Here is a 64,191-nt window from a genome sequence, read left to right as displayed (position 1 = left end):
TGTTCAGCTAGCAAGCAGCACAGGAGACATACAAGAACTGCCAACCACCCACATCTGGGTCTAGATTCTCTTCAAAGTGACTTAGCGGGTATTTATTTTAAATAAGTATTAGTTCTCTTCTGGATCAAGGAGCCGAGGCTCGCAGGCACCAGGAATCCCCCTCACCATCACAACCTGCTCCCTGGCACCCAACATCTATAGCCAAGGTGAGAATAGTCAACATGGGAAAAGTGAAGATTGAGGCTCTGACGCTCTGTTCCCTGAATGCAAATGAATCCCGACCTGAAGCACACTGCAGAGCAGGCTAGCCCCTTTGGGGAGCCAAGCAAAGAGCTCTCAGGCCCCAGCAGGATGCATATTCAAATATCTTGCGCTAGTTGGCCTTCCCCTTTCCGTCTGCACAGTCTTATTTCATGGGCTTGCTCCAACACTCTTCACTTACAATAGTCAAAATGAATTTCCAAATATGACCCTGACCCATCGGTGCTTTGCAGAGAGGTGTGCCAATCTGGGCATGAGTCAGTTTCATTCACAGCTTATAACACACACGAGACACACAAGAATTGCCAGCTACGCACATCTGGGCCTAGAGTGTCTTTAAAATGACTTAGGAATGTTTATTTAAAAATGAGATATTAGTGTATGTTGAAATTTAGAAAATGAGAGGATCTCATGAAGAACATTTTGTCCTCTGAGCCACGCTTGACATGTTTTCAGGCTCGGAGAGGAACCTGAGTGTGACCCAGGACTTGTTAAGGAGGACAGGAGCCTGAGTCAGTTTTGAAGCCAAGGGACCTTCTATCATTTGTTACAAGCATCACAAGCAGTAAAGCCTGATGTTCAGGCTTAGAGGGACAAAAAAGTAAGACCTTGCCTTTGTATATTCTTGAGTTCTCCATGCGGTGGAGAAACTTGTTGGGAAGAAAATGGGGTGGGGCTGGAGGAAGCTTCGCCTAATTGTCCATTGTCTTTAACAGGAAGAAACAGAAGAGGGGAGCAACAGCTTTTGGGTCTTTGTAACCTGGGTTAGAAGTGCTGGGTCTTCCCCCAGGAAGTGTGCACCCACTGTAACAAAGAGTAGCCTCCAATAGGTTTCCTAAACACACAGAGTGATAAGGTTTTAGGCAGGCACCATTCCAACTCCATGGGGGATACACAAAACAAAGCGAACAAACAACAACAACAAAGAAATAGCACTGGTCAGAGGAAGGTTTTGTGCATGAATAACTCAGAGCAGAAACCAACATGGATCTGAAGACAGGGCCATCTCACAACTGGTTGTTAGCAGCATACCGTGGCCCAAAAATGAAACTGCGGGTATTAGATACGTTTACAGAGATGGAATCAAATAATTTCATTTCTGTTGAATCTGAAAATATTTAAAAGAAAGGGCTCCATTTTCTATATTTTTCAAAATTTTATTTCTCCTAATTCATTTTCATTGTGTTTCTGTGACAAATCAGAAATAAAAAGTTAAAAATACAGGTCCTCCTCGGGTGATAATTCAGGAAGCACCCTCCCTTCAAGAACAGCAGGATCTCTGAGTGCAATGGGTCAATTTGCAGGATGAGTGGGACTCAGTGGGGTCCAGGTTTGCAAGGACAGCTTCCTGAGGGAGGGACTCAGGTTGATCTTTGGAGGATGGGTCAAGTGCAGAGGACCCTCAGGTCACTCCTACAGCTATGAGAGAGTACTCACTCTTGGTATAAACTTGTTTGAGACATTCTGCCCCCATCTCTGCACTAGGCACAATAGGCAGATGCTGGCACTGAGGACTGAGCACTGAGTACTGTTACAGGAGTCAGAGCCCGGCATTCTGGCTCTGATGAACTCTCCCTTTATGGCACCCATAAGAATATTTTCTCTCCCCTTAGACTGAAAGGGCAATGAGGACAGGGACAGTCTCTGGTGAATGATACCCAACTCAAGCCTGGCAGAAGGTAACTCCCAACAAAAGTTTTGGTGAATAAATGAAGGAATAGGTTTTTCAGTTTTAACGTCTAAAAAACATGAGGGCACAGGATAGATAGGTGGCTTCCAAATTATACAATGAGAAACTTTGTGAAGTTGCCCTGTGGTCCAACTTATGAACTCAAGCCTCTACCATGAGTCTCTGCAGGATTTCATTTGATGAAAGAATTCCAAGGCTATTTTGAGAAATACTAAACTAGATGGTTTCTAAGGCCTCTTCTAACTCTGACTTCTATTTATTCTAAGTAGGTAAAAATGCACATAATAGAGGCTATAAAGTTGTTGACTTAACCAATCACTGCTGAACAATAAATTGATGCTACAGTATTGGCGTCCGCAGGGCCAAGCTGGCTTACAGAATTCTTAATACAAAGCTCACGAGAAGACTTTAGAAGAGGGACCCCTTGTCCCCTCAAGTTGTATGTAATTTTACATGTCATTGTGTCTCAGTTAAGAGAGCTAATGGCTGTGCTTAGCAGACATGCATGTGGTGACAGACAGAAAGAACACTACAGAAAAGTCTAGCCATTTCAGTGATTCAAGTAAGTAAATGGTCTGTCCTGTAACAAGAAGTCTAGAGGAAGAGGACCCAAGGCTGGTGCATTTGTTCAAAAAAAAGCCATCAAGATCCAATCTGCTTCTAGCATGTGGCTTTTTTCTTAAAGGTCCCAAGACAGTTGCTCCATCCTGGACATTGCATCTGCTTTTCAGCACGGGGAAATGGTGTGAGTGGTGAGGGATTAGGAGTTGGGGGCAGGGGTGCTGGTGGAAGGGAAAATCAGGGTGGTGCCAGTTGAGTCTGGCTTTTTTTTTTTTTTTTTTGCTGGAAAAAATCAGTTTTTCGAAGGCCTTAGCACTTTGTTTCATTGGCTAGAATTGTATTGTGTGCTCAATGTGTCCTGGACAAAGACCAAGAAATCAAATTTCATAACTGTATGATTGGAACTCTAATTCTGTTAATAAGGAAAAGCATAGAATAGGTAACTGTTAATATTTACCATAATGCCCGTGTGTGTTTTCTATTACTTTGCAAAAACAAACAAACAAAAAAAAAAACCCTTCACAAAAGGAGTTCACTTAAAAAAATGTAGGAGGCTTTGCACAGAAAAATGAGGAAGATACTGGAGTCGGAGGGACCACGTGTGCCAACCACCCTGTGGTGGGACTGACCAGGCAACCACCATTGCTGCCCATTGCCAGGGCCCATGGCACCTGGGCCCCAGAGCTGAGCTTCACTTCTTGTTTCTCTTCTCCCTGCTTTCTAGCTCCAAGCTGCCCCTGCGACATTGGCCCAGGCGGTGGCCCAGGCTGGTGAGACCCTGCCCTTCACAGAGGCTGCTGCTCTATGATCCCAGGTCCCCCACCAGGACCTAAGCACCTGAGTCAATGCTCAAGGACACCCACTCCCGGGGGCAAGAATGCAACCAGCTGCTCCAGCCTTTCCCAGGGCTCTTTTCTCCTGTTGCATTCTTTCCATCCTCCCCAGGAGGGAGTAAACTGAGTGTCCACACTTTGTTTCCGCAGAGACCGTTCTTGAAGACACGGGGGCCTTTGCCATGTCTGTGTGGCCATCTATCCGAGGCAGACGGAAGCAGGGGTGGAAGGACTCCACGCGGGGCTCTTCGCAGCAATCCCAAGAGGACTACGAGGCCCTGCGGGACCGCTGCCTGAAGGACCACTGTCTGTTTGAAGACAGCAGCTTCCCGGCCACCCAGAGCTCCATCGGCAGCGGGCCTCTGCTCCAGAAGCTGCCACCGCACCTGCAGTGGAGGAGGCCCCCAGTAAGGACGGCAGAGCCCATGAACAGCCACAAGATGTGGCAGTGCCCAGGGCTCGGGGCTAGTGGAGAACAGGTCTAAGAAACACAGGATAAAAGGGCTTTTCCTACTCTCTGCTCTCCACTCAACACAGCAAATGCTTCTGACACCAAATTATAGGGAAGACCCCCTCCCACCAGGTAGTTCTTCAGTGGACACCAGCTGAGTGTCCTCTGATTCAGTCCAGTTCTGACATTATCTACTCTGCCCTTGCATGGATCTCACAGGATGAGGGCTCAGTCCCCCCCACCCCCTCCAGACTTCCCTTGGAGACACTTTTGTCCAGGATTTCAAATTTTAGAAACATATAGCTTTGGGGGGTTTCAGGGAAGTAAGCAATTCTAGTCCAGCTGTTTCCTTATCTGCTTTAGCCCAAACATAGACTGCCCTGTTAGTGGAACACACAAGCTGAGCTCCTCTGTTCCTTGCTCCCCAACCCCACCCAGAGAATGCCGAAGGAACTTTGCAAGTTGCAGAGGAAAACTCACCCTCAGTACTTGGTTTTGGTATACAGAGATGTGGGTCTATCTAATGCAGGGACTGCCTGACACACCTTCTAGTCCATGGAGTCTGGGGACTCGTCTGTAAGGCAGACCCCACTTATGGACCCCACTTGTCAGTGATCTTGATGTGTGCAAGATTCCAGGTCTCTGAGGGGGTGCCTCACACACTCTTGAAGCATGGCAGACATGGCAGAATCTGTGACTTTTCTGGGAACGGGAGGGCTCAGTCTTGTAAGGTTGGCACCCACCTTGGATAACCTGTGCTTTTGACCGTGGACTACAGCTCAGTATTACCATGATCCACTCCTTGGGTTCTCTTCATTTGCTAGAGAGATTCATGGATCTCAGGGAAACACAGTGTTTATTATTAAGGATATTATAAAGGATACTGATGAACAGCCAGATGGAAGAGATTAGGAGAGGATGTAGGAAGAGGTCATGGAGCTTCTGTGCCCACTGTGGGAACCTTCCTGGCTCAGCTGTCCAGAGGCTCCACAAACTCTGACTTTCAGGGTATGGGGTAGGGTTGGGGGGTTATAGAGTCTTCATTACAAAGGCACAATTGAGTAGATCATTACATTTGGTGATCAACTCAACCTTCAGCCCCTCTTCACTCCCTAGAAGTCCAGGAGAGTAAGGCTGAAGTGCCCTTAGTCTTTCCCAGAGATCAGCCCCCATCCTGAATCTACTCCAGTCTTCTCATTAGCATACAAAAGACAGTCATCATCCTGTTGGTGATTTCAGTGGTTTTAGGAACTAAATGTTGTGAAAGAGGAGGGAGACCAAGTGTATACTTCACACTCTCACACCAGGTCTTACTTACTGTCATTAATCCCCAAGAGATGGGTATTGGGTAAGTTCTCACATTCCCCTTTTCCAGTTGACGGGGACCAGGTGAACCTGAGAGTGGTCTAAGAGGTAGCTTATCTCTCAGGCCCTGACTACACAGAGTTCTCCAGGACGCTGAATTTTATGAGCTGTAAGAAGGACTTAGAAATAAAATGGACAGAGTCTATATCCCAGATTTTTCTGGGACAGCACTGATTTCACATAGATTCTTCATCTTTGTCCTGTGAAGTTCAGTTGTAGGAAATGAGAAAACATGGTCATTGTAGCTCCTGAGTGTCCTTGTTCTCAAACACGATGACAATTCTGTCTATCCCTTCAGGAGCTGCACAGCAACCCCCAGTTCTATTCTACCAAGGCTAAAAGGATGGATTTGTGCCAGGGAGTTGTAGGTAAGTCTGCACCCAGCCCTGGCCACCTGCGAACCTGGCCCCACCAAGCCAGGGGTGGTAAGCAGGGGACTCCAGAGATCCCAACTGCACAGGGGCAGGCAGGTTGCAAATGTCACTCAGCAGCGACTCTACCTAACTGTACCTGGATGAGCTCTGTCCTTTGCTGGAAGTTTATAGAAACCCGTCCTCTCAGGATGTGTGGAAAACTCAGACTTTGCCCAGGCCCCCAGATCATCATCAGTGTCAGTTTATAGGTCTAAATTTTGTTTGAGAAAAATGGGCCCTTTATTTCACTCCCCATAGTGAGTCCTTGGGATGCCAGTTATTAAGACTCTCTAGATTAGGTCCTAGCAGGGCTATCATCAACTTGGCTTTTTAAAATAGTAAATGGAAACAACTGTTGGCCCTCAGGGAAGGCACAAATCCATTGTTACCCATTTTGCAGATGGGAAATTGGGTCCTGGAGAAGTGAGACTTTCTCAGAAGAACATAGATCAATCACCAGTAGGATTTAGAAAAAGTTGGTTGTGTTTGGGTCCAAATTCCTGAGGATGGCACATTTAGGAAGCTGAAAGCTGATCCAATAATGTGGCTGAATTATTGGTGTCAAGTTTAGATTACAGGCAATGTTCCTTACCCGCTGCACTGGTCCTTTGCTGTACCCCTTCCTAGTGTATAATTCCCGTCTCCTAAACTAGGCTAAGCCCAGAGAGGATAGCAATTGGAACTAGGTGTTTTTGTTGCACGCAAGACATCCTCAGTAGGCGCACAGAGATGCTGGCAGAATGTGCATGCGTGCACAGATTCCCGCAGCCACAGCGTGCTCTCTGGTGCAGGAGACTGCTGGTTCTTGGCTGCTGTGCATGCGCTGACTTTGCACCAGGACATCTTGAGCCGGGTTGTTCCCCTGAATCAGAGTTTCACTGAGAACTATGCTGGCATCTTCCAGTTCTGGGTGAGTGTCTTCCTGGTTCCTCAGCCTGAAGAGGGCCATTGGAAAACAGGGCTCATAGAAGGGCCATGTCTTTGCCTCTGGGCTATCTTCCTCGGCAGTCCTCATTCACCAGTGGGCGCTCTCTCCCTCCAGTTCTGGCACTTTGGGAAATGGGTTCCTGTGGTGATAGATGACCGATTGCCCGTGAATGAGGCTGGCCAGCTGGTGTTTGTCTCCTCTACTTACAAGAACTTGTTCTGGGGAGCTCTTCTGGAAAAGGCCTACGCCAAGTAAGAAAACCACTAGAAATATTCCTCCTCCCTTCTCTTTTTTTTTTTTCTCTCTCTCAGTGTTGAGGGCGGAGAGTGGAATCAGGTAAAGCTAATGAAGTGTGATGCTCAGCCAATGGAGAAGTGAGAACATCTTCAGGTGTTTTCTGTAGGAGTCAGCTGAAGAAGCAGTCAGGCATTTTACCTTTCTCTAATGGATGGAGGGGTTGACGAGGGACAGGAACTCTTAGTATGCATTCTTTCTTTTGATCCTGGGCTGGAAGGAAGGCTTGGCAGATACATGCCAAAGAGCAACCCAGGAATGAGTTTCCTGCTCATTTGGGCCCTCCCATCTATTTATAAATACCCTTTGCCTTTCCTTCTCATGTTAATTCCTTCTCTGGGCAGGCTTTCTGGTTCCTATGAAGACCTGCAATGTGGACAGGTGTCTGAAGCCTTTGTGGACTTCACTGGAGGGGTGACAATGACCATCAACCTGGTAGAAAACCCTACCAACCTCTGGGGCATCCTAACCAAAACCACCTACAGCAGAACCCTCATTGGCTGCCAGACTCGTATAGGGGTGAGAGTGGGATGTGAGGTGGCACAGGGAAGCCTCTCCTGCTCCCACCAGCTCCCTTCATCTGCCTGCTGCTACTCTCTCCTGCGTGGGACCCAGGGCTTCTATCCAATACCACCTAGAGTCCTGATCTTCAAGCCAGGACAGTGGAGCTAAGTCTTCAGGGCATGGTAGAATAAAAATGGTGTGTAGAGAAGAGAGGTATTAAATATCAACTACATGCAACATCCATGTCCAATTCAACTACAACAAAGAACTGAGAACCAGAGTAGAGAGCCCTCAGTTCAGACCTGCCTCAATGATCCGTGTAACCTCACACAACGACTTAGCAATTGATCTGAGTTTGTCCTCTGTAAAACGTAGGTTATAATAACTTCCAAGTGGCTCATTTGTTGTTTAGAAGGTCAAATGAGACTATGGATGGTGAAGAGTTTTGAAAGCTGTGATGTACCACATCATTTTGATTCTCTTCTACTTCTCTCTCCAAAAACCGCTGCTCCCTCCAAGTTCATTCCAGGCCTCCCACGATTCCTGGAATGAGCTGCACGCAACTAATGACTGACTGGGGTCTCTCTTTTGTCTTTGCAGGAGGAGAGAGTGCAGGAGAATGGGCTGGTGGATGGTCATGCCTATACTCTCACAGCAATCAGGAAGGTGGGGTTAACTAGGTTTCTCATATCCCTTTCAGCCTCCTCCTTTCCCAAGGCTTCTTACCAAAGCCTTGGCTCATCTTGGTGAATGCTATTTGTGCCCAGTCTTGTATTAAAGTAATCATAAAGTCTCTGGTGGATCCTCCAGGGCCTGCCAAAACTGGTGGTGGACTTCCAGTAACTCTGTACCTATTTTGGGGGGTAAAGTGTTGGGCCTAAGCTTTGCCACTCCCAATGCATCATTTCAGCCTCTCCTAATGGGTCACCCCTTAGCTAATCAGCCCTGCTGTGCTTCACTTCACCAGATGGCTGATGGCAGCCTTTGGCCCGGTTCTTCCCTCCCAGGTTACCGCTTCTCTCTCTCATGCTACTCTCCAATAGTCTCTCAGGTTCCTCCGATTGATATTCATCTTTTAAGCTTCACAGTGCACTGAGAAGAAGGATCAGACAGGCACTCTGCCCACAAATTGCTTAGTGTCAAATATGGACACCTGAGAAGGTTAAAGAAGCAAAGTAAAAATGGAGAGAGGAGAGCATACAGGGAAGACTTTGAGGGCTCAGAAGTAGAAGAGAAGAGATTCACCAGTTGGCTTGGGGAGAAGTCAGAAAAGGCTCCACAGAAGAGATAGCATGGATGGGCTCCCACAAGATGGGTAGATCCCTAAGAAAGAGGAGGGCATTCTAGTGGGGCAGGGATGCTGCATGGGCAAAGCATGGAGGTAAGAAATCTTTAAGATCCTCTGACTTCCCTTGAGAGCCAGACTCCCCCAAAACTTTCCTTTAACTGTTTCAAATTTCTTGCATTCAACTCATTTGTAACTTCATACTTCTTGATCTCCAACAGCCATGAACTTTCATTTATTTTCATATTTATTTAACAAATTCATATAGCACTTGCTGTGTGCTAAGTACTATTTTAGGTGTTGGGCTACATTGATTTCTGCCTCTGTTTTTACGTGACCTTCTCCTTCGGTGTCTTCTCCCTTTCTCTTATCTTGCAAGAATGATAATCTTTGGATTTAGGACCCACTTCCTAATCCAGGATGCTCTCATCTCAAGATCCTTCCAAACAGGATCACATTCACATATTCTAGGTGGTCAGATGCTTTGGGGATCCACCATGTAAGCCACTACCATAGCTGTGACTGTTAGCTTCATTTTATAGATCCAGAAACTGAGAGACAGGAGGTTAAATCATCTGTTCTGGGTCCCGCAGCTAGCAAGTACAAGTAGCAGGGCCACTTTCTACCGTACCAACTCTTTAGATCTTTGATTTTCCTTTGCAAGTTCTCAGCTGCAGGTCTGAGTCGCACCCAGATATCTGGAAAACTTGGCACTTATCCAAGCCACTAAACTGCTTCTCATTTTATGTAGGTGACCTGCAAATATGGACCCGAATATCTAGTGAAACTTCGGAACCCCTGGGGGAAGGTGGAATGGCAAGGAGACTGGAGTGACAGGTTTGGACTGCTGGGGAATGGGAAGAATCAGGTGAAAAAGGAGGCTGCCATTTGCACACAAATTCAGATGTGTGCTTCCTTTGGCCTTAGGCTGGATTTAGAAAGCTTTCAGAGTGTGAAGCTCCAACTCTCACAATTTAAAAGATGCTTTATGGTATATAGGTCACTTTCTCTTTTTTTAAAAATATTTTTCAGTTGTTGATGTACCTTTATTTTTTTATTTGTTTATATGTGGTGCTGAGGATTGAACCCAGTGCCTTACACATGCCAGGCAAGTGCTCTGCCACTGAGCCACAGCCCCAGCCCGCACCCCCCACCCCATCACCTTCTGCTTTGTTAGAATAATTAATGTTTATTGAGGACTTGCTAGAGATGTGCTAAATCCTTTGATCTTTTACTACCTACTCAGTTTCCCCAGACAGTGCTATATAAGGTCTGTAGCTGCATTTCCACTTTACTAATGGAAAAAAACCAGATGCTTAGATGAAGATTTGCTTCCGGTCACATAGCATGACTCAATGAAGGTCTATGGTACCTCAGTCTAGTGTTCTGTCTCTGGAGTGTCCAATGCATTCTTGCGCTTGTTGAGTCAAAGTTAGAGAAATTTGAATTGATAGCTACTGTCTAGTTACCTTAGTGACCTCTGGGCATTCTGACTGAAAGCCTACATTTAGGTTGTTTTTGCCTTAAGGAAGCTTGAAAGAGATGTGGGTTTTACAGGGAACAGACTGGGTATAGGGCATAGATAGGAAGAGAGGCCAAGTGTGAGAGTCCCTCTGCTCATTATGAAGAGTTGCCATTTTTAACCCTGTGTAACACTACAGAGTACACAAACATGTCCACATCTACATTATACTTGACCATTTTTGTAGATGAATAAATTAAGACTTGGGAAAGCAGGTTGAATTTTGCCCCAATAGTATGTGCTGCTTTGAATAAATTGACAGAGGTGATAGAAGAACTGAGTCTATGTGGAAAAATGTCACCTTCCCAAAATGCTTAAATTCTAAAGTGCTACAGAAATATATCATCATAGTGTTGGTGGTGATTGTTCACTTCCTAGGACAAGTACTAACATTAGAGATAGGCGATGAGTCAAATTATCGTTTTGTTACTTTCTATCTATATCCTCTAAGGCAAGTTTCATAATTTTTCTGAACTAGAGGTGTGGTGAAGATTAAATAAAAATAGGGATGGGCTGGGGATGTGGCTCAAGCGGTAGCGCTCTTGCCTGGCATGCGTGCGGCCCCGGGTTCGATCCTCAGCACCACATACATACAAAGATGTTGTGACCGCCAAATACTAAAAAAATAAATATTAAAAATTCTCTCTCTCTCTCTCTCTCTCTCCCTCCCTCTCTCTCTCTCTCTCACTCTCTCTTAAAAAAATAAAAATAAATAAAAATAGGGACTTTTATTCCATAATGTTTTATCTGCTGCTAATCCCATCCAGTGTATTTTCCATTTCAAATACTATATTTTTCAGTTCTAGAAATTCTTTTTCCAAATCTCCCATTTCATCTCCCATTATGTCTGTATTTCCTTTTACATCCTTGAGAATACGGAGTATGGTTATAAAAGCTATCTTCACATGCTTACCTGTTATTTCCATCTTAATTATCTGTTAACTTTATCTATATTGGTTTCTACTGACTGTTTTTATTCCTGGTCATGGATCACTTTTCTGCTTCTTCATGTGACCAGTAATTTTTTTAAAATTGGGTGCTAGACATTGTAAATTTTATTTTCTGAATGTGGAATTCTATTGTATTCTTTTAAAAAGTTGGGCTTTTCCTGCCAGGTAGTCACATTGTTTAGGGATGGTTTGGATACTTTGAAGTTTTCAAGCACTTGTAGGGCAGGTTAAGAGAAACTTTTATTTCAGTGATAATTTGACTCCACTACTAACCTGAAGACCCTCTGGGATCTCTAGTGAAGACTTTATGTATTCTAAAGGGTCTTTGAACTCTAGCTGTTGGAAGTTCACATGATTCCCAGCTCTGGCTCACCTCTGAGAATTGTTCTGTCTGTAGACCAGCCTTGTGCAGTTTCATTTTAAGAAAGCCCAGATAAAATTTCAGGCACAGGCTCAAGGGAACCCCTGTGAAGTTTTCTGGAGCTTCTTTATGGAGCGCCCCCATCCCACTCCCTCCAGGCACTTTGCCCAGTACATTTTAGCTGCCTTGGTTTCCTGGAACTCCAGACTCTATCTTCTCCATTCAGCAGGACTGAAAGGTTCTTTTTGTATTCCACTTCCTGTATCACTGTCCCGGAAACCCCCTCAGGAAGAAGCCCAGGTGATGTGAGAGCTCAGCCCATGGCTTCCTTCCTCCCAGATCACAGTCCTGTGCTGACCACTGCCCAATGTCTGAGAATCATTTCTTATATTTTGTCCCACTTTTGGTTGCTTGTGGTAGGAGGCTAATATAGGACAGTTTTACTCCTTCATAGCCAGAAGTAGAAGTTTAATATGACGGGCTTTGAAAATAAGCAATTCCAGACTCAAATGCCAGCTGTGACATTGAAGAGTTTTGTGACTTCAAGCAAGTGACTTGATCTCTCTTAATCTCAGTTGCCTGATCTCCAAAATGGAGATCAATGTCTCTCTGTCAAAGTTGTTGTTAGCCTTAAGTGATGCTAGCCTTAAATGAAATAAAGTACATCAAGAGCCTAGCCTGGTGCTGGGCTTAGAGTAAGTGATTGATTAATGTTACATGTTGATCTCATAATGCAGACTGTAAGATTTAGTTGTCTGCAAAACAGTCTGAAAATAATACTAAATAATGACACCACCGAGCATTTACTAAAGAATTTCTGGCATGTTCTTCACAATCTTGTCATTCCTCATGAAAATGTATCTTTTCTATTTTCAGTTCGAGAAAATGGGAGCTGCTGAGCCCCAAGGAGAAGCTTCTGCTTCTGAGGAAAGACAATGATGGAGAATTCTGGTATTTGACTTGGGGATTTTGGGACACATGCCCTGGCTTACATTCAGCAAATATTTTCTGGGTGCCTCATATATGCCAGGCATCTCATATAAAGAGGTCAATAAGACACACTCCCTTAACGGGCTGCCAGTCCAGCAGGGCCAAAAGGGAAATACACTGTCACAGTCCCTGGGATCAGAACCAATACTCAACAACTGCTCACTGCCCAACACACCTAGAAGCCAACTCTGTGGTTCCCAGTTTTTATAACAAGACCTTTCACTGGAGGCCACCAAACAAGGGGGCAGGTAGCAAGTTCATCTCCCTGATCCACAAGTAGGGGAGGAATTTAAGCATCCCAAGGTTAAGGGAAAAGGGTTGACAGGTTGCAGCCAGAGTCTTGTATGCAGGTCCAGGTGGAAGGTGATGATAATTTTGCTCTGTCCTGTGTCTGTTGACAGCACCCCTCTCTTCTGCTCTAGGCCTAGCAGGCACTACTCTCCTTCCTCAGATTCCATTATGTTCCCTTGGAGACTTTGGTTCTAAGGTCATTTTAGGGCACCTGCATTTTGGAAAAAAAAAAAAAAAAAAAAGCTTGAACTTTTTTAGGAACAGGTGAAGATGCCATTTTGAGGGAAGGATCTTTGACAGGGAGCCCAACGTGTGCTCCAAGCAGGGCTGGGAGGCAGAGGCCTCTCGGGCCTCCATTTTGCTCTCTGCTCAGTGCACTCAACACAAGGTTTATCTTTCCTGTCCTGAAAAAGGAGATGAAGACGGAATGGACTACAGAGTCTCATCAAATGACAGGCCCCCTGATCTAGGCCCTGCTGAGCAGAGTCACACTATGCCTTATCACCCCAAAGCTACCTCCCAAGACAGCCCAAGTGGGCCCTGCTGCTGCTGGAGTCCCACCGAGCCCCCTCTGCTCCCTCCACCTTTGTTTCCCACCCTTTCTACTTACCTCACCCATGTCCCGTGGACTGCTATTCTCCCCTTACCCGTCCACACTGCTGTGGGGCCCTCACTGCCGAAAGTCTTTTGCTGAACTCTAGAGCCCTGCAAATCCTGTCTTTCTACCCTGCAGATGAGCAAACTGAGCCCCAGAGAGCCTATGTAGCAGGACTCAGCTCACAGTTAGCATGTGGGGGTGAAGATCTTGATTAATAACCGGGCACTCACCCACATAGTGCCTATTGAACATCATCAGTCAATTGACTAGTTGGGAACACCTCAGTTTGGCTTTTGTCACTTTCACACAGAAGCTGGACCATCATCTTCAATATTAACAAAGCTAAAAGCCAGAGGGCATGGGCTTCTTGGGGCTCCACTTCCCCTGATTGACCATCACATGGATCAGGCTCACCCCATTCCTGCCTCCAAGGCCAGCTGGGCTCTGCACAGAGCCTGGAGGACAGGGCCTTGGTCTGAGAGAGGGTGGGGTGCCCCATTCCTGATGTGTGTCCTTAGGACAGGGCATCATCTCACTTGTCTGTGCTGTTTCCTCTTCTTCTCCAGGATGTCTCTGCAGGACTTTAAAGCACATTTTGTGCTTCTGGTCATCTGTAAACTGACCCCAGGCCTGTTGAGCTTCGAGGTGGGCCAAAAGTGGATGTGCACCATGCAGGAAGGGAGATGGGAGAAAGGGAGCACAGCTGGAGGCCGGATGAAGTCCTCGTGGCAAGGTGGGCACACATTGGGCTCTTGGATTGGGGATGCCATGTGGGGGAGCCCATGCAGATGGTCCCATAGACTGAGCCCTGTACACATGGCTGAGGAGGAGGGGGCTGTGCTTGTCAGCTGCCCACTCTAGTCCTGGGCTATGTCCGCAGGGAAGAGGGGCCACCTTTGATCCCAGTTTGCACAGATGTACAGTCCTCTCTGTCAAGTTCTCAGCTCTGGGTCTGCATCTTTCCCAAGCAGTGCCCCCTCTAATCCACACCAAGGGGACACAGGCACACAGGCGTGGTCACTGAGTGGGTGAAATCTTTCTTCGATTTTGGGATAAGAACACTGATGCATCAAAGTAACCGCTCCAGGAAGGGCAGGACTGGAACAGTAACCACAGCCAGGTATCTCCCCCTGGAGTCTGGTAGGCAACACACAACCAGGACTCCTGGACTCTCCAGTTAGAGGAGAAAAATGTGCCTAAATTCTTGAGATGGGAGGTTGGTGACCATGTCCCTTTTTCTATGATGGAAGTGGCGAGCCTCCTTTTTGAAGAAAAGACCTCTGAGTCTGATCTCAGAGGGGCAGAGTGGCCTTAGCTCTGATGTTCCCTTCCCGCCACCATATTCCCAATGACTAAATCTGCCCTTATGCTCAGGCTTCACCCTTGCTAAAGCATGAAGGCTCTGAGCAAGTTAACACAGTCACTTATTTAAGCAGCAGTTATTCTTGGGCAGGATATCTGGGCCAGGCTTTGCTGGGCAAAGGGGCGACAGCATAGGAACAACTCTGGGCAGGTATGTGTAGGAGAACCTGAGGTAGAAGAGCAGGAGGTAAATGGGACGTAGAGCTGAGGACAAAGGGTCTCCACTCTGTCCAGATGGACCTCAGGTGTGAAGCCTGGTGAAGGTGTCCTCAGACCGTGCACCTCTCAGTGGTTTGGGAAGCCAGATGCCAGCAGAACCAGAGTCCTGTTCTCACCTTGCTGTGTTTTGCCCAGATATATTTTGGAAAAATCCACAGTTCCTGCTGTCTATCTGGAGGCCTGAGGAGGGGAGGCAATCCCCGAGAACCTGCAGCCTGCTAGTGTCCCTGCTGCAGAAGCCCAGGCACAGGTGCCGCAACCGGAAGTCTCGTCTGGCCATTGGCTTCTACGTGTTCAGAGTAGGTGGCCTCTAGGGCCTAGAGTGTGAGGTCCAGCGTGGGGTCTCCAACAGCTACCACTTTTTCCTGGTCCTTGTCCTTTTAGCTATTTGTCCCTGTCCTTGGGACTGGGTTTAAGTCTTGGCACTTTACTTAGTAATATGCAATCTAGAACAAGTCACCTCCTTGCACTTGAACATCAGTTTCTCCACCTGCCAAATAGGGGCCACGAAGTTAATGCGAAGGTTGCATAAAAGAAGACCGTGTGGTCGTACTTTTCACAGTGCCTGGCTCATAGATGGTGCAGACAATGTTGGCTCCTTTCCTCTCCCAAGCAGCCTGGGGTTCCTTCCCCAAGGCTTCCCCTCAATTTCCCACCAGGGATTGAAGTGCCCAAGGAAGGGAAGGGACCCCTGAGGGGTGTCTTCTGTGTCAGATTTCATCAGGGTTTGGGGTCCTACACTGCCTAACCAAATCTTTCTTTGTTTTCCAGGTGAGCAAGGTGAGGTCCACACTTGACCTTGACCAGAAGCCCTAGTTTGGACTGATGCCATTTTTTGTGACTAAGCCACTATGAGATTGGTTTTGACTATAGCATCCTATGCAAGAAGCTGTGAGAATGTCTGTATAATGCCAACTGGTGTGTGTGTGTGTGTGTGTGTGTGTGTGTGTGTGTGCGCGCTCAGTAAAGAGCATCTGCTATTCTTTTTTTGTCTGAGGATCCTGAAAAATCCTTATACTTCTTTAAGGAGATCTCAGCCCAGCACAGAACCAATAAATTTCAGAATTCATTAAATCTCTGCATAAATATCTAGTACTAATATTGAAGGCTGTCACAGCATAGGAAGGATGATAAATGACAACCTTGCCTGAGTTATAAAGCCCATAATAAAATAGACCTAAAACATACAGAACATCAGGAGAACCACACAGCCCACCTACTCAGGGACAAGGGATAAAAGCTTGGGGAGCTGGGTGTGGTAGTGCATGCCCCTAATCCCAGAAGCTTGGGAGGCTGAGACAGGAGGATGGTGAGTTCAAAGCCAGCCTCAGAAACTTAGTGAGGTGCTAAGCAACTCAGTGAGACCCTGTCTCTAAATAAAATTAAAAAAGGGCTGGGGATGTGGCTTAGTGGTTGAGTGCCCCTGGGTTCAATCCCTGGTACCTAATAATAATAATAATAACAACAACAACAATAGCAGCAGCTTTGGGAAATGGGCAGGGGGACAAGAACCATCTGGAGCCAGTGTGGAGGCACCAGAGAAGTAGCCTGAGGGATTCCAGCAGGGGGGGGGGGACAGCTATTATTTTGTTTTCCAAGAAAACAAGAGTGAAGCCCTCATTTTCTCCTATTGGACTGAATCAAGCAAAAGGACTTTTATAAAGAATCCATTGTGCATTGGGTCGTTTTTGGTTTTCTGTTTGTTGTGCCCTCCTGCCGGAACACTGAGTACTCCCAAAGTTGCCTATTAAACTTAAAAAGTTGCCTATTTATATTAAACTTACAGTCTAAATGGAATTTGGGTCAATTTACAATAAAAAGTGTAAGCAAATGAAAACTGCAAACCAGTTATAAAAATAAAAAGGCAAGAAAAAAGTCATAAGGGAACGAAGGAAGGCAGTCTGTCATACAAGAAAAACTAAACGCAGAACAGTGATGAGGGCGGATCATAAAATTAAGCTCTGAGATTCCTAGCAGATAAAGCAAAGAGGGCAACTGGATGGTTCTCTAGTTCTCATTATCTGAAAAAGAAAACATGTATCATAAAGTGATGTATTTTGTTTCCCCAGCCCCAGGTGAAATCTGCTGAACGGGTCTGTGTTGATGGGTGATGTCTTTGTTAGCAGTTATATGTAAACCCAAGGCATGATCCTGGACCTCTTCTTTCTCCATAGCCTTGAGTGAGGACAAAGGGGAGAGGAAGTAAAAAATAAAAATAAAGAGAGGTAAGGGAAGAAGAAAGAAAAGCAGATAACAAAGCACATGCCCAGGCAATGTGAGATCCAGAGAGCTGCTTCAGGTCTGAGTTCCCATGCGGTTCTCTTCTTCTGAGGCTGTTTCGGCTGGGGTGACCCTGCCATGTCCCGCTATCTGTACATAGCTGCTGTGCTGCAGGTGGAGGGATGGTGATGGTCCAGATGCACCTGTGACCCGTAGTCATATCTTGGTCACCCTGAGATTGTGTCACATATGTGGAGGCAACATAGAGTGTACAAAGAACGTTGGAACTCAGCTGTCCTGAATTCCAGTTCTGAATGGGACTCTCCAGGACAGATGACTTACCTTGGCTGAGCCTGAGCTCTTGGATGGTGAAATGGAGCCTGCAGGCACGGGGACAAATCAACTCAAGTCAGCCCCTGCTGGAGTTCCAGCAAAGGTGCCCCCAGCACGTTCTAGTTCTCATCCCCTTCACCCCTCAGCCTCATCCTCCACGGGGGTAATGGGATTTGCCTGATCAAAGGCCACCTCGATCCTGGCTCCTGAAAGAGGGCCCCAGGCCTGGTCACCAGCCCTGGGTGATCACCTCCATTGGTGTCATTCTGTTCCCCACCCACAGCACTATAATGACAAGAGGAAACTGCCCGCTGAGTTCTTCTGGGCAAATGCTCCCCTGAGCTGGCCTGAGGTGTTCCTTAAAGAAAAGGAAGTGAATCGGGAGCTGTGGCTGGAACCAGGCACATACCTCATCGTGCCCTGTGCATCCGAGGCCCACCAGGAGTCGGAGTTTCTCCTCAGACTCTTCTCCAGGAAGCACATCTTGTAGTAAGGACTCAGGTTGGGGCCTTCGAGGGCCTGGTAGGGCCATTGCAGGCAAAGAGGACAAGGCTGGAGAGGGTGAATGGGGAGTCTCTGCTGCTAGGATGAGAGAGAGATAAGGAAAGCTGGGGACCACGGTGGCTCTCTATTTAGAGGCCATCCCTTTCCACTCTCCTCCCACCAACCCTGGAAGAGAACGGGATGAGAACCATGCTTAAATGTCAGAGATAAAAGGATAGAGCAGACATAGCCCATGCCCTTGTAAAGTTGAAGATCTGGTAAGGACACAGACATATAGGCCATCGTGGATATTGCAATATATTGAGTATAAACATTTCTATGCCCAGAGGCTAGAGGAGTATCAGAGAAAGGTATGTGAGCTGAACTCCACAGTCCTGGGGGGGCAGGGATGGCTTCAGGGAGGGGTGACTCCTGAGACAGGCACAGGGCTTGTTCAGATGAAGGGTGGTTGTCATTCGTTAGCTGACTCAGCTGCCACTAGTATGCAGTTGAATCTACATAGGTTCATCCCAACCCAACTTAATATTTTGCCTGTGATTGATTCAATGTGATAGTCTTTCAATACCAGGTGCTTTGTTTTGGTTTGTTTTCTATGTCGTGGGCATCATAGTTTGAGTTGATCTCAGGCCTCACTGCCAGACCAGACCACTGAGTTTTGAACTCTAAGTAGGGGTAGTTAGAGGAGGTTAGGGGAGTTAGGAGAGGTGAACTATGCCCTGTGGCAGGACTGGACACTTCCAGGGGACGTGGGAGGTGAGAGATGTGAGCCCGGTAGGACTGCATGGCACTTCAGCTATAGAACTTGGAAGATGAGCTCCCCCAGGAGGGCCAGTATTGGTTCAGAGGTTCCCAAGATGATCCCCCAGAGGAAACTCTCTGTCTTTTTCTTTCCTCAGTGAACTTGGCAACGATTCCAGGGTGGTCTACTCCAAGGTGAGAGGTCTGGTTGGAAGTCCACACGACGGGGCCTATTTCAGTGTCAGGGTGGTGGGCACCTCTCGTCCTGGTAAAGGGTCAGCAAATATCTGTGTACCCTGCTTCCCTGCTCTATGGCAAAGGTACATGTCATCTGTTGTGCTCTCAAAGTGCCCATGTCAGCTGTTTTTGTACCAGGAAAGTATAGATAATTGTCCTTCTGGTTGGGTTCTCATCATCCAGGGCCCAGCGCTCCAGGGGCATGGGAGATACCTATACTTGCTCTGCTTCTGCTTCTCTCTCCCTGGTGTTTCCTTGGCTCATTTTGCTATTTGTTACTTCCCCAGCATCAGGGAGAACCAGAGAAACAGAGATGTTTGTGAATGCTGTGTTGCAAAATTTAAGACAATGCAAGGTCAATTTCAGAGGCCTGGGAGCCCTGAGGCAATAACGTTTGCAGGAGAGTCTATTTAGACAGCTCTTTTTGTTTTTCTGTTCCTACAGGAAATAGTAGAACAAAATGAAGAACAGAATGAATTCTTCACCAAATTCTTTGCCAAGGTTAGTTGACTGGTGCTGTTGGGCAGGGGTGGAAGGAGGGGGCGGGGGATAAAGTAGAGCATAAAATTTTATGAAATGTGGGCTTGTATTTGTTTGATGCTATATGTAAAATGTGATTTAAGGCTTCCTCTTTCCCTGTTGTAGTCAGCTTTTGTCTCACCTTGACCAAAATACCTGACAAGAACAACTTAAGGGAGGAAAAGTTTATTTGGAGCTCATGGTTTCAGAAGTTTCTGTCCATAGATGGCTTACTCTATTGTTCTGAGCCTGGGGGTGAGGCAGAACAATATGGCAGATGAGTGGGGTAGAGGAAAGCAGCTCAGGACATGGCAAAAGGAGAGAGAGAGAGAGAGAGAGAGAGAGAGAGAGAGAGAGAGAGAGAGAGAGAGAGAGCGAGCTGCTGCACTCACCAGGAGCAAATATAAACCCCAAAGGCAGTGACCCACCCCCTCCAATCACTCTCCACCTGCCTACAGTTATTGCCCAGTTAATTCAGATCAATGGAATAATGCAATGATTAGATCAAGGCTGTCATAACCCAATCATTTCACCTCTGAATCTTCTTGTATGTTGCACACATGAGCTTTTGGGGAACACCTCATCTCTAAACCATAACATCCCTAGGCTGCTACTTTCTATTAAAGTCTTCACATTTTAGATGAGTGTGAAGAGGCATTGTCTCTAGAAGTAGTTAAGATGATTATCTATTCTTGGAAGCTATATCAATTAGTCACGGGCAAAGCAAAGAAGATTAATTGGAATCTTATATGTAGTGTTTATAAAGGTTTTCCTCCATACCCAGGGTTTCTAAACATTTGGCGCTGCAGTGCTTTAATCAAATGAAATCTAATAGTGAATCCAAACATATAACACACACACACACACACACACACACACAGAGAGAGAGAGAGAGAGAGAGTAAACATTGTACATTATGACTATGTATAAATTTTATGAATTCAAGTGTATGATACATTTCATTGATATTTTATAAAGTCAAATTTTAATAAAAACTCTAAAATTTAAATCTCAAATTTTGGCTGATGAGCTTTTGTGAAGAACAAAATTCAAAGCAAATTGCTGACATTCTAAGATACTTCCACAGAGAATCACTTCTCCCTATAAACCTGCTTCTTAAGGGTTCTGCCCTGCTGGTGTGCTCTGGACTTGGCAACCAGTCAAAGAGCATTGTAAAGTTTTTATAAAACCTAAGATTTAATTACATGTCTGGCCACAATCCTTGTGTAGGATATAATGGTGTCACTTATTTCTGCTCAGAAATGGCACATATACCATGTTGAACCTATGCAGGACAGGATGTTCCCAGCCCCAATAGCTTGTGACCCCTCTGCTAATGAGTGTTCAGGAACAATGGTTTTCTCTCTCCATTCTGCTTTCCATTCAGTATCCAGAAATAAATGCTATTCAACTGCAGAAGATCCTGAACCGAATGACCTGGTCAAGTAAGTATCTTAGAGTTATTCAGTAGGACTCACAAGGGGACACACATTTTCGATATTCCATCTCTGTTTCTCTTGGCTTGGTGGGATGTGTGAATCAGTGAAAGCTGGTCTCACCTGGCAACCATGTTTGACACCAGGATGGGTTTTGTGGTCTGGCAAAGCAGTAGAGCTTGGAAGTACTTATTTTTTGCTTGGTTTGAGTGTGTAGAGGTATATGGCTATGAAAATGAAGACCTTTCCCCATTTTGCTAGTTTGAAAAGAAGAACTCCTTTCTTGGCATATCAATTCCATTTCTTCAACCTGGGTTATAAATATTAATTATTGACTAGACTACCAGGGAACTCTCTGATAAACTTATATTTAAATTAAGCAAGCTACAAAAATCTGGAATAATACAGCATATCATCTAGGAGGATTGCAGATGGGAGCTTTCATATGATGTCTAGGATAAATTATTAGGAAAGCTTAAAGTCCATATAAAAACATTGCACACACATATTTGGAACAAGAAGACCATGGAGGAAATACACTGATTTCTGCAGGGAGGCAATTGAACTTCAGAGTAAGAAAGATAAAACAAATGATTAATGAGTATTTTCTATCTAAGATATTTGATTGCCTCTTTATATGAAGCCAAGATTCTGAACCTATACAAATTACAGTCCAGGGTATGTCTTAAGGTTTGAAATAGTTTCCAGATGTTTTCTCAAAGTCTAATTTACTTATCAGTGAAAGGTCCAAAAAGGAAGACTCTAGGTGTTCTAGAACATCAAAGACCCCTGAAAAAAATTCTATGCTGATTCTAGAAAAATTATCTCAAAGAAATGGCTTGTGCCATTTTTAAGTGTCTCGATTGCAAGTATACAAGACACTTTTCCTAAAAATGTGTGGACAAATTGCTTTTGTTTAGGCTTATGTGAGGATTTCTGGAACTTCTGTCAGAGAACTACTATAAATTTTGACAAAATATTTGGTAAAATCTCCCACAATGTGAGTTGGAAAAGAGTAATATTAGACATATTCAGAAGTCTTAACACCATTCCCACAGCTATGCAAATATACAACAAGAGAAATAATTCTTGATTATTAGTGAAAATTTATGTATATTTTAGGTGTCTAGAGGAGAATCCTAGACTTAGTCCTTAATTCCTTTTATTTCCCTAACTTTAATCAATGGCTTAGAAAAAGACATAGGATGTAGGGTCAGTGCATCTGCAGATGGCACCAAGCTGGGAAGAATCACCTAAATAATAGACAGAAGAATAAAAATCCAAAATGTTTTCAATAATCTGGGCCCAAAGCAAAAAAGATGAAATGTAATTAGGATGATCATAAAACACTGCCATTGTTATTTTTTAAACAAATTAGTTGCACAGGTTTCTAACTTTTTAAAGACCTCTCTTTTTTTTCTTTTGTGTGACAGTTTATGTGAGAGATATTTGGTTAATTTAGTTGACCTCCAACTTTTGAACTAATAATCTCAACTTGCTGCTAAATAAGCTAATGCAAATTCAGCTCCATTTAATGGAAGCATTTAGATCTGTGTTTATGAAATTGTTCTCCAAGTAACATTAGACTAAGTGATTTTAGTAAATATTCTAGGAAGTGAAAGGAGTTCATTTCTGTGGTCAGTGACACTTGGGAAATTCTGTATCACACTATCATGTCCACAGCTCAGGTGTGTCAGACCAGTGGGGTAGGCTGCTTCAAGGCCCAATAAAGTACCTGCATTTGACATGAGAGATTTATGATTTATTGGGGAATGTTTACAAGAGATCAGTGACTGCTCCAAGAGGAGTTCAATCAGGCTGAACAGGTAGCATCTCTGTCCCTCTAGGTGCCTTGCCAAGCACAGTGCCTCCATCCCTCATGACATAGGTCCAGAAAAGAGTGCCTCTGTCCCTCATGATGCTTTTTCCAGTGGCAGCACCTGTGTGAGTGACAGGTATCCGCTCCATAGTTCTCGCAGTTCGCCACTGAGAGAGGGGGTTTGTATGTTAGGCTGCAGAAGCACCAATACCATCAGCATTAGTTTTCTTAGTTTGCTTACATGATCAGCATCCCAAGGAGCAATTGTCCTGGCATACAAGCAAGAAAGTAGCTTTCTAGAGATAACACTAACTCGCCCTAGTTCCCAGTGTGTACAAGAGAAACCAATGTCCTGCAAGATAACATGGATCTGGACGTTCCAGCCCAGGGTCTCCCTCACTGTTGCCTTAACTTGGCTAGGTTTTTTGGGAACAGAAAGGGGGCATTCAGGGACATGATGTTTTACTATCTCCTTTTTCTTTAAGGACAATAAACACATAATTTCAATATTGGCCAAGGTGTTTGGTGAAGGGAGGAAAGGGGCTAAAGACACAAATTATATATAGGATCACAAAACTCTCTGCAGAACATCTCCCTTGGAAAATAATTTGGGAAATGCTGACTGAGAACTTTGGAAGTCACAGACCCACTGTAATCAAATTGCATCAGAGGATGTTCAAGTCTTGGTGTCATATTTTAGACGAACACTGGCAAAGCCTAGGCTCTAGAAAGGGACGACAAGGGTTTAGAAACCATTCCATTTGAACAATGGTTGGGGATTGGAGAAGTCACAGAGGAGACAAACATCATTTTTATGCTTTTCTGGAGACAGAACTGGGCCAGTGAGTGAATATTACAAGAGGATCCTTTGGAATAAAAAAAATTCAAAAAGTTTCTCTGGAAGCTCTGTCTATGTGGAAGGGTGAGCCCTCATCATTGACGGAGCAGCCATCGTGAAGCCTGAGGAGAAAATCCCCCAGTTTGGGTGGGAACTTGAACCAGCAGGCCTCGCGGTTCTCCTTCAGGTCTGGGAGTCTGTGGCTATGATCCGGGCCCTCCCTAGATGCAAAGGGTGTGTTCATTTCTCCCACTGTGTGAACAAAGCCCAGCCAGGAGTGGGTGTCCTCTCTAGGGTGTAGGAACCACCATCAGGTCCCCAGTCTCTCCACTGCTCCCTCCTTACTCTTTCCACCCTACATACACGGTGTCAACAGAATCTCTGGCTGCCCTGGGCAGAAAAGGGGCTGCAGTCCTAGGCCAGCCCCGCCATACAAACTCCTTTGCTTCCTGCAGGTCTGGGGAGCAAACAGCCCTTCTTCAGCTTTGATGCCTGCCAGGGGATCCTGGCCCTCCTGGACGTATCTTTTCAGGTTTGTGGGTGGGTGTGTGCTGCTGGTCGAGATCTTGGCTCATCCTGTCCAGGTTGGGATCCCCACCCAGGCCCTTGCTAGTTGTTTGATCTTGGACAATCACTGAACCTCATCATGCCTGCACATCAGGTACACATCTGATACAGTTAAGAGAGTATTAAAACCTCCTCTGTAGGGTTGGTGCAAAAATGCAAATAGATAACTCAGGTAATGTGCTGAGGTCAGAACTGCCATCTATTAACTATCAATAACAATAGTCTGCTAGGTGCAGTGGCTTATGCCCGTGATCCTAACCCTCAGGAGGCTGAGGCAGGAGGATCACAAGTTCAAGACCAGCCTGGGCAACTTAGCAAATGAAATTTTTTAAAAAGTAAAATAAAATAGGCTGGGGATGTAGCTCAAAGGTAGACTACTTGCCTAGCAAATGCAAGGTCTTGGGTTCAATTCCTAGTACCAACAACCCGCTCCCAAACATATCTTATTTTCCTGAGAGTAAGGTTGAGGCATCTGCAGAGTGCTGCCTAGAAGTCATTCTCCAGCATTCATAAGAGAAGGCAAGAGCCACAGGGCTCTGAGTCTTTCCTCTGATGATGGGCAATGGTTGCCCTATTTACATATCAGGAAACCAGAGCTCAGGGAAGTCACCTCGGCTTTCCTCGTTCCGAGCCCTGTGATTTTCCTAGCAAACATTCTGACTTTCCAAGTGGTCAGTTAAATCAAAGTTTGATTATCTGTACTGCAGAGAGGCAGAGAACGGATCATCTGAGGAATTTTGTGAAAACAACCATCTTTGCAGACACTCAGAGGTGGTACAGGATGGTACAGGCAACGGGACAGGTTCCATCCTTGTCCCCAGCTCAGGGGAAAAGGAGGAGCTCATTTCTAGACCATGGGGGAGCTAATGCTACAAGGTGTAAAGCGCATAACACAGGGAAAGCATGCAACTCAGTGCCAGCCACGGGAGGGCCCAGAGAAGGTGTATGGTGGTGTTTTGACCCAGTCTCTCTGATGCCTGGGTATTTTGACATTGTCTACAAGGTCACCCATTTTGCTTTTAACTTTTCAAAAAACGAATAAGTAAAAGAAGCAGCCTTAGCCACCTTGTGCCTAAGTTCTTCCATACATTGATTTTAACTCTAACGAGAAAAAGTTACTGGATTTTATTTAAATCACATCCAATTGGCCATGATAAAATATCCTGCTCACTAAATGATGGCTGTTGTCATCACTTTCGACATCATCACTTCTTCCAAAGCCACTGTGCTATGGCTCATTCTGTCCTTTCCTAGCAAGGGCAAGGGAGAGCTAGGCTGGACTGGCCAGTGAAGGGAGGCCAGGTAGGGACATCGGACTTTCGACATCATCACTTTCGACATCATCACTTCTTCCAAAGCCACTGTGCTATGGCTCATTCTGTCCTTTCCTAGCAAGGGCAAGGGAGAGCTAGGCTGGACTGGCCAGTGAAGGGAGGCCAGGTAGGGACATCGGACCTTGAACGGGGCCATCCACATATTGTACACTGCTTGTAGAGGGCCCATTAGTGCTTCCAGAACCAAGGATACAGTGCTGTCCTGCCAGAGTTCACCTTGACCTGTTATCAGCTTAATGCATCAGGGACTGTGAGCATCCAGGAGTTCAGGAGCCTGTGGAAGCAGCTGATGCTGTACCAGGTAAGGACAAGCCCTAGCCATACTCCTCTTGAGGAATGGTACAGAAATGGCAATTCTTCAACACTACATAAGATATCTCTCTCCCCTTTATACCTGACCACTTGCCACATCTTCTCTGCTCTTCCTGAACTGAATGCTTGTTCTTCCTCTCTCCCAAACTCAGACAGCCTGCTGCAGTGGTCTCCTGAGTTTCTAAGACACACATCTGATCAGCTTGCTTCTTTGCAAAGACCTTTTAAAGACCCCCATATGCTTTCAGAGGCAGTCCAACATCCTCAGCAAGGTGTGCATTTAAAGTTCTTCGGAAATTGGCTTCTCCCTACTCTTTCAGTCATTACTTAAAACTCTCCCACTTTTTTCTTGAGTCATGAAGTTAGAACCACTTCAAAGTATGGAAAATACACTTAAATCAAGCACATTGACCCACACCCAGACTGTCCATACCCCATGAGAAGACCTTGGTCTTTTTCAGAACCTGTAAATAATGTGAGATGATAGGAGCCTAGCCTGGACCCTCTGCTGAATTCTTAATCCACCAGTGGTCCCCCCGCGGCTGTGACACTGGCACACGTAGGGGCTCAGATGGTGCTTGGGCGTGCCTGCCTTCCTTAGCCTTTGGTTTTGGTTCTTTGCAGGAAGTTTTCCACAAGCAAGACAGTAGCAGGTCAGGACTCCTGGACTGGGTGCAGCTGCAGGCTGCCGTGATGGAGGCAGGTAAGCAGAGGAATGGAGGAGCTGGTGCCGGGACAGGTGCCCACTCCCCGGGCAGAGAGGAGGGGTCCCATGACTTTCTGAAGTGGCTCCCCAAATGCAGAGGCTCACAGGTATGGATCTGCAAGTATCAAAAACATTGAGTATTCTGATTGTTATGATCGTAGCTAAGATTTATCAAGGATTGGCACATCTGGTCTCTCATTTAATCGTCAACAACACCCTGTTCAATCCACCCTACAGAGGAAGAAATTAAAGATCAGAGAAGTTAAAGAACTTGCTTGGGGTTTTAATGCAGGAATACTGGGCCCCGGGATTGCCAAGTCAAGCACTGAGCACTAAGTCTGAGTACTAAGCAGTCTGCCTCCTGCCTTGGAGGCCAATGACCACTTGATAAAAAGATTTCCATGCTGGTGGCCTAAAGGGGCAGGCATGGGGAATGGAGATGAAATTAATTGATTAAATAATTAGAAGATTTGAAATGAATGACATTAAAAAAGATCTCCACGCTATCAGGATTCAAGTCCCTTAAGTGAAGGGATGGGTGGGGACACGGGTCCCAGAGCGCCAGCACTCAGCGCGGGAGCCTGTGCTTAATGCAGGAATCGTGCTCGGGGACGACGTCTGCCAGCTGATGCTCCTCCGCTACGGTGGCCCCAGACTTCAGATTGATTTTGTCAGCTTTGTCCACTTGATGCTGCGTGCAGTGAACATGGAGAGTAAGTGAGTGGGGGACTAGGGGCTTTCTCTCCATGTCCCATGATTGCCCACCTGTCCCTAGTTCAAGCTCAAGAGAGCTTAGTGCCAGTCCAGAAACAAGAGGCTGGGGAGCCCTGGGGACTGTGGGTCATGTGCCAGTCTAAACCAATTCACACCCTGCCTTGCTCCAGAGGCAAAGGTTTGAGGTATTTCATTTATAAGAAGTGTGGCCATGGGTGGGTACATGGAGGTGGAAATTGGTTTCCCTTGCATTTTCAGCATGGAGGTGGTTAAGGTATGGGGAGGTATGGAAGGAACTAGTTTATAATGTTTCACACACACATACACACACATACACACACACACATACGCACATACAAAGTAGCTGTGATCCTTTCTGCTGTATTTTTCACAGATGTCTTCCAAAACTTAACCCAAGATGGCAAAGGGATATACCTCCAGAAGCCCGAGGTAAGACTTCCCCCAAGAAGCCAGCAGCCTTGGTGAAGTAAAGGTGGCCCTTGCAGGCCCAGGCTCTTATGAAGTAGAAGGGTTCTGGGGGCCCTTCATTCTATTGTGTTGGAGATTGGGCACTACATTTATGGACTTATTCATTCACTTATGAAATATTTACAAAGTACCCACTGAGTGTCCGGTATGTCTGAAGGGACCGGGGAGTGACTAGCTCTGATCACAACAATGCCATGTGATAACCCCATAAATTTTCAACAATGTAGGACAATCATTTATTTAGCTCCCAAGCCACATGACTGGGAGCCAGTGGGTCTCAGCTGGCTTGTTCATACTTCTGCAGGCTGGCTGGGAGCTTTGCTGGGACACCTTAATTGAGGAAACTTGACCAGGCTTGGCCTTCTGAGGACAAAGACAGAAGTACAAGAAAGAGAGCTTAACACGCAAGGCTCCAAGACCAAGGCTCTGATCTGACACACCACTCCTTGCAGCTCCTTCTGTCAATCAAAGCAAGTCACATGGCCAAGTCCATTTCAACAGACCGGCAAATAGCCTCCTCCTCTTTCATGCCACATAGCAGATAGCAGGCCATGAACCCAGAGATGGGTGAGGAACTGGGTCTAGCAGTGAACTCTAGTACAGACAGTAATGAGAGATCTAGTCTCCAAGGAGCACTCCACGAGGCCTCTCTGGAGGAGGTGGCATTGAAGCTGAACATGATTAAAGCATATTCTATGTGTTTACAAGAAGGAGCCAGCCAGGGAGTATTCTGGCAAGGAAAGGCGTTGGCTGAATGGATCAGTGTGTGGAATTCTGGGTAGAGAAGAGAGTGAGAGGAACTGGCTCAAGGTGAGTCTCAAGGTCAGGGTGAGATCAGGCAAAACTTGAAGGCCAGAAATAAATCTCACTGAAGAGCTGGAACTGCTCTATCCCAAGTTCAGGCACTGCATTCACTGTCCTTGTGACCTTTTTCTGGATCTCATTTAGTGCTTCACACACAGTAGGTGCTTGACAAATGTTTGTTGAATGAAGAAAGTGATATGTTTAGGAGAAGACAAACAAATACATGACACCAATTATCTCGTCTGATCCTTCAAAATGCTCTGCTTTATCAAGGATCTGCTATGAGCTGGTCCTAGCTAGTGTTCACTGCAAGGATGTTGGGGTCTGGAGTTGAGTCACCTGTTCTTTTTATTCTCTAACACTTTTTCCATATGAGCTGCTTAGAAAGGCCCCAGTAAAAGCTGAGATTTCTTCCTTGATCTCAAATGTCTTCTTTATATCCTATATTCTAAGATATAGAGAGGTCTTAAGCATACATGTCCTTACAGTCACTCCAGTAATTGATGTGAGTGTGGGGTGCAGCTTCATTGACCCGTGAAACTTTCTCTGACACCGCTGGTCCTTTCATTAATATCACCTTCATCAGCAGCAGCGTCATTTTGATGCACTGCTTTGGTTTCTCCAGAGATCCCCTCAATGAGAGATCAGAGGGACCATAATTGTAAACACATAGAAAATGCTTTAATGATGTCTGCTACCCCATCAGCTTGTACACCTGCAGTGTGTGAGCATGCCACAGTTCTTAAGGGGGAAAAATGCATTGAGAATTGAATACAAAATCAGCCTGGATCTTGACAGTCATCATTCACAGGCACCGTGAGAAGTCAAGGTTGATTATATTTCAGGTTGATTTATACTTACTACCAGGTGGTGTGGTCCCTGGGGCTAAACCATCCATTAATGTCCCATCTCCATGACTCTCCAGGAGTCAGGGAAAGGGGCCTCAAGTCAGGTGGGGTGAACTGATCATGATTTGCTTTCCCTTCGTGTCCAGTGGCTGATGATGACCCTGTATTCCTGAGAAGTCTGGAACCTTGTCTGCCCTCACTACAGACTCTGCATATGGGCCACCGGTACCTTTGGCTGAGACTAACCCTCACTCACCCCAGTTACTGTTCTTCAGGACTGTGCACCAGCCGTCACCTTCTCAGCTGGGAAGATTTCTCTCCTGCAGCTCTCCCCTTTGGATGGTCAACATGCTGAAAGGAAAGGAAGGTGGCAAAGATTGCATTGGATTTGTTAAGTCCAGCTGTCCTTCCCTGTGACCATAACCTTGCCACCATCAGAGACGTTACCTGACGTGACCTGAACAATACAACTGTGGGCCTGGTGTGCTTAGTCTCTATGGGACACTTCATGGTTTGTCCCACTTAAATGACCTTACATGCACCAGGTATCATCACACTTGAGATAACACTCTAGGTTTCAAGGTTTGAAGAAGGAATGCCATATCCTTCGATATCTGTAAATTGGTAGAGGTATAGGCTAAGTTTCTACTCTTTGGGGTGGAATTAGGGACATAGCAGGCTTTCATGAACATAGAAAATAAGAGAATTGACTGGATCCAGGTGGGATGTGCTGGCTCTGGCCCCTGGGGACACTCTTGACTTCTGCTGACAATCTCTTCAGATGACCGGATTTGGGGCCACTGTGGATTTAACGTACTGAGTTCTCAAAGGCCTTCTTGCTTGTGACAGGCATCAGTCTATTTTCTTGACCTAGGGACTATTGGGTCCATTTGAAATCAATGTACCTCCTTCAAAGAAGAATGACAAATCCCTGCTAAATTATAGAGTTTGTCAGTGGATGGTTGGCATATCTATTTTTTTTTCAGCTACTATGATATGTCATTACGTGTGGCATCCCTACCAACCCCAAACCCAAATGCAAAACAAGAACAAAGGCTGTTTTCCAAAGCCCACACGTTTCACTCACAGATTAGCATCCCAGCACCATTCATTACTATTCTATTTGTTCTTAATATACAAATGAGTCTAACAAACATGTCTACCGGGTCTCCAAGTCCACAGTGGACTAAAGGAAGCAGCTGAACAAGGAGCTAAGAGTGTGTCACTTGCAGAACTAAGGAGATTTGACAGCCTGATAGATGAGCAGTGTACTAGAAGCATGGAACACTTTAAAAGCAAATTTCAAGGAGGTAGAAAAGTATTTTACTTAGTTAAAAAAAATCTTCATTTATTCCAAATGATAATATGTATGTCTTGCCATAAAGTACAAGATACATGAGGTGTCACTGATTTTATAAATGATGATCATGTATTTATAGTTTAAAATTTTTTTTGTCCTTTCATTTATTGGTGTATTTGTCCTTAGATTCAGCCATTGTAAATATTGTCTTAATCAAGTAGTCATTGACTTGATCCATGAATGACATCTTGGAGATTTTAGGTGGTGGGAAGAAGATAGCATTTTTCCATTTGTGACATTCAGATGACAATGTGCTGGTTGTGTTCTGTGTGGATGGATCTACTTCCAAGTAAAGTCAGAGAGCTTTTTGGTGGTCTGCACTGCCCTCCTATACCTCTCATGTGTCACCCTCACTCCCCTGAGTCCATGCATCACCAAGGCAACTCAAAGATGACCTATGCTCTGCTACTTATCCCCAGTGTTCCTCAAAGCTGATCAGGAGCAGAGCCAGGCCCTCTCCCCATCTTCTGTCACTCCGGGGCAAGCAGAGATCTGGGGCAAGATAGGTGACCAGGATCAGGTGGAAGCTATGGGAGGTGGACATCAGCAGTCTGTAAAGCTGAAAGCCAAGTTTACTGTGACCAAGGACAAGTGACAAGTGTGCAGCCAGCCCATGAGGGACAAATGTCAGTCCTCCCATGCTAAGGCTGGGTGGGGTGGGGTGGGGGTCAGGGAATCCAGAGGTCAGGTTGTCTGCAAGTCCGTCCAAACAGACAGGGCACATACCCATTACTGGCTGTCAGAAACCTCAGGGGGAAATACATGACTCTGGTAAAAAAAGAGGAGTAGAAAGGAAAAGGAATAGAAGAGGCCGTTAAAATAGCTATCGTTTCTTTATTCTTTGTTTTCTTCTGTCTTTATTTCGTATTTTATATAAAAGCTCAGTCACCAAAGAGAACCTTCTAAATGCCAGGTGGGGCCTGGGCAGGGTCGTCAGCAGCTGACTAAATAGAACTACTTTCCTGCTGTCACCATGCTGGGTTAGAGAAATGGTTTCAGCCTCCAGGACTTCCAATCTGATGTTTCCCAAATGAAATATATGTGTTTATAATGGGAAAAAAGGGAGAGAGAATGTTGTGACTGTGAGTAGATAAAAGTAGGCCAGCCCTGCCTGGCTTCATGGAGGAACAGGCCATGTGTCCAGGTCATAGGGAGCTCTGGAAAGAGGACCCACTAGGATCTCTGGCCTCAGATCCTAAGTTACCATCTCTTCTCCAGTGTCCTTAGGACAGAGGGGTACAAAATCTAACAGGAATGAAAATGAAGAGAGTCTGTGAAGGAACAGTCTGGCTGTGGGACATGGAACCTTAGTTCATTCGTTGGTAAAATGAAGCCCAGAACGCCTACATCACTGGGTCATTTTGAAGATTATATAACACCAGCATGATGCAGCCCTCAGGAAATGAAGCTACTATTTTTTTTTCCTGTTGGGCAGTAAAAGTATTTTTACAACTACTGTTTTTAAAGGACATGGCCACTCACAGTGATCATTCTCTGAAACACCCAAGCTTTCATGCAACATCTTTCCCCTTCTTCCTCCTCCACATTCCCTCTCTGAATGTATGAAACCACTTTCTTGAGTGCGGCATCAGGCCATTGAAGAAGTTCAGCTGCAGAGACCTCTGGGAAAGTGGCCATCTCTTATTATAGTGCTTCGCAAGTCAGAGGAGGCCCATGCCCTCCGCTTACCTCTAACCTGAGATGCAGCAGGTTTCCATATACTTCTGAGCCCCATGTTGCCAACTAGGGGTTTTCTGGACCATACAGACCAACCAACTTGAGGAGACTGAGTACTGACCGGGTGTTTTTCCAGAAATTCTGTTGGGCAATGTGGTTTCCTAGAACTGAAGTGACATTAGTGGCAGGAAGGAAGTTAGGCAACCTGGAACTCAGTTGCTCTTGGTAGGCTTCTGTGGGCAGGAAGGTCCTCTCTCCTGATGGACACCTCATGAGCTCAGCTGGTCAGTATGTGGTGCTGGCCAGGTCCTGGAAGGGCTAAGCAGTTGGGCAGTGAGTTTCACCTCAACACTCTGTCCATCCATCCTGCTGTCCGTGCATGCATCCATTCATTTGGAAATGTTTGTCAAGCTCCTACAGTGGGTCAGACATGGTGCTAGGTACTGGGGACCGCAGAATGAGCTGGGCCACTCAGGCAGGCAGCGGCTCACTCCTGCATGCCTTGTCATAGCATCTGGACTCTATTCTAAGGGGCTGAGCGTCGTCGCCCTAGAGCTTGAAGCCTGAATGTGAGAGCACCAGCCTCTCCTCTCAGCGGGGCACAGGGTGAGCTGAGTCAAATCCCTGCCTTTGGTTCACGGGCTTTTGATCAAGTGATTTAACCTTTCTTGATCTCTCAGCCTCATCCATAAAATGGTGATAACAGAGTCCATCTCGCGGGGTTCACGTGATGTCTAGACAATTTAACCTCCGTGAGCATTTTTGGCCTTTGGCGCTGAACAACTTGATTGAGCTCCACCCATTTCTCGGGGGCGGGGGTGGGGGGCGGAGCGCCTTCCTCTCTACACTAGTGGCTCCTGCCGGGGCTGATGCCACCGCTAGATGGCGCACGATCCCCACACAAGGGCTCCTTCACGACGGTGGGACAAGAGATGACAGCTTCAGCCAGGGCCAGCCTGGGAAACCCTAGCTAATTCAGTTCCCTGGCAGCCTGACTGGGCCCCACGGGGACTCCCTCTCTTTTTCTTGCCCTTTTCTTCTGCCTAGTTTTCAGTTGATGTACTGTATTTTATGCCCTGCCTTTTTGTTTCTGAAAAAAAGTAAACCATTTATTTAATCATTCTTTTTAAGTACATTTTCTTTGGGGGCTTACAGCGTCACCCAGGTTGTACTCTTGAGTCCCAGGGATGGTTGAGTGCTTAGCTCATGTTTAGTGCTTATGAATTTATTAAATGAAAGATTTTTAAGGTAATTTAAGTAAATCCTGTCATTTTAAAAATCAGTCTTGCGAGGCGTGGTAGTGTACGCCTGTAATCCCGATGTATAGGAAGATGAGCAGGAATATTGCAAGTTCAGGGGCAGCCTCAGCAACTAAGTGAGGCCCTAAGCAACTTAATAAGACCTCATCTCAAAATAAAAAAATAAAAAGGGCTGGAGATGCAGCTCAGTGGTTAAGCACACCTGGGTTCCATTTCTAGTACCAAAAATAATAAATAAATAAATAGATTTTTAAAACCATATAAATAAAAAAATAAAAAATAAATAAAATCAGTCTCTATTAAGTTGCTAACTGAAAATATCAGCTTATGTGATTGCTGAAGGACACATGTAACATTTCTCTGAAAAGCCCCCTCCAGTGTTATGTAGGGTTGGGTGTCTAGACACTAGGCCCTGGCTGAGGGGGTACCCCAGACCCTCACAGTCTCCATCTGATGACATTCTTCATAACTTGAGCATCATTCGCTCTTATACTCCTAGAATTCATCCTCCCAGGAGGCTTGACTAGTTGGGGCAAGTTCTGGAGCCTGTTACTTTTAGGTTGGGGGTTGCAGAGTGGATGCCCTGGCTGTAGTGGAAGTCCTGGGCCAGACCCAGATTGAGGTGAGGCTGAGTTGTTAGTCTTTGTCTCTTCATCTAGCTATGGGGACCCATTTATTCATCAGCAGCCACACCCCTGCCAGGTGGCCCAGCCAGCTGCAACACACTCAAGCAGACCCAGTGGGGCAGGCTAGGGGGCCCGGCCAGCTCTCCTCTCACTCATTTGGCATTGCACACAAGGAGGCCTGGGCCTGGTCAGGCGTCATGGCAAGGCTGGTCTGTGCACTTACACACACTCCCATTTATGTTGGTGGGTTCTCTGGGTGCAGCTTGGTGGGACGCATGCAGAGTATTTCCCCCCTGCTCCTTGGCTTTCTTGACAAGGGAGGAATCAGAAATTGTGAGAGTGTCCAGGCCAGGGGAAGGTGCTGAGAGGACTGTAGTAGCCTCAGAGTGCAGCTGCTCCTTTTCCCAAACTGCTACAGGCCTCTACAGGAACACCCACTGCCCCTCTGCAGGAGCACCTTAACTTCAGGGGTGCTGAGCCCCAGGGGACTTCCTGTGAACTCCTATCATGGAAGAATGACCAGGCAGTTGGCTTGCAGGCCTGGCCTGGGAATGGTCCTTGATATTGCTGCTCAGACCTGCTCACAGAAGCAAATCCATCTCCCTCTCCATGAAGAGAAAGAGAGCAAGAACAAGAGAGAGAGGAGAGAGGGGGAGAGAGAGAGAGAGAGAGAGAGAGAGAGAGAGAGAGAGAGAGAGAGATTGATAGCCAAGGTTCCAGAATGATGGTTTCCTCAGATCACCCAGTTTTGGAGTTAGAAGAAGAAATCTGAATTTTTTGAACTCTGCAATGAGATTTGGGAGTCCAGGGGTGGGCTGGTGAAACAGAAAGCACATTGACCAGAAGCCAGAGGACTCCAGTTTATGTCCTCTGTGCCCCCACTGAGTGTGTGGCTATGGCCTTATCATTTAACCTCTGAGTCTCAGGCTTCTCATCTTCTGAGTTGGGGTGTTAACTCCCGCTTCAGGATGGGGGCAAAGGTGAAATAAGATTGAGTCTGACAAAGACCTTCTCATGTAGTAAGTGGGGTTCCAAGTTGTTCTAGTGGACGGATCTGGTGCAACGTGCCTTCCCTGGACTGTTTGAGGATGTTGAATTCTCTCTCATAATTAAAAGAAACAAACAAGTAAAAAGGCTACTTAAAGGGCTGGGGATATGGCTCAGTTGGTAGAGTGCTTGCCTCACATGCACAAGGCCCTGGGTTCAATCCCCAGCACCACAAAGGAAAGAAAGAAAAGAAAAGAAAAAAAAAGGATAGTTAAAACCAAAGGTAGAAGCCAATGGCTTGGGAGGTATGTCAGACCTAGATAAAGAATGTGAAGCACATGTGTGTGAACGTAGATAGGAAGGGATGAAGGAGCTGAGTAGGCACTGAATATTCATGAGCCATACTAAATATACATGAGACACATGAAGCAACACATATTCAGAATACTTCAACCACCCACAGACCCATGGGGCACCCAATAGTCAATCAACCACCCACTGGCAATGCCCCTGGAAATGCAGACAAACACAGCTTTCAGCAGATGAATCAATAAACTAAATTGTGTCCAGTCACTGTATTTGTCCCTTGTCTCTCGGATGGAGCATATGTGTGATTGGGCCTCAAGCACTTTCTGTCATTTGTAGCTTTTTCCTCAAACCTCAGCTACTGCTCATAACCACACCAGCTGCAGGAGGAGCTGACATGGCAGAGGGACGGGATGCAGGAACATCGCGCAACCCAGGATTCCATAGGTGGTCCTTCCACTCCTCTGTCACAGTACTGTAAGAGTGTCCCCACCCGTTTCTCTCCCCTTGCTTCTTGCTATTCTAAGTGGACTTAGTTAGCCATGTCATTTGAGTCACTTACTTTGGTCTTCAGTCCTTTCATTTGGTGTCTGGGACAATGTGCCTGTGGTGGACTTGGGATCTGCCACTGCAGCAAGGTAACTTCCCTGGGACACGGAGGCAGATCAGCAGAGGCAGAGCTGGAGCAGGAGAACCCTTGGTTTCAAACAGCCCAGCTTGGCTCCTGAGATGTGGGCGCTACATCTTCAGGGGACTGAGGGGCTCTGCTGCTTCTCTGGTGAGACACCTCAGCCTTCTTCCTCTCTAGCCCTCATCAGTGCGAACCACGACCACAGAAACAGAACAGAGCTTCTGACCACACACTGTGGAGAGCTTCCCAGTGACCCCTGCTGCCTTCCCAATCCTGAAGATGCAGAGAAAAGTGGGCTCAGCAGGCAACTGGAAGATGGTCATGCCCTTCTTTCTAGGTTCCAAGAGTACTCTGGCCATTATTTTCCTGTGACCTCTCCAAAGGCCATTCATGAGAGAGGTTGATGTCAGAGCACAGTCTCTGTCACTTACTAGCTGTGTGACTTAATCAAGTCACCTGGACCTCTTATGCTTTGGTTTCTTCATCAGTCAAAATGGCATCAATCTAGATTCAGTAACAGCAGATGTTTATTGAGTAGAGATAAGCACAGTCATGACAGATAGGCCTTACTTTATTTTTATTATTTGTATACTTTTTCAGTGAAGAAAAAAAAACAGGCTCTGGGTTAGATCTAGGATGCAGAGATGAAAATCCAGTTCCTGTCCTTAGGGAGCTAGCAGTGTGGTTGGGAAAAATATTTTTAAAAATCAGCACAGAAAAGGAAGTGAGGAATAAAACCAGGGTCAGGGTCCTCACATCAGCCAGAGAAGTCTGGAGAAACTTCTGGAAGCACTTGATACTCAAGACTAAAGGCAGATTCAGGACAAGAAGGGTGCTCTGGGAAGAAGGCAGAGTGTGGGAAAGTCTCAGGGCTTTAGACAGAGGGATTCATCCAGAGAGGGACAGGTGGTTGTATTGACAAGCAGTTGTAACAGGATATAGAGCGCTTTGGAGAAGTCACTCTGGTAGCTTAGCTGAGGAAATACTGGCAAATGTAGAAATGGGAAGAAGTTCAGGGAATATAAGGGACCCACTGTAGGGAGTGGCAGGTCCTCATGAGTCACTCCCAGGCTCCCTCCTCAGGCTTGTTAGAACCCAGAGGCCCCGATAGGTGTCCTTCTGGTCAGGTCTGCTGTTAGTTCCCATCTTGGGGATTGTACAACCCCCTGTTGCACCACCAGAGACCAGACAAAGCTTAGGTAGAGAGAGTGATGGGGAAGAGGCAGCTGGAGGACAGTGGGGTACAGAGTCGGTGTCCTGAGCTCGGCTTACGTCAGGAGGGACCCGAGGGCAAGAAGGAAGGAAGAGGAAGGAAGAGGAGCCCTGTTAGATAGAACTCAGTAGAGAGTTCTATCCATCTTGTGGGGAAAAACAGATACTTCGGATTCAGCCCCAGAAACAAATGGAGCATTCAATGAACTGGACTAGACATTTCTACCTGGACTAACTCAATATAAGACCAGTTCCTCTGTGCAGGGACTTAGAACACCCTTTCCACTACCATGGAATTTTCTTTTCTTTTCTTTTCTTTTCTTTTCTTTTCTTTTCTTTCTTTCTTTCTTTTTTTTTTTTTAATACCAGGGATTGAACCCAGGGGTGCTTAACCACTGAACCACATCCCCAGCCCCTTTTTTATATTTTTATTTAGAGATGGGGTCTTGCTGGGTTGCTTTTAGGACCTCACTAAGTTGCTGAAGCTGGCTTTGAATTTGCAATCCTCCTGCCTCAGCTTCCTGAGCCACTGGGATTACAGGCGTGTGCTATTGTGCCTGGTTTACCATGGAATATTAATGGGCTTTTGGACAAAGGACCAGGGATGGTCTAGAGGCTCCTGGGGGAGGAAGCCATCTTGTCAGTACAATCAATCTGGACCCAACCAGGAGAGACATACTACACAGGAAGTTGAACAGGGAAATCTAATATAAAGGCTTTAAACTAAAACAGGGTATCAGGGTAGTGAGGATTTAGGTAGTAAGATGAAAGGAGGGAGCTAAACAATAGACGTAATAGCAGGTATGAGGGCCATTCATTATGCATAGGTAACCCTGGGATAGGCCACCATGGATGAGGACCCTCCCGCCACCCAGAGGGATACAGACCTTTTCCGAAAGGGCACAGCTGCAGCTCACTGAATGGCAGAGAAGTCACTGTGGGGCCATGCTGCAGAACTTGCTGGAAATCTGCCCTCAGGCACCCGGGGAAGCTGTTCATGGGAAGGCATTTCACCAGAGGTACTCTGTTACTAAACAGCTTGCTTTATAAAGTGTAATTTCCTCATAGAAAATATTGAAAAGACACGTATTCAAGGGTTGGGATTTAATAAAATTAATCATTTTTACTGCTTCATCGAAGACATTCTTAAGTGAAATTGGCTTTTTTCCCCCTTCTTTTTTACTTCGAGTGTGTGGCTGTGAGGATCATGGTGACTAGTCATTGGGTTTGTGCTGCTGCCTTGACTTGAGATAAGACATCTGCAGTGTAACCCACTGTGACCTGCACCATCAGCATAAATGTCAACACTATGAGAAAGCAAAATAGCATCTCAGAACTATTAGTGAAATAGTTGTGATCCTTCAGTTCCCCCTGAAAGGATCCTGAAGCCCTAGGGGTTCAAGCACCACCCTTAAATGACTGAGTTAAATGACTTGTCCAGACTCCAACATCAGGAAGCAACCGAACAACAATTCAGTCATTGGACTCCTAGCTTCAAACCCTGGGATCTTGCCATCAAACCTGTTGGAGTCCCCAATACATAGCTATCTCTTGCTTATCCAAATGCTTAGTAAGCTGACATTAACAAGTTAACATCATTCTTATATCTTGAAGAGACCTAGCTGGAGGATGTAGCATTAGTCTGCTAATCAAGTGGGCATGTGGGCTGATTATTTCGAAGCTCCATCTGTCAGCAGCACTGGCCTGGGATGAGGAGAGGGGCTGGGGAGGAGCAAGGCCCCAGAGAGGCCAAGCAGAACTGGGCCTCTCTGCAGCTGCTCATGCCCAGGAGGTAGGGGGCAGAGCTGAGCACGGTCTGTTGTTCCTGAATTGGATAAGTCTCTCCTCCTTCACAAAACACAGGAGGAAACTCAGCCTTTGAATAGATGCTTCACTTTCCAAATGTCCTCACTTGCCATATTTAAGTGTTTCCTTAACTTCACCTCTGTATCCCCATCCTGCCTGGCCAAAAAAAAAAAAAAAAAAAAAAATGTCCGAGTCATTTCTTAGAGATGTTCAGCATCCTTTCTCTTCTTTTGCAGCTTTTGACTTCATCAATTTAAAATGATCACATGCTTGTTTGGACAGATAAAAGACATCGGAGGGCCACAGACAATCCCACCCTCAGTGAGAGACAGTGGCGAGATGGGAAAGAGAAGCAGGCCAGTGCCCAGATGGGCCGTCAAGGGGCCAACCTGTGATGGGGGACTTCACAGCTCCAGGCTTAGCTGGTCAGATATGCCTAGGTTAGGGCACCAGAAATGGCCAGTCTTTGGAAAACCAGGTCCCCACCTGTCCTGTTCCCATCCTTGTAATGCATCCTGGGCATGACCAAATGTTTACATCTCCTGCTAAGAAGAGCCACCTCTGGGCACCTGGAAAAGTAAACAAATCATTAGATGGCTAAGCAGACTTAAAGCCTTGGGAGCGATCGGGGCAGAACTGGCCTTTCTAGTGATTAGTGTGGCCTTTCTAGTGTGCTGCCAGATGCGCGCTGCCCTTGTCCCTCTGGACAGCCCTCCGCAGCAGCAGCAGTGAGCTCTGCTTTCCAAGACTGCACGGCGATGGGCGGTCAGTAGCTTCCCTCCATCTGCCTGTGCTCTCTGTGACGTTGTCTCCTTCACTGGAACACAGGGGGCTTCCACGGCAGGCCGCCCTTCCAGGTTAACAGATCATTTCATGTTGACTGCATCTTCCGGTGGCTGCTTCCTAGTGGCTCTCTCCTAGTCGGCAGTCCCCTCTCCCCCCAGCATGATTGACTCCCAGGAGAGCTTCCTTTTAGACAGTTGATCCCTATCAGGAGCATGGGTTCCCATTAGGCCTGATCAAAGAGCTTCCCACACCCTGCTCTTCCTTCATGTGCCACAACTGTTGACTTATTTAACTAATAGCTGCTGCCTTGAATGGTGCTAGGAGCCCAGGGGAATATAAATGTCTTTTAAGTCAAAAACAACAGATAGAATTCAGGGGGCTTAAAGAGAACCAATCCTTTGAGTTTAAGAGTTTGAGGTTTTAAAACAGTTTCCTATCCTTTTCATAGACTTTTTGAAAAGGCAAGCAAACAATTAAATGTTGAGAATAGGTATTTAAGAGCTAATCTTTTTAATATTTATTTTTCAATTGTAGTTGGACACAATACTTTTATTTTATTTATATATTTTTATGTGATGATGAGGATCGAACCCAGGGCCTCACATGTGCTAGGTGAGCACTATACCGCTGAGCCACAACCCCAGCTCCTTAAGAGCTAATCTTTAGAAGAAACAAAACTTTTGTGATAAACCCCAGGACTTTGTTTTCAGTGTGAATTATTCTCCCATATTTAAAAAAGATTCTTTTGAGGATGGTCTGTCTGCTCCCTGTAGCTTAGTGTTTGAATTGTTTGTAAGAGTTTTCACTATAGAATCCCATTCATAAGGCAAGTGATTTAGAAATGGGGGCTCCTGACTTAATGGATTACGTGGTTTTAAAGAGTTGCCCTAAAGGGATGAAAATGAAGAACATCATGCTAGGAGAAGTAAGCCAGGCTTGAAAAGTCAAGGATCGAATGTTCTTTCAGGTGTGGAAGCTCGAGCAAAGTAAGGGAAAGATGTCTGTGTGTGTTGGGGGCGATCAGATACCATCAAGATATAAGGGAGATCCAGTGGAGTAGAGGAAGGAGACTGAGAGGGAGGGAGGAAGGAGAGGAAAGCGGAGGAAATGTAGAGTGAATTTAACAAAATCATGCTCTATACAAATATGAATATATGACAGAAGATCACCTTTATGTATATGTAGGAAGTGCCAATCAAAAATCATAGATAAATAAAAGAGTGAAAGGAAGATGGATAGAGTAGAGAAAGAAAAATATGGGGGGGAGGAGAATGGGTAATGAATCAAATTTCTTGTATGTGTATGATTTTATCAAAATGAACCCAATTACTATGTATAACTACAATGCTCTAATTAAAAAAAAAAAAAAAGAGTTGGCTCAGTGGGTCTGGGTGAGCACCATTTTGTCGGAAACCCAAATGCCTTATTGGGTTTCCCCAGTGGTAGCAAAAATCAAAATCCCTGGGAAGGTTTTAAATAGCTTCCGGGGTTCCATAGATCACCTTTTCATCTGAACACACTGCACTTCCATGGCATGTCGCATTCCTCAGGTTTTCAGATGATTTTATGGTGGCTGAATTTTAAAGGGGCTTGTTCCCTGGGTGTGCAGGGAGGCACCCTAATTCGCAAAAAGCTCCTGAGTGATTCTGACGCACGCAGAACCCGGACAATGCTTCAGAAACCACCAGACAACTTTTCTTTGTCAGTTCTCCTTTCTTCTATCCCTCTCCAAGATGGGCTGCAGCCATAGGTTTCCAGGATGTGACTTCTGTAAGGTACCTAGCAGGTGAGCACTGGCAATCCTGACCTCTTGGAGTAATGCAAAACACCAAGTAAGTTGTGCACGTCTGCATTCTTCTTCCTGCTCTGCTCTCTTGGACTTGCACTTTCTCCAGGACTCCCCAGCCCACCTCTGAAAACGGATCCCAAGATGCTGAATCTGACCTGAGGGCAAGGCGTGTGCATTATGGAGAAGAGAGGGAAGGAGGAGGAGTGGCGTTGGGTTTACGGGTGCTTGCATACACATATTAATTTTAGGGTCTTCATCTGCTTTGGTAGACAAATCACAAACATTTCCATGAATAACCACGTCTGTTATGCAAATTGGTTTCCGTCTGCTGGTCTGTTGAGAATAATCTTCCATAATTACAACAGTTATTTACTTCTGGGCAAATCAGCTTTCTTACCACCTTCTCCGTTCGAGAGAGGCCTCCAACTGTCGCAGGAGCCCAAGTGTCTGGACAGTCTCTGGGCTCTGACTTGCTAAGCCTGTGGTCTGGGCTGGGGGTCCTGGGACAGGAGGGCCCTCTCTGCCTCCAGCCAGAGAGTGGGAATTAGGTTCTCTCTCATGCGTCTCTGCAACTAAGGTGTCTGGGTCCTCAAGGGTTTCACAGCTAGTTGACGAAACAAGTGAAATGGAACAAATAGGAGGTAATTAAAGCCTAAAAGGTGTAGTTCTGTTTAGAATTAGCACAGTGAGTACTCAGCAAAGAAGACAGAAAGAAGACAGAAGCATGGCCTAAGAGTTCCGAGGCGTCTTCCTGGAAAGCAACATGTCCTGCCTGCTCTGCTGAAGATGGGCAGGATCCCGGGAGGGGCCTCCCAGGGGAAGGGTGTGCTGGCCCCCAGCAGAGGCTGGAGGAAGGAATTAACATAGCAAGGCCTGCCTGGGCCCAGAGGAGGGGGTCTCTCAGTCTGGAAGGAACTGAGGGTACTGCACAACAGCCCTCTGACCCATGACCTGTCAGGTTTGCTTAGTTCTCTGCTAACAGTGAGGTAGGCGGGGAGAAGTTGGAGTAGAAGTTAACTTGGATAGCCTAAGGTACCCAGACCAGGAAGGCTGAGAGACAACGTTGAAAACGTCCGCAGAATCAGAAGAAGTCTTAGAAATCTAGGAGTACAGTCAGCCCTCCATATCCACGGGTTCCACGACCTTAGATTGAACCAGGACTGAAAATACTTAGAAAAATTTTCACCTGTACTGAACATGTATTGATTTTTTTCTTGTCGTTATTCCCTAAACAACATAGTATACCAACTCCCTACAATGTATTAGGTATTGTAAGTAATCTAGAGATGGTTTAAAGGACACGGGAGCATGTAGGTTACATGCAAACACTATGCCATTGACAAGAGGGTGTTCAGCATCCAGGGTTTGGCATCTGTGGGAGATCCTGGAACAGATGCCCCACGGACACAGAGGGACGACTGTAGCTGGAACATTACTCCTTTAGGATCTTGATCTAGAATGAACAGATTAGAGGTTTGGGGTGGGGGAAGATGCCGTGCTTTCTCTTCTAGATCTTTCATCTTCTCTCCTCCCCATGTTTTTCACTTTGATTTTATAAACTGAGCCCCATGAGAATATCAACCTATAGGACAGGACGGAACTTATTCTCTACGTTCTACAGATAAGGAAAACGAGACCAAGAGGTGTGTCATCGTCATCAGTCATTTGATCTGTTACGGGAGGACCCTCCTGGGATGTGGTCTATCACCCTCAGTTATAATTATTAATAATGCTGATAACATACTAAACTAACCACAGGAGATTCGCTTCAGACTTTCTTGACTGTCCTTAGTATCTGATGGGATCCATCCTTGTTTCCAAACAGCTTCCATCCAACATGAAGATTTCAATTTTCATTGGACTGAGGTTTGGGAGAGCTACTGGATCATCTCCTGAGGAACCCTTCCTTTCACCTGGCTGCCAACTTGGGGGAAAAGGGTCAGAAATCTGAAAACTTGAGGAACCCAAGAGCATTACACTACATTAAGAGGCTGCTAAAAGATCAACTACAATTTGAATGAAATGAACTAATCTCTTTCCTTCACTATCTAATAGACAGAGGGCAGGATTGAGAAGGGGAGGGGGCTTGTGAGGAAAATCAGCTCAGCTATAGAGAGATGAAAGATGGACGTGTTTTTTGTGTAGTAGAGTTGTAATGTCAATAGCGTTTTGGCCAGATCACACTTGAGCTCAGGAAGTTTTATGGAAGGAGGGATGTATACATTATTCACTTATATATCAGCTCAGTGAGAATTTATTGAGCACCTACTTTATGCCAAGAGTTGTGTAAGACTGGGTATGTAGAGAGAAACAGACACAGTCTTTGCTGTCCATGATTCAGTCTAGTCAAGAAGACCCAAACCCTCCCGGGATTAAAGCTGGTGCAGTGCTCTGGTGAGAGGAGAATGTGAATAGCTATGCAAATCCAAGGAGGGCCCCCTAATGCAGGAGAACTTCCAGGAGGAGGTGACGTTGACTCTCTATAATGCAGCCACACTGTTCACCTGGCAGTTGCACGTTCTTCCCGCTTCAGGGCATCTGTGCTTGCTGTTGATTCAGTATCAAATGCTGTCCCTCCTCCTTGGATACTCCCACGTATCTTTGGGTTTTGTCTTCACCCCCATTTTCCCGAAGAGGCTTCCCCTGACCTCCCTCCCCAGATCTAAGTGATGATTCCTCTGTATTTTCTCTAATATCTTATTCCTTTCTTTTACAACACAAGTATATCTGTAACTCTGTGAATTTTTAAGTACCTGTTTCCTTTCCCCACTAGCCTATGAGCTCCTCAAGGTAGACGCTCCTCTACTCTGTCAACTACAGTGTCTGCCACACAGAGAACGCTCAGTAAATATGAGTGGGACACATGAATAAAATGACATGCAAAAGCAAGTTAAGGAACCCTCTGAATCCCAATTTCTTCATCTATCAGTGGGATTTGTTTCTACTCCATGGTAGGCTGAACAACACCCCCCTCCCCCCCAAAAAAGGTTCCTATCCTAATCTCTAGAACCCATGAATACAGTACCTTCCATGGTAAAAGAGACTCTGCAGATGTGACGACATGAAGGATCTTGAGGTAGAAGCTTCTCCTGGATTATCTGGGTGGATCTGATGTAATCTCAGGTGACCTTCTAAGAGGGAGGCAGGAGATTATAGAGACAGAGGCAGCATCATGGCAGAAGTAGAGACTAGAAGCTACACGAATGACCTTAAAGGTGAAGGAAGAGGCCAAGAGAGAAAGGCTGCAGAATGGAAGAGGAAGAATCTCCCCTTGAGCCTTCAGAAGGAACCATTCTGCTAACATTTTGATTTAGCCCTGTAGGATCAATTTGGGGCTTTCTATCTCTGGAATTACAAGAGAAAACAGCTATATTATCTTAAGTCTCTAAATTTCTGGTAATTTGTTACAGCAGCAACCGGAAACTAATACATGTAGAAATCAAATAAGATAAAATGTGGGAAGACTCTTGGAAAAACACAAAGCCAGCAACCATTATTAGTTTATGACAGCTCACCCCTTGTTTATTCCATTTCTGCATAGTGCTGTGTAAGTTCCAGCTACCATAATGAGGGGAGATGCTTAAATAATAGCCCTACACCTCAAGGAGGGATATTTTTTCATAGTTTATAATTGCCAAAGAGCTTGAAACTCTTCCAGGTCTTATAGTTCTTAATTATGTTCTCATGCATATGCATCAATTACCCACATGCTCCTACCTAGCTTGTTACTGCAAAGATAATTCTAAATATATGTATATTTGGAACGGTTTCCTCTGCATGCATCTCCCTCTGAAAATATCCTATGAAATATTTCAACTCCATTGCAATAATCTGCTCCACTTGGGACGTACTTGCCAATCTTCCCCTGCACAATGGAATTAAACCTCCACTCTCATCTGCTCTACTCCCAATGCCTGTTTATTTGACCTGGCAATTTTCTCCTTATAACTCCCAATGATTGAAGATTTGTTTCTCTAGGCTTATGTCTGCTTTGCTGGTAATGGTCTGCGATCTAGGAAGGAAAAGGCATGGTCTGACCCAGGAGCTGATATTTAAATGGCAGGAGAGGGGGAAGAAAAGGTGTTCACACTTTCACTTGCTGTTTCTCCCTGTTGGAAATGGCTTTTTGGGGACTCTGCTTCCGGCCCACTGAACTCCAGCTGTGTCTCAGTGCTAGAGAGGCAGCTTTATCAGCAAATCCATGGTTTTGCCAACTGATGGCATGGGAATTTCCCATGTGGCCCTTGTGGTAACTTTCAGTTCCACATGGCTCTGTTTATCAGTCAGGAAGTCCATCCCCCTCTGCTCTCTGCTCCTTCTCTAGAGGTGAGAGGAGCCCATAGGAACTCTACCTGCTGGTTTGTGTTGGGAAAATCATGGTGGATCTCCATGGGGGCTTTTTTATAAGGTAGACCAATATGGTTCTCTTCATGATCTAAAGTATGATAATCTGCCCTCAGTTTTTGACTGCTAGAGGACTTGATTTTTTTTTTCCAATGTCAGATAAGAGATTTCTCTTTTGGAGACTGCACTTAATAACACATGAGCTATATTGTTAGTAAATCCCTTAGCCTCTCTGCATTTTTGTTTTCTTTCTGTAAAGTGAGAAAATGCAAACATGGGAGTGTCATAGGGAGGATTGAATGAATGAATATTCAAAATGCTTGTCACATACTGAAGACAGTTGCTCTGAAAATGCTTGTTCCCTCCTCTGCCCCTCACTCCAATCTTCATCTTTGAGAAGGTATATGCACCACCACCACCCTGGGGGTTGAGGAAGACTATGGAATCTCTGGACAGAGAGGCAGGATCCATTGGTTTGCAGAGAAGGCTGGTGATGTGCAATCTGAGCAAGCTGCCTGGGGCACATTGATGTTGCTGATCCTCAGACTGTACTTTTAGAAACAGTTTCATGGGCTCCAAAGAGGGTGAACTTGAACCATAAGAATTTTTAAGGTAGCACCTGTGTAGGGTTACCTGTGTATCGTCACAATGCCTGTCATGGAGGAGACAATCTATCTTGACTAATGTCAAATGAGTATCTCTGTGCACTTTCAATATTACCTGACTTATTTCTTCAAATTTTGCTCCTCACTGGATAATTGGAAGACTATGCATAAAATACACGAGTGCAGTAACCCATCATTTGAACCTTGTAACATCTTCCTAAGGGTTAGCTAAAGGTCCCCTTCTCCTACTTTACAGCAGGTCCAAATCTAACCATCTTTCTGTGAATCTCAGTCTAAATATCATGTTCTCTATGAAAACTTCCCTAGTGAGAACTGGCCCTGCCCTCTCTTCTAACCAGTTTCTCTGAATCCACCCAGAAAGCTCCTGGTTTCACTAAGTCCTGGAAATCAGAATTAGGCAGTTGGCCTCTAGTTTATAAGTCAGACTTGAAATTTTTGTGAAAATTAGTATATGGCTTAACTTAGACTCTGAGTAACTACTCTGAGTAATTGTGATAAGACAATCTTCACTGTGTTGAAGCCCTCAAATTCTCTAAGAAATTATATTTTGATGACTAAATGACTTAAGGAACAGAATTTGGTAGACAGATGGCTATAGAGTACTATGACAATGTGAATTTTGGAGACAAATGTTTGAAAGAGATGGTGACAGCTGTGATTAGGGGTGTGTGTATCTGTGTGTGACTGTGTGTGTGTGTGTGTGTGTGTGTGTGTGTGTGTGTGTGTGGTGGAGGGAAGACGTGGAGTCTCTGGATTAAAATCGCATACCCTGCATTCAACTCTGAGATCTAGCAAAATAATGCAAGAGGCGATATGGCTGGCATGGGTAATGGGAAAGTTCAGGGAAAGTTCAAGTGGTATAAAGAAAATGTGGAAGAATAAGAAGGGGTGTTGAATGAAGGACAGCCATGCACAGAAACGACAGGTAATGGAATGGGTCAGGAGGGTCTGATCATGTAACCTGCAGGTGAAATAGATTGGGGTGCCTGCCCTCACCCACAAACTTCCTTCTCAGGGGATTGTTGAAAGCAGTCCTAACTGCGACCTGCTCTGGGCCCCTGGTCTAGAGCAGGTTCCTGAGCAGAGTGGAGTCAATCAGGCCCCTCTCCTGAAGTATGGAATTGGACTATCAAGGGACTGAGAGAGTTATTCATCAGAGAAGCTGGGCCTGGGCCAGAGTCAGCTCCAGGCAAGCCAAAACTGAAATTATGGGAGCATAAACCACAAGAGGAAACAGTTCTGCAGAAGAGAGAGGCTGGCACAAGTCAGAGAGGCAGAGGTGCTGGCTTATGTTCATTGGGCACAATAGCTGCTTTCTAATTCCTTGGATTCCATTTCCAGGAGGCCTGCCTGGGTCAGATCACTGATACTATATCTCTTTGATAAGCCCTCCTTTGCAGGGTCCAACTCAGGTGGGCCTCTCTGTGTTCTTATAGTCAAAAGATTTGAGAAGAAATCAGTGGTTATGTAGGCAGTAAGAAACTACTTAGTTTCACTTTGGATTTGGGATGTTCTTGGGAGGACCCAAATTTGCCAAAGTCTAGTGCGAAGAACACAGCCTTAAAAGAAAGGAGGTAAAACTATCATGCTTGTCTGTTCCTTAGCTGAAGGTTAGGTCTGGTGCTTGCGTGAAGGAGGTGGTCCTGATTGGACATCTGACCTAGCAGGAGTTGACCTACTGTCCTGGGAGGGAGGAGCCATGCTGTGGCAGTGGCCCCAGGACTGGGGTCCAAAGTGGAGAATCATCTCTGTGGCCTTGAGAGTTGGTAGTGGAAGTGACCAGCTGGAAAAGGACAGTTCCAGCTTTTCCCTCTCTCCCCAAGTGGCAACCTGGCCAAGCAAAGATCTTGTGATTCCTTCCCTGCTTTTTTAGATTGTTTTCAAGGTGTTAGGACAGATTGGGACTCAAGTCACACTGGCTGCTCTTCTCTGTGGATGAAGTCTCAGCCACCAGCTAAATGCCCTCAGTAGTTCAAGACTGCAGACTCAGCACCTACCTCATTGGTCTGGGTGTTGCTAGCTGGTCAGAAAGTAGTTTGCTAAACATCCCCTGGGTGCTCATTTCTGCAGGAATTGGCTTTATGTGTGAAGAAAACAGTTGACTGCTCGGTGTGCTGTTCTCTTGGAAGGGTTCTGACGCATTGGTGGGCATTGCCAGGGCAACCAGGCCAAGAGTCTAGTAACTAATTAATGCTATAGCAATTGCACCCAACCCTAGCTAAACACAAGAGGAAACGGGTGGAAATAACTTTCTTCCTGGTAAGGGATGGGTTAAAGAGATGCACAATTTAAGAGTCTGGGTCTCATTTTAAACCTATTAGGAAAAAAAAAGACACAGAAAAAACTAGTGTGGAGGAAGTTATGGATGAAAAGAGTTCATCTTATAAGGAAGCAGATGACCAGCAGCAAAAAATTCAATCATTCTCTTAGGAAAGAAGGAAACCCCAGCATCAAAAGGTCTGTCAAGGGCAAAGCTCAATTGCTGAATTCAGATGCAGGTTCACTTCAACACTGACCATCTAATCAGGGATCCTGAGAAGAGCCACTTAGAAGGGCTTTTATAGGAACATTGGGAATTCAGGAAGAAAGACATGCATATATATGTGTACTCTATGGTTTCTGTTTTGTTTGAGTGTGTGTGTGTGTGTGTGTGTGTGTGTGTGTATGTGTGTGTGTGTAATAACTACTCTTGGGAACTGTGAGATATCCTGCTATACATTTAATAAATTTCTCCTTTTTGATTAAGTCAGTTTGAGGGGTTTTCCTTTTCTTGCTGTTAACAGATTTCATTTTTCAGTCGACAAGGAAAATCTAAAGCGGTTATAAGCTATCTAGAATTTCAGCCAAGGCTTCCTTATCAGTGCTTGTGACTCTTTATCACCACCCGATGGCCATATCCTTAAAGTGCAGGGCCTGTAACAAGGTCAAAACCCAGCCTGGCAAAGGAGATGACAGGAGATAATAATTCTGCGACTATTTCTTATTCCAGTTTTAACAAAATTTGAAATAGAAAGGAATTATATTCTCAAAAGTGTTCAAATAGCATGCATTTGTGCCAAGCTTATTCCATTCCAGCTGGAAGGTTCAGGGAATCTTGGAGAAATGAGTTGCAATTTCTTGAATCAGGGGCCAGAACTGGTCCCTATCCTGACTTCAATTTATACAGTTGACTGTCTTACACTTCTGAGCAATTCTACTTGTAATCCTGGGGAATGCTTTATTCCTGCTCTTCTCATGTCCCTTTCACTAAAAAAAAAAACCAATAAAGTGGGTTGTCTCTAGAAATATATGAATCCTTGAGGTACACAAACATCAACAAAGAACATAAGTAGCACTGCAGCCTGAGGTTATGATTGTTGCCTAGCTTGTGTTTCAGGGAAATATTTATTGAGTACCCTGGTACCAGACCCTGGACATACACTCAAGGGATGAACTTCATTCTGAAGATGAGGAAACTGAACTGCAGAGAAATAAAGTTCTGTGATGGATCAAAACACTTCTGGATTGAAAGCTACTGAGGATTAGTCTGGCTGATAAAGCAGGAGCAGAATATTAAAAGGATTTGGGGGAGCTCACGAGAATCAGGGCTAAGTTTCTAACGCTGCACTGTAGAATTGCTCTGATTAGCAGGGTGTGAATCTGGGCTCTAGCTGCAAGGGAGGCTGGACAGGAAGTAGTTAGCCTTCTCAACTCTGCTGGGAGAGGCTGTGTGAGCCCCTCATTAAGGATGGGCCATTTTTGAGATAGGAAGCTGTTTAGATGTCAGCAGCCAAAAAAGTGTCACATGCCCACCAGAGTTGCCAACATCAACATGTCCAGTGAAGGGAAGAGTTGATTTCCCAATCATTCCTCTTCATACTTCCCTCTGTAGGGCCACTGAAATAGAAGGAGATTCTTGTTTTAAAACTATTCCTTGCCATGTGCAGTGGTGCATGCCTGTATTCCCAGCAGTGGGAAGGCTGAAGCAGGAGGATCACAAGTTCAAAGCCAGCCTCAGCAAAAGCAAGGCATTAAGCAACTCAGTGAGACCCTATCTCTAAATAAAATACAAAATAGGGCTGGGGAATGTGGCTCAGTGGTTGAGTGCCCCTGAGTTCAATCTCTGGTATCCCCACTCACCCCCACAAAAAACCAAACTATTCCTCGAGCATACTGTCCAATATTTTCAATGGGCCTGACATCACTAAGTGATGGGGTATAAAGATGCAAAAGACATGGTCCTTGCCCACCCGGTGATAGCCTGTTCATCCTCACCTATCCTGAGCAAGAGTAAGGGTGACTAGTCTATGATGATCTCTGCGCCAGGTGCTTCCTGTAAATTCTGACAGCAAACCTACAAGGAAAGGTTCCCAGGGTCATTTCCCCCACAGATAATGAAATTGAGGCTCATAAAGGTACACGACATATCAAGTCACACAGTTAATAAAGGTCAGATACTGGCCAAGAACCTGAAGTCTGTGTGATCAACTCCTAACTTGAGAAACAAGAATTCAGTGGCTTGGGGAAAGCCTGTGGGTGGTGGCAGGGCTTAGCCTGGAACCCAATCCTCTGAGTCTGGTGCCCATGAGCTCAGCCACTGAGCTAAACCAATTCTACACCCTGGGTGTCCCTCCCCTGATTCGTGTGGCGCTCGCCTGCCCCTTCTTGCCTTCATTGTTCTGAAAGCCTTCTATTTGGTCCTAATGTTTTAAAATCTGTCTTTCTGGATCCATCTTTTTGAGGGATGGTGTTCACCTCAGCTGATTCTGAGGAGTGGGGTGTCACTAAAGTTAGAACACCCAGAGACCCACAGTGTCAGGCAAGAGAGAAGAGGTCCTCAGCCAGCTGACCTCAAATGCCTGCTGCCTCTCCCTGAGGAGGGCTTGAACCTAGGCATGTGGGTCACGGAGAGAAACCTCAGGATTTCAATTTCCCTCTGTGAACCTGCTGGGTTTTATGATCTCAGGCTTGTCACCCTGTTTCTGGCAAGTTCTTTCCCTAAAGGACACAGAGAGTCTACTACTGGTAATTAGCCTCCTCATGAAGGAAATGGACTTTCAAGGAAGGAACTTGCTCAATGAGCACATTATTGTCACTTGATAAGAGTATTATAAGGGACATTATGAGAGGACGCATTTCAGAAGTGTCTGGCAGGAAAGACAGTATTCTGAAAGAGGTCACCCGTGGCCAGCAGAAATAGGTTAGATGGGAGGGGGAAGGAGAAGGGAGGAAGAGGAGGAAGAGAAAGGGGCAGAGACAGAATATGAGTGAATTAGTGGAGTTAGGTTTTATTTCAGATGTTTCTCCCCTGCCTTCCACCACTGGCCAAGGTTTTCCCCTGGTTATCCAACCTTAGTTTTCATACTCTCCCTTAATATGCAACTGGTCTATATTTAAGAGCTTAAATATTATTATTGTTGTTGTATTGGTATCAATGGACAATTATCATTTGGCTCCTATAAATGGGATCCACATCACCTCTCTTCCCCTAATACACACTCTCTCTCAAATACACATACGCACATCACCAGTGAAAACTTCAGAGCCATTTGCAGCACCCTGGAGATTGCTTTGTCTTTGAGAGACTGGAAAGAAAAACCCATCAGCCGTCAAGGATTTTAATTATTTATTTTTAATTACACAAGCAATGCATGAATATGCTCTGGTAGTAAAAAATTCACACAGTACATATAAAATGAAAGTCTCCCTAGGTGAAGAATTTTAACTAGCTCTGGTCCTCACCTGTCAGCCCTCAGCACAGCTGTGGAAAGTCAGTGAACCTGGCAGGAGTTTATGGAGACAGAAAACTTATGTATGGGGAAAGGTTGGGGAAGCTGGGGTTACTTGGGAGATAAAGGGGGAGTTTTTGCAGAACTTTTCCTTCCTGCTGACTAAATTGTTGTGACTTTGTTGGTAATGCACTCTTAATTCTGCGTTTTCTTCCAAAGGAGTGGAGAAAAGGAGGCATAAGCTCCAGATCCCTCTCTCTCATCCTTAAGGCAATGAGCACTGGAGGCAGATGCTTGGCATTCTGGCCATATTTGGCCATAGCAAGTGGGAAGGTTATTGTCAAATTCATCTCTTCCTCAATAACATTCTCATAGCAGGTATTTACCTTTTGACTCAATAAGCTCCTATATAAATTCGCTCTGGATCCAAATGGAGATGGATAAAGAGTTTTAGAAAAGGAGTCAGAAATGCATTGAATGAAAGATCGAGATGGAAAGGATCTTAGAGGCCACTGATTTAGTTCATTGCTTTACAGATGAAGACATTGAAATCTACAGAAGTTTGATCTCTTGCTGCAAATCACACCGGCAGTGTTACAAGCATAGTAAAAACACCCAGCCCCGCTATCTTTCCATGGCACCAGAGTTGGGATCCAATCTGCCACTGTGAGCTACCTGGAGGACCTGGGGAGGTGACAACAATTCTTGGCTCCAATTTCCTCCTCACTCCTATTCCTTAGGGGGCCATCACAAAGAGCATCAGAAGAAGTAATAACTGCTAAGTGCCACGCCAATAGCCAAACAATTTTCAAGCACAAAAGGTGCACTTTCAGTTATTGGGAAAACAAATATTCTTAGTCATCTAGGGCAGTGTTTCTCAAAGCACAGTCATCACTTAACTGAATCAAAATTTGGGAGAATCTGGTCCAGGGAGCTCTGCATTTTTTTTTTTTTGAGTTCCCTAGAAACTTGATTATGGATGAGGTGTTATATGATCTTTAGGCATTGCTTTTAATTAAGTAAACTGTAATAAGGGGATAGGGGTTGGGTTGGAGGATGTCATTAATCTTAAGTAAAACATGCTGAGATATTTCTGGGTTGTTTAGGGTTATTTTTTGTTCATGTGTTGCTATAGCTTGCATGTGGAATATCCACCACAGGCCCCAGTATGCCAGTGTGGTGCTATTGAAAGATGGCAGAATCTTTAGGTGGTGAGAGGTCTTTAGGTCACTAGGGGCATGCCAAATGAGGATATTATGAGACCCTGGCCCCTTCCTCTTTCTCTCTCTTTTGCTTCCTGGACATGAGGTGAATGGTTTTGCTCTGCTATAGGCTTCCACCACCATGTGCTACCTCACTGCAGGCCCAAAGCAATGAGGCCAATTTATCATAGACTGGAACTTCCAAACTTTTAGCCACAATAAAACTTTTCTCTTTATAAGTCAGTTATCTCGGATCTTTGTTATAGTAATGGAAAGCTAACAAAGGTGTTATGTACCATAATGCCTGTAATTATCTTTATTATTTTTTGGTGGGGGGTGTTGGGGATTGAACTCAGAGGCACTTGACCACTGAGCCACATCCCTAGCCTACTTTGTATTTTATCTAGAAATAGGGTCTCACTGAGTTGCTTAGCGCTTCACTTTTGCTGAGGCTGGCTTTGAACTCATAATCCTCCAGCCTCAGCCTCCTGAGGTGCTGGGATTACAGGTGTGCACCACCACACCCAGCTATAATTACCTTTTAATAATTCAGAAATTACATACACAAGCATGTGTGGGCACATACATATCTGCCAAATGCCGATAATTTGTGAGTCTGGTTGGAGGTATATTATGCGTGTGTCTGAGTGTACTACTATTCTATTCTTCCACATATATGCTTGAAAAACTTTAAAATAAAATGTCCAGTAAAATAAGTTCCCCAGGTGATTCTAATTCTGATGATTTGAGAATCTCTGATGCAGAGCTGTGAGCCACTGACCAATGGCAATCTGTGAGTGGTCCCCTTCCATACAACTGATCATGAAATGTGATTGTCTATACTCCTGGTTCTAGTTTAAAAAGAAGATAGAAAAATCTTTGAAATCCCTGCCTTTGTGTCTCATCAGAGTTGGAAACACTTTTTCTTAGCAATGAGTTTTTGTTTCCCTTTGTTTTGTTCTCCCTGAGTTGTAGATCACACTAAAATGATGACACAGTAGACCATCTCCCCATTTCCAGAGCCTACTTACTCAACTTGAAGGTGTCAATTAGACCAGTGGTTCCCACACCTGGGTGCTAGGGAATGTCACCCATAAAATTTCAGTGGGCTCCGGGTGAGACGGAGGCACGTGATTCTTAACACACACAGAGATAATTCCAATGTACAACTAGGTTTGCGATGGATTACTTAGATCACGGTGACGACAAAGCCAAGGTCATGGGTTTCATCCCGAATTTCAGAGCTATTTAACTCTATGTGAAGAAAAGCCTTATTCCTTGGTGACATTTTTTACCCTATCTTTCAATTCAAAGTGGGGTTCCTGGTGGAAATGGGAACCGGGAGAAAAAAGGCAAAAAGAATCAGAGCCATGGACAATCAGGGCAATCATACCATATGTATTTATGTTATTATAAGAAAAATATTTTTTTTCTCCTTGTGAGAAGATGGCACATTCTCTTGTAGCAGTGACCGCATTTTATTGATGGGTGAAAAGAAGCTTTTATTCTTTCTTCTCTGATTACAAATGTCTCAACTACCTCAGGAATTTTGGATGAAAAGGTAAAAATGTTTTGTCAGCATCAGTGAATCGTGATCAAAATGAGTGATGTTTTTAATGAGAAATACTTGATGAACACTTACCAGGCAACCATAAAAGGAGAAATGGAACCTCGGGAAACAGAAAAAAATTACTCCCTGCCATCATCTTTATTGTTAATACTTTCTAGGGCCTTTCATGCTGTAAGGAAGACAAGAGCAGCTTGTAGGCATAGCCTGGTTTCTGCTGCAGGAATCAGTAGGGGCCTGGGCTGGCCTGCCGTGAAGTAGTCTCCCTTGTTCTTATGTAATACGTCTTTGCAGCTTAAACCTTTAATTAACCAGAGATGTCATCAAGAAAAGTTTGCCAAGGAAGAGGATGCCTGGTTTAATTAAAAAGATCTTTAATAGTTATTAAGGAAATCAATTTGGAATTCAGGCCTGAGAGCAGTGATGGGGGAAGAAATCACTGAAAGGAACTTTCCCATCTCTCTGGGTAATGGATTTTAACCCTTTGATCTGCACTGCTTCAAAATCCCCCAGGGTGGTGGTGGTCAGGGCATGGAGAGGGATGCCTATTGCTCATCATTTCTGAATCTACAACCCAGACCCAAGAGGCAGTTATGTCTTATACAAGGGAAGCCTAACCTTTCTGGAATGCAGTTATCCTGGTAATCAAAAGAAATAGGAAACCTTTATAAATTGAAAATCTCCTACCTCATAAGTAGAAGCGATTTCTTTCCCCCAAAGAGATGCGTTATTTCTCTCTGAGGATTTGTGCCTGACTGTCCATGAGGCTTCTTTCCATTACAGCTCAAACCAGCCTTCATTGGATCAAACCAGAAAAAGGGATTTGGGCTCTTTGGAGCACAAGAGAAATATTATTTTCACTTGTCTCATGAAAATGATGACACAAAAGGTGAGATAGCCAGAGGATGGGCAAAATAAATTGTCTGCATGAAGGAAACTGCAAAAGGGAAGGCGTTTTTATTTAAAAAAAAATCACAGCATTCTGCCAACATGGGGATGATATTAATATCATTTTCTGATGCAGCCCAGTTGAGTTCAAATGCTAAAAGCACTTTTCAAATAATCTTATGTTTAATTAATATTTGTATTGCACTTAGAGAGGGAAATGGAAGACAGGTGCAGGGTATGGCTCCAAAAATGACTTTCCTGTTGCAATGTAGCTATTTCTCAGGTGGACTGAGGTACCTCCATCTAGTCATAACATCACGCAACAGAAACACAAGAAGAGAAACAAAGATCTTTAACACCCAAGCTTTCTTTCAAATTTCCAGCTTCTACTTTCTGGAAGAGCTGGGAGCAAGCTGTATATTTATTTGCAGCAAATTGCTCTGAGTGTGTGCGCATAATGTCTTTGTTGATTGTTTTGCTGACTATCTGGAAATTTCTGGGCTTAGTAGCCTCCCTTTCCCTGAAATGTCTCAGCTCCCTGTTCTACTTGGCCAGTGAAACCCAGGGAGGGATGTCACTCGGGAACATTGGGGAATAAGATAGATTGGGTACAATCCAAGCTCTACCATGAATTTATCTTGCCGTGGGCACATCACATGTCTGTATGTTCCTCAAATACAAGATGAGGAACTTGAACTAGATGATCTCCAAGGTCCCTCCTTGGAGCCTAAGATAACCTGGTCCACTTTCCTCTTTGTCCCCAGCTAGGTGCATCTGTTCCCAAGGTCGGAGATGGTATCCAAGACTATCTCAGTGCTTGTTAAACCATGTGTAGCTGAATATAGTTTGTAAACTGGGAAGCAGCAGGTTGGATCCAGATTGTGGACCTGTTTAGTTTAGTCTACCCATTTGAGGAGGAAAGGGGAGAGGTGATTGAATTAGTTAACAACATTTAAAATCTAGAAGATTCCATAGCATCATCTGGACTTTTCTGTCTTTTGGGAAGGTGGAAAACTCTGGAACACTTGATCGCCAATGGCAATGATAAGTTGGAGCTGATTTCTTGCTAGTCCTACATGGACTCCACCCCTCCCTACTGTGTCCTCAACATGAAGACAGAGTACCCAGGTCCGTTGTTTTTGCTGTGGTTGTGTTGTTGACTCCTTGATGACGCTCCATTTCATTCATTCCTGTTTCTTCCATAGCCCATGCAGGCACGTGGGTGAGAGGAAGTGGTGTTGGGAGATGACTGGAACCTGAGATCAGGAGTCCCTCCTCTCTGAAGAAAATCAGTTGCTTCCCTGGCTGGGTGATCTGCTACATGAGTGAAATATCTTCAGCTGAGTGGGTGGGATCAGATTGCCATTGACTCATGTGTGCTACACAGTTATTCCTTTACTTAAACCTGTCTTAATGTGTCCACATTGTCTCTTTTTTGAAGAGACATTTACAACATTTACTCAGATTTCTGTCCCACAGGAACACTTAACATACCCCAAACTCAGCACAAATATAACACAAACAGCAAAGAGTCATATTTTCAGTCATCTAAGGAAAGCAATCTTCCTTCTAGAAACATCACTGGGAGTCCTCCTGTTAGAGCGACCATCTAACTTATTGTCTAAAATAGGAGTTTCTTGAAAGTGAAAGGGGCATTATTAATAATGAGCAGAAACCAGGATGGTCCCAAGCAAACTTGGGCATGGGGTTACCCTGCTCCATCTGTAACACCTACTTGTGACATGATACAAAAGGTGTCATTGGCTTCCAGAAGTTGTCCTGCTTTTGTCATTATCTATTTTGTCAATTGGTCTCTCTTTTGGATGCAGTTCCAGTTAGATTGGCAAGGTCCCTGAGCCGTTTTGTTCCTTCTGGGACTTCAGTTATTCTTTCTCCTTTGACTCAGGCCTCCATGTGGAAGCCTACCAAGAAGAACTGCCTTGGACCACCAGAGACGATGCAGAGGCTGTTAGACTTGGTCATCTGACATGGGGGACCCAGGGCATGACTTCCGTCATCAGATCCCTCTATTTCTTCTTCTGCTTGTGCTCTGCTCTTTCAAAGTCTCCCCCCTAGATAATTCAGGTTAAAGAATTTTCTTTCTGGGGCTGGGGATGTGGCTCAAGTGGTAGCGCGCTCGCCTGGCATGCGTGCGGCCCGGGTTCGATCCTCAGCACCACATACAGACAAAGATGTTGTGTCCGCCAAATACTAAACAATAAATATTAAAAAATTCTCTCTCTCTTTCTCACTCTCTCTCACTCTTTCTAAAAAAAAAAAAAGAATTTTCTTTCACTTTTTGTTAAGCTAATTGGGTCATTCCTTTATGCTAGAACTTTGCATTTTCTGTCTGGGTGGAGGAACACTGTCTCAGATCCCTAGGCAGGATACCATCACTGAAGATCAAACCACTCTCCACAACCAGCAAAGACCTATCATCGTAGCAGTTGTTAAGTTTTTACACTTGGCATTTGGGTGAGGAACAGAGAAAGTTTGGGGCATTTCAAACTAATGGAAGAAGCAGGCTTTTGAAATGCAAAGATATAAATCCCATTCAAGGAAGCAAATTATACAGTGGTACATAAGAAAAAAGGTGGAGGGAAGGGTTGATGGTAGCAGGAGGGTGAAAGGAATTGTTTAATGGATAGAGAAAGATCCAGAAAGGTGACAGTCAGACCCTTTAGACATCCCTTAGATAAACTCTCTCATCTACTCATCAAAGATGAGAGAGAAGTCGGCTGGCTTTATTCTGTTGACAAAGATGCACCCATGTGGCAGAAAGAGGGGGCACTGGGTTGATAATGGCACATTGTCATTTACCACTTGGTTTTAACTATTCTGTCCTCACTGTGTGTAAAGCCCTTGCAGGAAAGCCGGGACATGCAGTTTTGACAGGATGTACAATGGAAAGAAAAGGGAGAGGAACGCAGAGTAAAGGGGGCCGATGTATTATTTACCACTGGAGAAACTAAACTGAGCCGAATTCAGGGGCTGGCCCAAGGACTTGCTCCTGCAAGGCTGTGGAATAAAGACAGGCGTCTTTGCATTCTTGGTGCCACTGCTTTTGCTGCTGAGGAACACTGCCAGGGCTGGGCCAGCGTGTGGGTCTCATCTCTTCACTGTGCTGCCATCTGCCCGACCACTGCTTACCGTTCCCTATGGCCCAGGAAGGGTTAAGACGTCCACAGAGAACAGCCTGGGCCTCTGTAGGTGAGATTTCATTAGGCCAGCACTGAGGGCATCTTGCTGGGTTGGGACAGGTCTTATAAGTGTGCAGATGGCAAGATAAGCACACAGCCACATGCGCAGGAACACACACATACATGCTCCCTGAAGTGGCGCAGTGGGCAGACAGGAGGGACTCGGGAAATCTGATCTGAGAGGAACAAAAGGTGCAGCCTCTGCATCGAGAGAGTGACGGGAGGACAGCAAAAGGAAACGAAAAGCAAAGTGTGAAAACCTACAGCAAACGCCGCCAGGGAGCATATGCATCGGACTTCACAGCTTCCTCCTGTTTCCAGCTTACATTTGCTCCATATGCTGCTTTACACAGCTTTCCGGGGCCATAATGGGTTTTATTCCATAGTTTTTATACTAACATGAATGACTCACATCTGCTCCAATACCCAATTTGTTCTCTAATGTCTTCGGCTGTGAGGAGAGAGCAGCTTACCCAGGACTTGCCAACGGCAGGAGTGGAGCAGAGTCCTCATCCAGGGACTAGGAAGGTTACATCCCTGAATGGGGAAACTGAGACCATGAGAAACAAGGCAATTGCTCAAGAATATCATGCCCAGGGAGACAGATCAGTTTTCAGGCTACAGGATGGTCCTCATTCAGAGCATACTAATTTTTCTCATTTTCTGTCACGTTAAATCTTTTGCTAGGAGCTTTTGCTTCCCATATTGGCTGTGATGAGAAAAAAAGGAACTTGGATTAACCACCAATGATAGCTAATCTCCCACTGGGATCAATTGTGCTCTGTGCTATTTAAGCTGGTTACTAAAGAGTTTTAAATATCTTCCTGAGCTTGGGGGACTCCTGGATAGGCTGGGTCCTGGGACAGACCGACAGGGCTGTGCTCCGTCCCTGGCTTCCAGATGTTTGAAGATCCACCTAAAATCTACTTCAATCCTAATGTCACTGGTTTGACAACACCAATATGCCCTTTGGCTGGATAAGGTAATGGCACTTAGCGAAACTGGATTCCTTGACAGCTTCCAGAGGCCCAGGGAATCTTCCCCACATGAGTGGAGCACGAAATGATAATTCAAGAAGCAAGCACCTTGGAAGGAAACCTCCACTCTCCTGGGCATTGTAGGCCCCACATGGAGCTGCTGCAACTCCTGGGCTTTGGTTTCCCCATATGCCAAACAGTCAGAATGAGGCACCTCGGCACCTCAGCAGCAGGCAGTGTGGGGCTGCACCATCTCCAAAGCTTGGCGGTGGTGTTGTGTAACTGTCTGCCATCTGTTACTCAGAAGCGGCATCACACAGCACTGAGCAATGGACTCTGGTGCTGCAGCTCCTGCCTGGAGCTGACAGCAGCTCAGTGTCTTGCCTAGGGGTCCCCTGCAGAGCCTGTCGCAGAATGCTTTGCAGGCCTAGGCCTGCAGGTCCAGGGGGAGGCTCCTGGAAGAGACCCAGAGAGCTCAGGATGCTGCAGGGGTGGGTCCTCTTGCTCCCCATTTCCCTTGACAGTGATTTACCTGGGCCTTGGCTCAGCAAAGCAGTGATTGGGGAGCCTACCCGATCTTTCCATAGATGGGATTCTAATGAAGGCAAGTGCTGGACCATCCCCAGAGTTCAGTGTGGTGGTCTGCGAGCTCAGCTACAGCTGGAGATGGGCTGGCAAAAGTGCTCAGCTTTTTCTGGCGGTTTGATTTTCATGGCTGATCCTGACTAAAAACTTCTCTATAGCCTGGTCAAGGATTTTTGAGGCTGTGAGGCAGATCTGCCCTGTGGCTGAAAGACAAGGTACCAAACACCAGAGGCTTTATGTAGGCTCCTCCATTTCTGAGTATGTCTTAGGGGCTCCATCTTACTGGACAAAGGATTCTGGGCCTCCTGATTTATACCTGTCTCACCAGCAGTCAGGTATGGAAGCTTCCTCTATGCTGACCCTGCAGGGACAGAGGCAAGGAGAATAGCGGCTGCAGTATTGGGTTCATCGTGCTCACCTTCAGAAACTTGAGGCAAGTATCCTTACAACTAAAATGACACAGTTCTAGAGGCCACTGCTCCCCAGGCAGAACAAGGTTTTCAATTTCCCTCTTTGAGCTCTCAAATAACAGCAGCACCTGGCATTAGGAGTTCACAAATATTGATACTCAGTTGTCACAGGAGCTATTGTCCTCCCCACTTCACAGATGAGAATTCCAAGGCTCAGGGAAGGTAAAAGGCTTACCCAGAATTCACACAGCTGGGCTAGATCAGGAACCCCTTGTCTAGTGATTTCACCATTATTCCAGCCTAGTCCAGGCCTATGTTGGAATTGCATTCAGAATTTTCTGTCTCTAGATTCAAGTGGTTTTCGACTGTCAGTGGAAAGAGGATGTACTTCTTAGAGGCAGTTGGGAAAGGGGCTTTTGAAAGAAAACCCCCTGCACCCAGTATCCCTCTGCTCAGGATCACTTTTTAAGAGCCCTACGTGGCTAGCCCAACTTTGCACCCCCTTTCTGGCAAGCACAAATTTCTGATGCTTACAGGGAGAGAAAACCCTTCAGGGAGATAATTGCACCTTAATTTTTAAGAGGATATCTTTAAAGTTAAATTTAGACCAGCTCAGATTTCCATTAAGCAGAAAAAGTTGCCAGGCACCTGCGCGTATGCATAAAACACCCTGAGGTGTTGGCTGAGCTCGACCTTGGCTCTGAATGGCTGAACCCAGGTTGGGGCAGTATCTCTGCCAGTCTTACCATCCCAGCGACCGCTGCAAGCGGGCGGACACGGGTGTGAGCGCCACGTGCAGCCCCCAGTGGTGAGCGGGAACTCCTCCTAGGCACTGACCCGCCTGAGCGGGCCGGCCAATCAGTCTCAGTTTGCAGCTGGGATGGCATGCGTCCTGGATGTACCTACCGTTCCTGTCCCACTCTAAACCAGGAGGGCTGCAGAGCTGCGCTCCGGGTTCGGCGCGGGTGGCCCCTCTACAGCACCGTGCGCCTCGGTCGGCGGGCGGCGGTAGCGCCCCCTCCCAGAGCCCCGCTCGCGCCCGCTTGGCTCCCTCGGAGTCGGTCTGTCGGTCGGGCCCGCCCTCCCCCGCGCTCCCTCCTCTCCCTCCTCCTCGTACTCCTCCGGGGGTGCCCGGCACAGCCTCGGATTCCGCCCTCCCACCGCTCGAGTCAGTTCCCCTCTCCGCGGCATTGGGCTAGGCGGCGGCGGCTCGGCGTGGGGAGCATCTCTGCAGCCACCGCGCTTCTCCCGTTGGAGCCGGCGCCCAGCTTGACTGCCCCCCGTCCCTTCCCTGCCGCGTCTCGGGCGCCCGGCAGCCCCCGCCCCCGGCTCGATTCTCTCCTAAGCGGAAAGGGCGCCCTGCAGGATCCTGCCCCTCTCCTCCCGGTTTCTGGGGCTAGTGCTCTCCAGAGAGGGGCGCTCTCGGAGACTCCTGCCCCGCCGCCCCTGACCGCCGGGGGGTGCCCCAGGGACGTCGCGTCGCGGAAAGGAGGAGGCAAAGGGGACCATGCGGCGCCTGACTCGCCGCCTGGCGCTGCCGATCTTCGGGGTGCTCTGGATCACCGTGCTGCTGTTCTTCTGGGTAACCAAGAGGAAGTTGGAGGTGCCGCCCGAACCTGAAGTGCGGACCCCCAAGGTGCGTGGTTTGGCGGCGCGCTGGGCATGGGACAATGGCTTGCTGGAGGACGCGCAGCCCGCTCTTGGGGTTTGCGGTCTCCGGGAAGCCAGGGTTGGGGGTCTGGGTGATGCGAGCAGGTAACAGACTCCAGATGCGGCCACCGCGAGGTGTTTCTTGAATTTAACGTGCTCCGGGCGTCTCTGGACCCGTGGTGTGTCTAAGTGGCAGCGGGTGTGGGTGTTGGGGCGCGCGCTCGCGGGCGGAGTGGGGCTCCCAACTTGAGCGGCGCGCTGGGTCCCACGGAGGAGGGGGCGCCCAGGGGTTGGCGGTGGGCGGGCGCAGCCGGGGGTCTCTGGCGGTTGGGGCAGATGGCACCGCCTGCCAGGGTCGGCGCCCAGGAGAAGTCTGGCCGCTGTGCTGACCTCCTTCCCGCAGCTGCCAGTAATGAGCTGGGGAGGCCGGGAGGCCGGGGTGCGCTGCGCGCGCGTGAGCGTCGCGGGCGAGCGCCCTGCCGCCTCTGCGGCCCCAGCCCACCCGGCCTGTTGCTACAAATATTCCCCAGCCCCTTGGCTGCATTGGAGGGTGAATGTGCTGGAAGCGCTACTAAAGAGACTGTTAAGAACAGCCGCCTTGGTATTGGTGGGGAGTTGGAGAAATGGGAATCTTAAGTGGCTTTTCCAACTCCTGCCCAGTCGGTGCATCTGTGAGGAGCAGGAAGGTTCCCCCTACAGGATCACTCTTCCCTTGAGCTTCAGGGCTCCTCTTTCTCCTTCTCTTGCACAGACTTGGTGTGGGACACAGAGGGAGATCTCTGGGGGATTTGCTGGCAGCCAAGCAAGGTTTATAAACTATGTCCAGAGCAGTCCTCTAGGGACTGGGAAAAAGCCTGGGAGAAGCTTATGGTCTGAAACTGGAGAGTGAGAAACAGGAGTGTGTGTGAGAATCCCCTTAGTATGCATGGAAATCCTACTATGTGCCTGCTTTCTTCATAAGTAGTTGTGTGAATTGGTGTTGTTATTCTTATTTCGTAGATTAGGAAGGAGGTTGAGGGTCCTTCCTAACTTGCTTTAGTTTAACTTGATGGTTTGAACAACAGTCTCCACACTCAGAATCTTTTTTGCTAAATCAAGTTGTTTCACAGATTCCCCTTTTAACTAAGTCCTCTGGGCACTCATATCTTGGAATCTTGCCAATGTTCAGCTGTTGTTCAAGCATTTATTTAGCACCTGCCTTGTGCCAGGCAGTGTGCTAGGTGTTATGGGTACAGTGATGCAGAATTTGTTCCCTGGAAGAAGGGGATTCATTTGTCATGGGCCAGGACACCCAGGCTG

The 64,191-nt window shown here is 46.0% G+C and overlaps 2 protein-coding genes across 3 annotated transcripts in view; both read left to right on the top strand.

Annotated features, from left to right (window-relative positions):
* Positions 1 to 3,527: 3,527 nt before the first annotated feature.
* On the top strand, positions 3,528 to 29,469 carry Capn14 (calpain 14). 2 transcript variants are annotated; one of them, XM_026414703.2, is made up of 21 exons: positions 3,528 to 3,752; positions 5,460 to 5,529; positions 6,366 to 6,484; positions 6,617 to 6,753; positions 7,141 to 7,315; positions 7,904 to 7,966; positions 9,337 to 9,422; positions 12,295 to 12,369; positions 13,864 to 14,030; positions 15,014 to 15,177; positions 15,650 to 15,658; positions 17,715 to 17,920; positions 18,832 to 18,868; positions 19,355 to 19,411; positions 20,817 to 20,874; positions 23,978 to 24,042; positions 25,656 to 25,724; positions 26,360 to 26,438; positions 27,038 to 27,154; positions 27,550 to 27,605; positions 29,443 to 29,469. In XM_026414703.2, the coding sequence occupies exons 1-21, from the start codon at positions 3,528 to 3,530 to the stop codon at positions 29,467 to 29,469; spliced, it is 2,061 nt and encodes a 686-aa protein (XP_026270488.2). The 2 variants fall into 2 exon arrangements, with proteins under 2 accessions (XP_026270488.2, XP_026270573.2); XM_026414788.2 differs by lacking the exons at positions 3,528 to 3,752; positions 5,460 to 5,529; positions 6,617 to 6,753 and having other exon boundaries at positions 6,462 to 6,484.
* A 33,280-nt stretch (positions 29,470 to 62,749) lies between these two features.
* The window catches only part of Galnt14 (polypeptide N-acetylgalactosaminyltransferase 14), a 198,825-nt gene continuing 197,383 nt past the window's right edge, over positions 62,750 to 64,191 (top strand). Inside the window, exon 1 of the mRNA XM_026401244.2 lies at positions 62,750 to 62,878. Within this exon, the coding sequence (XP_026257029.1) occupies positions 62,750 to 62,878 (129 nt within the window). The remainder of the gene's footprint in view (positions 62,879 to 64,191) is intronic.

The sequence above is a fragment of the Urocitellus parryii genome, chromosome 12, assembly GCF_045843805.1.
Source record: "Urocitellus parryii isolate mUroPar1 chromosome 12, mUroPar1.hap1, whole genome shotgun sequence".
NCBI lineage: Eukaryota > Metazoa > Chordata > Mammalia > Rodentia > Sciuridae > Urocitellus > Urocitellus parryii.
Note: the sequence above shows the minus strand (reverse complement) of the source record. Positions and strands in the feature narration are given on the sequence as shown.

What these genes read in the sequence shown, in the direction of transcription:
- Capn14 (XM_026414703.2), top strand. Translation starts at nt 3,528, where the DNA reads ATGTCTGTGTGGCCATCTATCCGAGGCAGACGGAAGCAGGGGTGGAAG. An exon ending in GATGAAGTCCTCGTGGCAAG is followed by an intron (nt 14,031 to 15,013) that starts GTGGGCACACAT and finishes TGTTTTGCCCAG; the next exon opens with ATATATTTTGGAAAAATCCA. An exon ending in TATACCTCCAGAAGCCCGAG is followed by an intron (nt 27,606 to 29,442) that starts GTAAGACTTCCC and finishes CTTCGTGTCCAG; the next exon opens with TGGCTGATGATGACCCTGTA.